Genomic DNA, 68,148 nt, shown 5'->3' with positions numbered 1-68,148 from the left:
TGAAGCTTCAACTGACAGCCAACAAAACTACCATCTGTTCTTCACTGACATCCATGCAGCGCTGAGAGAACTGACCGCCACCGTTACAGAGCAGAAAGTGAACATCAGAGAACTGACCGCCACCGTTACAGAGCAGAAAGGAAACATCAGAGAACTGACCACCACAGTTACAGAGCAGAAAACCATCAACAGAGAACTGACCACCACAGTTACAGAGCAGAAAACCATCAACAGAGAACTGACCAGCACAGTTACAGAGCAGAAAGTGAACATCAGAGAACTGACCGCCACCGTTACAGAGCAGAAAACAAACATCAGAGCTTTAGAGACGCGACTGAGTGAACAAAAGACGTTTATCCTGGAAGAGCTGAACAAGAAAAATGACGGTACCTCACCAAAACAGTCACTCTTTTATCAATGATCCTCAAAGTAAAGCACCAATGCAATACGATGCATGGTGTAAATGTTAGTGTAAAATTGAATGTATACTGTGTAAATTGTGTTATCTATTACAATAAACAGTGTAAATGTCATTTAACAGAATCTTTATTCCTTCACAGAAATGTCAAATCTTACTCTGGGTCAAGTGGAGTTGAGAAAGGAAAATAGAGGTGAAAGTGTGCTTGAATGATGTTAAATTCAGTCTATACAGGTGAAACTCGAAAAATTTGAATATCATGCAAAAGTTCTAATTTTGATGATAATGGCTTACAGCTTATGAAAACCCCAAATTCAAAATCTCAGAAAATTAGAATATTATATGAAAACAATAAAAAAAAGGATTTTAAATACAGAAATGTCAGCCATCTGAAAAGTATAATCATGCATATGTATATAGTTACATATACTAAATGTATTAGTTTCACCTTTTAATTTGAATTACTGAAATACACAAACTTTTGCACGATATTCAAATTTTTCGAGTTTCACCTGTACATTCTCAGTGTAATAGAGTAATATATCACAATATTCCTTATGTTTTTCAATAACAGACAGAGAAATAGCTTTTTCAGCTGCACTGATGCAATCTGGCAGTGGATATATTGGTCCTTTTACCTCTGAATTCACACTGACCTACAGGAACGTCATCACAAACATAGGGAACGCCTACAACCCAGTCACAGGTAATTATCAATGAAATGAGTCATAAAACTCAGTTTATAGTAAAACCCTTCAGCTCCATTCAGACCTCTCTACAGTTGTGTAATGTGTATTAGAGAATTAGGGTCTGTTTACATGACACCGGTTTCAATTAAACACGTAAAGATTTGTATGTGATTCAGGTTTATGCACTTTGGCCGTTCATTCACACGTTCATTCATTGGGGGACTGAAAACGCAAACGTTTGAATTTGGGCTTCAAAGTGCAAGTTTTTGGAAACAAATGATGTTTTATTAACAAGGTTCGGGAGGAGCACGCTCAGATAATTAACACAGGTGGAGAGCACTCAGCAATCAATGGTAAGAGGTGTATATATATACTCAGCAGTCTCACCTCATTCCATTGACAGTTTTTGCAGCATCCCTCCACCACCCCTTCTCCTCACTTCTAGTCCTAAACACTTACATACGGGGGGAGTACTCTGGGTTCGGGCCGAACTCTGAGCTCGGAGCCCTCCCTCCGGACAGCACGCCATATACGCTTAAACGTACCCATTCAAATTATATGTAAGTGTGAACTCGTGAATATCATTATCGTCTCTGTGTAAACAACAAAAACGTGAATTTGTGAAAACTGTGATGTCATGCGTAATACGTGATCAGTCTATAGGTGCGTGGTGTTTCTTTACAAAGTGATGTTGCCACCTACTGGCCAGGCAGCAGAATACAGCGTTTAAAGTAGTTTCCACGAACCCGTGTTAATGGGGATTGTTTTGACAACGTCTGTCCGTGAAAAATGCAAAGAAAAAACTTGTCCATATTTAGTACATTGTTGTCATGTAAACAGCCTGAAATGATCTGCCATCTTTTGAAAATATAACACAGTGTGCTTGATAATTAAACAATCATACAGGAAACATCTGATTCTGTATCTCTTGTTATTTGATTTAGGTGTTTTCACAGCCCCGCTGAAAGGAGCGTACATGTTCAGAATCTCTGTAGTGAGTCATGGACCAACTGTATCAGCTGCATCCATTTTTAAGAATGGAGAGCGTGTGGTTTCGGCATATGGTCATCAGCCTCAGAGTGTGTTAAACTCCTCGAATGGAGTTGTGTTGATCCTGGAGGTTGGAGATGTTGTCTATGTGAGACTTTTGCCTAACACGAGGATATATGATGACCAGTATAACTACAGCACTTTCAGTGGTTTCCTACTGTTTCCTTTAAGATAACAAGAGGTTTGCAGAATGTGATTCCAATAATTCTGAACCTTCAGCGTATGATTTAAGATGGAAATCATGAAGAATCATTAACATATGAACCTGTATTAATGAGGTAAAATGTGTGTGTTTGAAATTTGCAATAGATTATTGTACACTCAAAAAAATGCTGGGTTATATATATATATAAATATCAGTGGGGATTTCTTTAAGACTGTTAGGGAAGCTCGGCTTCCCCTATAATGTACAAAAAATGAATGGTCAAATATGTACTATTGTGTTAACATTTTATTGACTTAAAATGCGTTAGAAAACGTTCATCTCAAAGACGAGTTCGTTCAGAATCAGTTACATATAGCAGGTCGGCTGACTCGATTTCCTTCTCATCCATTCCCGTAGCGCCACAGTGCATTTCCCTGTTGAAGCCCAGCGTCCATTGACTTCAGTGGGGCTGCTTTGAACAGTTTTTTTCAGTGCTTCGAAACTAGACGGTCATTGGATAAATGCTGCGATTATGTCCCGTCCACGGACGCTCAGCGTCTCTGGGGTTAATGAGGAGTGGGCTGGCCTGGACTCTGGGCTTCTGCGTGATGATTGGAGGGTCTGTCGAAAGACTGCATCTCCTCTTGATTGACAGCGATTTCATACAATAAAAAGTCACTGACACTGAAGCTATTTGAGCTCAGTCCCATCACGGATTTTGCAAGTGTAGTCGAAAGACAAACTGCTGCAAACTATTTCTTGGTATTTGCGTGTTGAAATTGCTTGCCAATTTTCATAATACATTTCAAACAATTACACATTTTTACCTTTATTATATTATTACTTATTATATATTTTTATTATTAGTAGCAATAATTAAAAAATCATTATAAAAAAAAATAGTAGTATTATACTATACTATATTATATTATTATTTATACCTTTATTATATTATTACATTTATACAATTATATTTAACTCTGCTGGCCATTGAGAGGACACTGGTCAAGTCACTGGAAAAGACGCCTAGTTGGTACGACAGGGTCACAGAGCATTTTCCTGAAAAGGAACGTAGAATTTACGTTTATATAAATAGACAATTTTTATGATGTAGGCCGAAAATGAGCTTCCCCTCTTTGAAAGACCAGCAGCCGCCACTGATATATATATATATATATATATATATATATATATATATATATATATATATATATATATATATTAGGAGTGTAATGGTTCACAAAATTTACGGTTCGGTTCGATACGATACACTTGTGTCACGGTTCGGTACGTTTTTGATACAGCAAAAAGAAAGAAATGCCAGAGAAATTTCCTTGATTTAATTTTTTTATTCTTTTTTTTTTATTAAAACTAACATAATAAAGTATGATATTTTTTTTACTTTGAGCAATTCTAGAGCTATAATTGACTCTTCTTAGGAGCATATAAAACAAAACAGCTCCTTGGAAAAAATGAAACGTAATATTGTAGTAGTTTTAAACAAAGGTTTATTTTAGTTCAGATTAACATTTGAGGGCAGCAATTTTATTCATAATGTAAAAATAAAACCAACGTAATGTTACTTGAAAGCATTAGCCGACTATTCCTGCCAAACTTCCATGGTTGCAGTTAGTGTTACTACAGTAAATCCATGGTGAATGTTACTGATCTGTGGACACTGGTTAGTTCATTCATGGCACAATGTTTCTTCCTGGCTTCCACGTCAGCGCTGTTTGATCCGTTAATAACGGAGAAATGTGAATATTTCTCACTAGATCTCGTAGCGATGTTATTATTTTTGTGGTGAATTCAAATGCTTTCTTTACTGGATCTCTTATTAGCGCTGTGTAGTAACAGTGTCCCATGATCACGATCGGCTCGCGCTGCACTGGTCCAAACTGATAAACGGTCCTTCAACCACACAATAACAAGCAGTTTCGTTCCGCTTCCATTACGTTTGCCATTTTTATGTTGGGCAATGTTGTGGTCGCACGCGACCTGCCTACATTTGAAATAACGAAATTTTGCTCGCCAGGAAAAATGGTCCAACGAACTGTTCGGTTTGAACTGAACCGAAAGCCTCATACCGAACGGTTCAATACGAATACATGTATCGTTACACCCCTAATATATACACACACACAATAATAATAACAATAATAATAGTACTGTTTATAGATTAAATTAAAGTGTTTAATGCAGGAAAAAATAATCATAAATACATTCATCATGTTTAATCAACAATTAGTCCTCTGGAGGGGGAATCATATATAAAATGTTGGTATGGTATGTTAAAAGATTATAAAATGGCAGGTGTAAACGTGTAAATTGTGTTTCAAGCGTAAATAAAAAGATTTGCAACATTTACTGTTATTTTGTACTGTACTGTAAGTGTAATTCATGTATTGTGAAACTGCAGCTTCATGCTAACGACATTAACATAAATATGAATTTAAATTTAATTTACAATCTTACGTACACTTCCACAAATCTTACCCTGCACATGCAAATCTTTTTGGCATCATCATCAACTTTTACGTCATTATATAGTGGTCTTCTCAGCACAAATTGTTTCAGAGCAGTACTTTCTAATGTTTATTTGACGAAAAAAATATGTATAAATGTGTTTGTGCCCCTATTAGTCAGCTACAATTACAGTAAAATAGTGTAATGCACCTACCGTGGAAAACAACTGCTTTTTAAGTGACTTTCCCAGTGTTTATTTATTACATGTTGTATTTTATAATACGTTTCACAAGATGGATTTTGCTATTAACAATGTTTTCATCCCCCCAAAAATAAAAAAACAGGTACAGTAAACTATACAGTGGTTTCAACATGTGATTGCTAGTGACGTCACTTGCAGAGGAAGAGCAGGTGACTGAGTCTGAGCGCTCAAGTCATATTTTATAAAAATAAATGTAGGCTACTTTATCATAAAATAGTCAGTTGAAGTACGTAATATCTCCAATAACGTCTGGTTGCAGACGTTATTGGAGATATTACGTACTTCAACTGACTATTTTATGATAAAGTAGCCTACATTTATGTTTATAAAATATGACCACTTTGCCCATTTACCCCCCGCACGCAGAAATGTAGGCTATTCAGAGACTGATTTAATAAACATTTTAAAGTAAAAATATATTTGAAAGAGTATTTTTTATTTGGATTTATTATATGAAATAGGCTAAAAATGGCTGGGTCATCTCGGAGAGAAAGGCGGATTCTTCCATGTTTTGACCACAAGATGTCGTTAGTGTCTAATGTGTTGATTACATTAGTAATGATACTTATGATACAGTTGAGGGTAAAGTCATTTCTTCGTAAAGCTTTAATTCACTATCGTAACCACAATGCAATTTTAATTAAAATATGGGTAAAATATTTGTCAAATATAAATACGGAAAATTATTTTAAATTAATATGGTATATTTAAGTATTGTTTTTCTTAAAGTGTGACTGTAGCCCATTGTACATTAAAATAGTGTACGTCTAGAAAAGATGAGTAGTCTATGTGTTAATAAAAGTCAGCACGAGATAAGAGTTGTATAAAGAACAGTTTATTAAAACATAAGTAACAATACAAATAGAGTAACAATAATAATGTAAATATAATGCACAGTAATTACATTGAGACATAAAGAACAAAAACTACTGAGAATTATGCTATTTTAAATACAAGAACAGAACTTGAAGTAGCCTATTTATAGGCAACATAGATATTTTAGTTGTCAACTTTATTTTTAATGTGAACGTTATTTGGGAAAATTTGAAATTGTACATGTTAACATTTGATTACTAGTAGAACATCATTGACATTTGAACATTTATTTTACATTAGTTTTGAACAATTAAACTGTTTAATTAAGGCGAGACACTACAGGTGAAGTTAAAAATTTTAACTTGGAGATATCACCATGAAACTTTACCAGTTGATTACTCACATGAATATGAGAAAAAAAAAATCTATTGCAAGTTCTCTGTAATTTTATGTTTAAACATGCTAATCAGGCTATATCTAAATATGCACTAATTTGCATATATTTTGAAGTGACGAATCTGACCATTGAAAAAAACAATGTTCAAAATTATTGTTGCATTTTGTTGATATATTCAGTGAAAAGACATTACCAGAGGGGATTATGAATTGCTCCTTATGTTGCCCTGTAAATCAGAAAATACTCCCAATAGTCTTCAAAAATTGATTTCCGCCCTATTTTTCATAAAATGTTATTTAAATCAGGCCAAGAATGATATATATCAACAAATCCCTCTGGACAAACCTTCACAATATAGTTAGGAATACAACTAAAGTTTGGTGTATGAAGGTGCTACAGAAGTGGAAAATCGTCACTAGGACTGTGAGAAAAAAAATCATTTTGAGAAAACGGCCTTTAAAGATTTTTATGGCAAAATTCCACTAATTTCTATTGAAATTTGAAAGCCATGAATTACAGACAAAATATGCTTTAAACTACCCTAAAGATAATAAACACTATATCGCTTCATTTTAAATGGTATTAATAAATAAACAATCATTATAAGTTACACAAAACCTAAAATATAAAGAAATTTTGTCAAAAAATAGCCTATATAAAGTAATAAATGAACACTATAAGTCTCATACTTTTAATTTCTTTGGTATCAAATAAACTCTATCATGATCTAGGCCTACATTTCTAACATTTTGTTTTCATACATTTAATGCAATAGCGTACATTATTTTGACATTAAAAGTATTTTAAACACAATATAACAAAAAAAATATATTACAACGTTCAATGTTTCTGTCATGCAACAACTTTAGTTTTTTTACGTAGGCCTAGCTATGTATTTCTCTATGTTAACATGCATATTCATACTTGTTTATAATGAAAAAACAATAACATATATCAATACTACTAATACAAATAAATAATGAACATTAAAATTATAGCTACTGTTTTTCTATACATAAACAAATATCCTATTTATGCTAATATGTTTGACTTTGGCATGACTGCTTGTCCTTTAATTGAACTCTTGTGCACTTGACATCTGTCTGTCATACCTAATTGGTCTTTCTAGCCTTGTCTGGGTTTTGATGGTCGTGGGTTATAAAAGTGTTAAGAATTCACGTTGTATCACATTCGGCTCCTGACAGGTCATCATGGCATCTGACCCTAAGAAAATTAAAGTGGACTACGAGACAAGCGTAACCGGCTACATGCACAATGTCTCAATAATAAAACAATTGACATTAAAAAAGACTAAATATTTTAATGCGGAAATTCGCAACGAATTCCAAAAAGTTGCAGTTTTTAGCGAAGACAAGATAAATGTATTCCTTCGAGCGCAAAACTGCGGGGAAGTTGACCGGGCTCTCCAAAGAACCAAGTAAGTATTTAATCAACTTTCTATGCTTTTGTACATACTTATTTTCCGACAAATTTTATATTTATGTCATATATTGCATTATCTCTTCTTCTTAGGTCGTTCTGGAGAAGGCTTGGGCATTTTATATGGACGAAGGACCGATCTTACTGTGGTCAACGACGTGCAATTTCCCTACAGAGAGCCTCCAATTAAATGCAAATACACTGTGGAGGAGGTGAAAAAAATTTCACAAAGGCAAGATGTAAGTTCTTAATTATTTTAAATCATACTTAAAGGTCCCATGACATGCTACTTTTTGTAGGCTTTAATATAGGCATTAGTGGTCCCTAGTACTGTATCTGAAATCTTTTTCCAAAAATTCAGCCTTGGTGCAGAATTATAGCCACTATAAGCCAGTCCCAGAATGAGCTTCCTTTAGACGGGCCGTTTCGGTGTCTGTAGCTTTAAATGTTAATGAGGAGTAGAAAGGCGGCGCAAGGTGGAGGCTGGGTGTGGCCTTGACCATCTTGCAGGAACATACTATTGAGCAACGGTACCATGCATGTTTACGTTGGATGTATTGCAATGGCACGAAGACACGCAGTCGTTCAAGCATTTCAGTTCGACCCAGAATCGGATCCAGATGGAGAAGCAACGGATGAAGAAGTTGCAACTCAGCGGCACCAGCAGGACGTTTCCGAATGGTTAGTTTAAAATAAAATATTATGTCTGGATACGGTACTTTAGTGAATAACAATAATACTTAAAATTAGATCTATGAAACGACAAAATGATATTACATAATTTATTTGTTTACATAATTTATATTTCATATATATTAAAAGTAATATATATTTCATATATATTAAAAGTAATATATATATATATATATATATCAATCATGGGGGGAAAACTGTTTATTGTGCCTAGATGTTCTAGTACAGAGATCTGTAACGTCTGTAATTTATCTTATTACAATTACATCAAGCTCTGCGATCTTGAAATGCGGATATCGCGCGCACCATATAACCAACAGGAAAACGGTTATCCAAATAACAAAGAAGTGTACAACACTCGCTTTACAGTGTGTGTGTCCACATTCTACGTGTAACAAGCTAGGTAACCATAAACAGTAAACAAGCAACACACTTATATATCATTAGTTGACTTGCTTGTCCGAGGAGTGTAGCTGAGCCAAAGAGAGTTGGTACTGATCCAGACTTTAGTTTCAGACGTTCAGCAAGCCCAGCTCTGTATTGACCCAAGTTGAGGGAACAGTCGTCGACTCGTCGTTGAAATGTTTGCCGCAGACATGCAAAACTTTGGGAAGTTGTGTCGGCGCATTTCCAGAGAAAATGAAATTAATCCACTGGTTCTTCTGGGGCTTGGATGAAGGCTTCGGTGTTCATTTGTACATCCAGTTATTGAGCAATTATTCGCTCGCTCAAAAGCCATGATATCTCTCGTGGACAAACTAAAATTGCGCGCGCGCGTTCCTACTTCCTAGCTCATTTCTCATGGTCGGGAAATATTCTCTGGGCGGGCAAAGCAGAGAAAGGGGAGGTAACATTTCTCCTTATGACGTCATAAGGAGGAGATTCAAGATCAGCCTGATTGAGCCTCCATTTTCTCAAAGGCAGAGAAAGATAGCAAAAGCTCGATTTACACCGATTCAAATTTCTAGAAACTTCTAGAAATTTTTTTTTTTTATATATATTTTGTCAGGTTGGTGTACTCACTGGACGGATAGTGCACCTGACCGTGGGAACAGAGAATGCGTTTCAAGCTGCCTCACTTGAAATGCGACAGAGTGCTCAGGTTGAGGACATCACCGGCAGAATTAGGCTGCAGCTTTGGGAAGGTCAAGGTGGTTTCTTTTGCACGGAAAAACCTACCAATTCACCACGCGCTTAAGCACCAGAGAATTCAACGGAGAACTATTCCTTACAACGACCAAAGAAAGCCAGATTGATGAAGTCAAACCCTTGCCTAGGCTTGGTGAAATATCTGCTTGTAAAGTAAAAGAAGAACCGGTGATATCTCTCTGCGGCGCCATTATCCGGGCCGAGGGCGCTGTGTCTCGCAGCTACGGGAACTGCAAGTTTTGGCAGATGCAGTTTCAGCCTAAGAATATAGCTTTCCTGTAGCTCAAACAGTAGAGCATTGGCGCTTGCAATGCCAAGGTCATGGGTTTGATTCCTAGGGAAAGCAAGAACTCATAAGAATGTAAATGTGTACCGCAAAATGCTAGAGAAAACAGGTATGTACAAGGTGACTGCCACTATATGTCACTGTTTTTGGAGATTTCGGGAGAGTATCTTGAAAAATCAACAATTCTGTCCTGAAAAAATGCGTGGCTAGTCTTGACCCCACTAACCTTTTGGAGGATGGACAGGACATGGAAGAATATTTCCTTAAATGCGGTTAATTGAAACTCGACATTCAAAATGACAATTTGCTCAAAGTCCCAGAGGAAACTGCAACTCTATTGGAATCCTCTCCACAGTCTTACGGGCTCGCAGCTGAAATGCCTGTGACAGAAGGTATACCAAAGTAGTGTAGTATTTATGTTCAAGAACGATTTGTTCATGTTAAGGCGAGACACGGCAGGCAAAAACTTTTTTTTTTCACTGGTCAATTTTGAGATTTTGGGCTATATGACTTGTGCTGAAAAAAACTTTATTTAACTACACTTTGTCTGTTTGCGTCTGTAGATTTCGTCTAAATTGATCCAAAGTTGGCATTCTAAATCTTCACGCTGCTCCGTGATCGCTCTCTGCTCCCTGACATCACACACACCGTTAGAAAGCTCTCTCTTTCCTTTGCAATGCTGTCGGATCCAAATTTGGTAATTTCCTGTTGATCAGCAACCAATCATGAAAGTAAAATGGGTGATTTAACTCGAAATGCACAATCTCATTGGCTAATGCTAATTTCTGACAACGTGAAATCGTTCAGAATCGTCACGTGACACGCTCTGACATTTCTGCGCCGGTAGTTCAAAATGTCGAAAGATATGCGTGTAAAATTCTCTCAGAAAAGCCGAAAACAGTTCGATGTGTTCGAACAGTTCAGCGACGTCAATGCGTAAACTGTCGTTCGGAAAACAGGAGTGTTCAGACAGCGGAGGTAATCAAAGCGCCACACAGCAGTGGCTGATAGTTCATGTAGCACGTTTGAATGAACTGATCGGTGGTTTAATTTGTCCTAATTGCGCAGGGACAGGGCTGAAAGTTAAAATCGATGCAAAGAATCATGGGTTCTGTAGTAGTTTAGTACTAGAGTGCAGTCTCTGCAAAGACGATAGGTACAGGCAATGTGTCTATACATCTACGCGTCATCAAGACGAATCCTCTCTCTCTCTCTCTCTCTCTCTCTCTCTCTCTCAGTGTGTCAGAGCAGTTTACAGAAATTCATAGCCTACATGTCATATATTAAATATATAGGTGTCACATATATACTATACTTTACACACTATATATACAAAACAATTACATTACACAACACATTTCAGTTTTTGTATAATATAATTACTATCTATACAAATATGTAATTGTGGGATCCTAAAGTGGTTGTGAATCCCTCAGGCAGATGCATATTTAGCTCTCAGTGGAGCTGCTGTCCCCTCTCCTAGGAGAACTTCCAGTTAACTTTGGGAAGTTTTATTCTTATGGCTATTTTTCCAAGGTGTAAATCTCTTAGTGAAGATAGTTTTTCCCAGAATGGTAAAACTTATCTTTGCAGTAATGGGAAACGTTTCATCTCTTGTCTTACATCTACTCTCTCTCTCTCTCTCTCTCTCTCTGTAACATTTGTGGCATTATAGATTATGGCCTCAATCTATTTGTGTTTTATAATGAGGATGCCATGACACATATCAGTGTGTCTTTTGATGGCGCCTGGCAGAAGAGAGGCTTCACATCCCACTATGGCATTGGTGTGTGCATCGACATCCTCACTGGGCTGTTAGTGGACTTCGAGGTGCTATCCTCCTACTGCCATGCTTGCACCCTGAGAGAGTGTGCTAGGCGAGGTGGTAAGCTTACGCGGGAGGAATTTGAAAGCTGGAAGGAGAGTCATGTAGACTGTGCAAAAAATTTCTCAGGGTCAAGTAAGGCCATGGAGCAGGAGGCGGCCAAGAGGATGTGGGCCAGGTCTGTGTTTTTTAGCATCAGCTGCGCTACACAGAGATGCTGTCAGATGGGGACAGTGCAGCATTCAAGGAGGTGGTTGCACTCAACCCATACCCTGGACATGAAATTGTTGAGCTTGAGTGCATAAATCACGCTCACAAGCGCATGGGCACAGCACTTAGGAATCTGAGTGCTGAGCGTAAGTTAGGGGGCAAAGGTCAGGGTAAGCTCACTGCCAAGATGTGTAAAGCCTTGCAGAATTATTACAGGGGGTCTATTCTAAATAATCAAGGTTCACTGGATCAAATGAAGGCAGAAATATGGGCAGGTCTCCTCCACTCCATGTCTAGTGATGAAAGTCCTACACATACTAGGTGTGCCGAGGCACAACGCACGTAAAGTTGATAATTCCGCGAATAACTGCAATTGCAGATTTCGAACAGAGATGGCGACAAAGAGGAAAAACTGCGGACTGCAGCTTTAACTAAATACAGAGTTTTAGACTTATCATCTTCAGATTTTAAATATAACATGGTCAGACATGTGTCTTTAGCTGCAGTGTATTTCTAGATTGATACAGTGCCAACTTCAATTTTATTTTCATGAAGATGTTTCATAAAAATACATTTCTAATAACTTTACAAAACTTTGAAGCTATTTATAACTTTTTTTTTTCGTTATGACAATAATTAATTCTACATTTACAATAAACTGCCAAGTGTCAGCTTTCAAATGAGATCATACTTTTGGTTCAAGTTTCAAGTTTAAGTTTTATTGTCATATACATATTAGTACAGAGTAACACAGCAATAAAATACAATGTGCCTTAGCACTCTCTCAGCACCAATCAATAAATAAGTTAAAATAAAATTAAAACATCTGCTCAAACCTCAACCCTCCTTCCTCTTGTACTTATTCCTCTTTGCTTTTAGTACAAAGGGTTCATGAACTGGATCTGTTTCAGTTTAGGTATGCCATTTCTGGGCATTTTTCAAAAGTGGGGTTGCAGCCTAACAGGTTAAGTGTCAAACTGAAAAGTTTTGTGAAAGAGTTTACCTGTTATGGCCTTGTTAATCCGGAATATCGAGCCAAAGTTAGTTGAGTCATCGCTATAGTTCGTGGTGTAATCTGGAGAAAATATTAACAGAACACTGTTAATTCAGAGGAATCGGTGATTTGTGGATTTATTTTTATATATGTGATGAATTACAACGGTGTGTTGTATTCCTATGTGTGTTAAAATTAAGTGATATGTTCATTGTATATGAAGTATAGCCTATGTTGTAAATGAACGTTAAATGTTGGTGTGAAGAGTAAATACTGTTGAAACAGAGTTAAAAATGAGTTTCTAAAAATGTTATCCTTTGCGTACAGGCCAGTTTTTGTTGTTTGTGTAGAAGTTTGGGTTTTCCGCTGTGATTTAAGTGCATGATGAGGATACATCAAGCCGCGCTGAGAGAAAAGAAAGATGGCGAGCCCCCCAGACTGAATTTGGATCTTTTACTTCTTATCTTCTTATCCACTTAGTGGTGTCGTTTTTTCCTGATGGACTCAGGTATATTTTTCTTTCTGAACTGAATTTATCGAATGGACTGAGGTGTGTATAACCTTTATTTTTGCAGTTTTGTGACCTTATTTACAATTTGTTTTGTATATATTGTAACCACCCAAAGTTTGGTTACCACTACTATGCAGTAGGGGGCTCTATGTGTCATGCTCCCTTGTATATAGCCATGTGGGAGAAGAGGTCAGGAGCCTGTACCATGAAGGTAGCTGAACAAACTCGGGGTTACAGGATTAGTTTTGAGTTGACAAAACCACACCGATGCAATCAGGCTTTATTGGTACCATGATGCAGCTCATCAACTTTCTCTGTCAACTCAGGCTTTGATCCTTAAGCTATGATTACTCCACGCGCGCGTGCACATAAAACAATGACGTCGACACTGAACAACCAATCGTGGGTAGAGCGAGAGCGATATATTTTTCCGCGGAAGAGCAAGAGATAATCATTCAGAGTTACGATTAATTTAAATATGTATTTCAAGCTCGAAACAATACGGTCTCTGCTGCCAAAGCAAGAGAAGACTGTTGGAGAAAGATTGCTGATTGTTAATGTGTAAGTTAAACAAATACGTTCTATATTTATGTAAAATTATGTATGTGTAGCCTATATGTGTAATATAGCCTATAGCCTATTTTTATAATATATAAAAAATGTGCATGTATATTCTAAGAAAGATTAATATTCATTGATTTTTAGATGCAACCCCAACTCCAAATGTTCTTGGCAGCAGATAAAGACAAAATATAAAAATATAATTCAAAGTGGTGAGTATTTACCACAACCTTTTATTACTTTTGTGAACATTTGATCACAAACACTTGTTTGCAGCAAACCGAAATAGAGTTAAATTCAGAAAACCAGAATACACTGTGGCAGAGGAGTTGGCTCTGAGTAGGCAATAAGGGACGGACGATTATGGATGGGATTACAGGTGCTGTACAATCTGACCCTGGTGCTGGCTCCTCTAAGCAAGTAACACTGGGTACATGTGCAATACATTACTATTTTTTTTTTACGTTTTAAATATGTCTGACTGTATGTTCTGCAGTAGAGGGAAATACAGTGTCCCTGTTGAAGCCAACACACACACACACAGTCTCCCACACAGAGGTCAGTATGCAGCAGACAGAACACCAAACATAACCTGCTTTACTACAGCTATGCTTTACATTGGCCTATTTTTATTTATTAGGGTGAAGCAAATGATGAAGACACTCTGTCTGTGTGTTCTCAGACAGTTGCTGATGTGAATGCACTGGGCTTTTTACTATGGCAAACATTTGAATGTGTGGCATAAAAAAGGGACTGGCCCTTACACATCTCTTTTATTGTAGGATTTTTCACAACCTGCCCCAGAAACTGAGGCCTCTACCTCAGTGGGCTTCAGAAGAAATGTGTAAGGATTTTAAAACCCTTGACATAAATTACAGTCAGTCCTGTGTTTGTAGGAAGTCAAGGAACTTTTTGTGACTTGAGCCTCCAGAAAACTTGTAATGATCATGTTTGTGGTGGAATTATGTTTCAGGTGGAAACAGACTCAGTCAGGGCCCTGTACAAAAGGAGTCTTGAACTAGACTGCACACTAAAGGAGCTGGACTGTGAGCTGAGGAGGCTCCAAAAAATAAAAAAATTAAATTGGAGATCAAACAGCTGGATAAAACTGATCTCAGTATGTGAACTTATTTAACCAAGTAACACTTTTGTATTAATATTTATTAATGCAACTTTCTCTTGCTCTCTTTCTCCCTCCCATCCCACAAAACCAATAAAACAGTTTGAGACCTATCTGCAGTTTCAATGTGCTTTATTAAGTGTAATATTGTATGGTGATTGCATCTACATCTGCACCAGCTGGGTGGTCAAGTGTGATCAGGTCAGTTTTCATCGGGGAGAAGCTGGTTTTGTGGTGTTTCTCGCTCCTTTCTACTGGCTTCTCTGGTGACTCTTAAGGGCCGAACACAGTTGAAATGTGCCTTTAGGAGGCCAAAGGTCATCTCTATCTTCACTCTGGTTTTACTGAGGGCCACATTGAAGCGGTGCTGTGGCCCTGTCTGAGGTCAGAGGGTTAGTGTGTAGGTTTTTCTATCTCAGTTCAAATTAACAGTGTTTTGTACTGTACCAAATTTAACTTGCTTTCCTCAAAGCGCTGACACAACACAGACTCACGGAAAATTTGTGAGACAAGCACTGGAGCCAGGCCATTTGGCATCCAAACTTGTGATCATACGTTCATGACCACAAGTCGTCTGCAGAAGAAATGTTTAGTAGATCATTGTTATATCTGTTAATATTTAAAGATTCATCTCACAGAAAATAATCATCTCTACCTGAACATTAAAGTCCCACTCCGATCATATTTTGAGCTATTTTTAAACATTCTCAGTGGTCTTTAAATTATGATTATGCCATTTTTAGCCAAAATCACAAAACCTGTGCCGTTTTCTGGGACTTTGCTTCAGCAGAGCGGCAGTAGCTCATTAGCAATTCGCCTCTGCGTTGTGGGCGGAGCCGTTGGCACGGAGACGACCCTCCCCCTCCTCGTTGCTGAGAGCTCTCTCTCCCTCCCGCTAGCACCTAGCTTTTCACCCCCAACCTGTCATTACCGTTGCAACAAAAATGGAGAACAATATTGGAGCTATCCAGCCCTACAGTTTTGAGCCAGATGCCAGCTCGGACGAGGAACAAGATGAACAAGAGGACGTACATAGTTCAAGTCGTCTACAAGTGGATGTATCAGAATGGTATTGTCTTTGTAATCTCTTGAACTGACTATTTTCAGGCCAATATCTCCTAATAACATGTTAGTAAATAAATATGTTTGTGGACATGCTCCAAACATTTAGTCAGATTAGCCTTTTTTAAGTTTTCATAGCTATCACACAAAGAATAAATCATAGTGCTGCAGAATCAAATCTAAATTTAAGTTTACTTATAGAGCACATTGAAAACCTAAGTCTAAAGTTTAAAGTTAAATTGTGCATGTATTTATTATTCCCCCCCTCCCCCATCAGGTGCTCATGTGGTAAATGCATTACAATGCCCATTGCTTCTGAGAATATTTGCTGCTGGGAAATACCCAAGGTATATTATATGATGCTATAAATTACTTATTTACAATTGTATTGATAATTATTTTGTCTCCAATATAGGCCACTGTCCACATAATTGATGCTGTCGGTATTTCTCCCCTTTTAGGTTGTTGTCAAACTAAGGGCTCTACTGCAGCCTCCTACCTGTATGAGTCTTCACCCAGGATTAGAGCCAGTGTGCCTGGATGAATTTGCACTTGAGAACGCCCTAAATATTTTCAGAGCCCTCCACGGCCCTTTGCTAATAAATGTTTATAATGCGTAAGTAAAATACTGTTCCCTATTCAGTAATAAAATATATAATACTAAAATACAGTTCCTGCACATCAAAAGATGCATAGGAGAAATCACAAGATCCCACATCGTGTTGTGTCAAAAATGTCTGCATTTCAGATTTTTGTAGCACAAAATATTGCAACAAATAAAGATTTACTAAAACAGTAATCACATTTTATTATTATTATTATTATCAAAGTATACATTTAAGTATATACAGTAGTTATAATCTTGCATTTTTTCACAGGCAGAGGAGGTATCTGGCCTACCGCCAGTTTGTCAGCTGGGTGTGGGGGTACTTGGGCCATGGCAATAGAATAGTGATCCCATCCTGTGTCGTGGTCAGTATCAGCCAGCAGTATCCAGACCCTGAGGGAAATTATGTTGGCTTCTTACACCACTAGATCTCTCTATATCTATATATATATCTATATCTATATATATATATATATATATAATGTATATCTATCTATCTATCTATCTATCTATCTATATATATATATATATATATATATATATATATATATATATATATATATATATATCCTCTCTATGTTGTCCTGACCCTGACTCCAGGCACTGTCTGTTAATGATTGAAATTAAACATCATATGAATTAAAATAATCAACCAGAAAGAATAGACTGCCATGTCATTTGTGTTTGAGGTCTGCCAAGACGCAAAATAAAGTGCATCAGTGGCTGAAGCAAGATACATAGGCAGCAACAGCCTCTTGCTTGTCTGGTCTGTGGAACTGAGAACACAGGGTGTCTGGGATCTTCAGTTCCTGAAGCTCAACAGTGAATTTTGCTGGTTCATGCAGCACCTCGTCGAAGAAGACGCGCATTAGGTTGTCCACATAGGCTGGGAAGAAAAGATAATCATTAATCTGTATGTACCAAAAAAATAAATAAAAATAAAACAATTATTGATATGTCTTTAATCTACCATATGATGGTTTTTTCTTCAGTGTCTGGATCGTGTGTTTTCCTTTCTTGTGCTTGGGGTATTTGATATTGTATGCTGGTGTTCCGTCTCTAGACGTCAGCTGTTCCCTGTTTCCATTTTCATTAAAATGCAGCGAAGCGAGATACAACCTGAAATCACAAATATATAAAATGGCCATCCGAAAAAACAAATGAATAAATTCCAACCTGGATTCAACTAATGCTGCGTTCACACCAAACGCGAATAGCACGTCAAATTCGCGCCTGCCGCGTCTAGTTATACGCTTGACCACTTTGTGTTAATTCGCGCGTCAAGAGCGAAATTGACGCGCGTAAAATCAAAAGTTTGAAATGAAATTTACGCGCATCACACGCGTCGGAGGCGAAAGTTTCGAAACCTGTTGGCGGCCATCTTTTTTAGATGTTTATCGAGCATTAGCAGTAGCATTAATCGAGAGAGTCACCGCTCGTATATGCTCTGGAGAGCAGAAACAGCTGCGTAGGGGACATCGTCGCTGTACTCGGGTCCACCAGACCCTCCGGAGGGTTTCAGGAGTTTCACAATTTGCTCCAGGAGGTAGGTTTGGTGGACCTAACGGTGAGGACGCTGACGAGGACAGCGTAGGCCGTATAAGCCTCGGCCTCGAGTGGTCGCTGCATGACGAGCCCGCGCTGTACAGCCCGGCGCGAGGTTCACCCTCACCCGCACCAACCTAATCTGTCATTTATTTTTGTTTTGATAATAAATGGAGCCAGCCTCCAAAAGTGAAACCTGTCCTGTGATTTTTTTTAAAAAGTTTTTATACACTAAATTGTGTTTGTTGTCTTTACATTAGATTAATAAAGTTTCATATAATCTAGAATAGATATGGAATAAATAGCATTCAATAAAAAATGAGTATCTCTCATATTGAAATCGAGTTTTTATGTGAAAGATTTGCTTTGTTGTGCATTTTAGTCATATTACAAAATAATTTATTGAGGCCAAACATAAAATAACATTATAAACTGTCAGTTCACCACGTGACAGCAGCAAGCAGGCTCCTGATTGGTTAACGCGGCGCGAATTGACGCAGAAGTTCAGATTTTCCAACTCGGGCGGCAGACGCGAATTCGCGTCAAACGCGTGAATGCACAAAAAGCACTAATAAAATCATTCGCGCGTAACGCGCCAGAAGCTCAATTCGCGCGAACTTGACGCGCGAATGAGGCGAAATCGCGTCTACCGCGCCGCAGGAATTTTTTACGTGCGTAACACGTCTTTGCATTGACTTAACATTGAAATCACTCGCGCCTGACGCACTATTCGCGTCCGGTGTGAACGCACCATAAGAATATAGGTGAGAGACAGGTGTGTGCTTTTCAAAATAACAAATAAATTGACTATTCTGTTTACCTGCATAGCATTCCCCTGTAGGAGAAGACAACATTTTTGGGGGCAAATCGCAGAATGACGCTGTGGAAACCCTCAATGGCCGATGTTTGGTGCTTTGGGCTGAGTTTTGCCACACCTTTTAAGAGGTATTTGTTTGACACAATCCTCTGCAGTTTAAACAAAGCCGTTGATGCTGCAATTAAAATATTGATAGCATTAATATTAGAATATTCTTTTTCCATACACATATCCAATATCACTTTTAGGAAAGTTGTGCAATAGCACAAACAAGTTGGCAAATTAATGTTGATATGTATTATTTATAGAAAACAAAAGCATGGATACCGGTACACTAAATGATCTTGAGATTACATGCCTGATTTCAACCACTTTTTCGGGCGGCTTCCATCCAAGGCAGGGTGCAGACACTCAGGGAAGAGGACGTTCGTTGTCATGGCTGTGGATGTTCTGGACATGATTACTGAATGAGGTCCACTTAGCTACAGCTTCTTCACCCGATGAGGAAGAGATGGCACACCAGTACAGATGGTTTACCAGGCTCTGCTGCCATCTCTTTAACTCATTGCAGTCCTTCATCTTTGCCAGAGCCTCTACTTTCTTCGAAACACCTGAATGGCGAGAATGAGCAAATGGAAGTCTGTTACATGGGACCGTGTATATCAAAGTTCAAGAACCATGTGAATAACAATTTTTTAAATTTACTTCACCTTTGGCAACATGCCAAACATCATAAAAGTGCTCAATATCGTTCCTCTCAATTCTCAAAAACTTCTGGATTTGAGAGTGTCTGTCAGTAACAATTGATGCAACTTTCACAGCAGATTTTTCCAGGAAATCGAGACTCCTAATCAGGCCCTCTTTCTCCATTTTGGCACTGCCGCCACATTCGTTACTCTGTGGGGATAGAGAAAACAATATTGCACAAACACATGATTTTTTTTTTCTATTTCACATCAACATTCTGTCATAGGTGAGATATTAAAATAAATGATTAATGCAGAAGGTCAGACTGTCATATTCACCATGTGACATTTATTTTCATAGATTGATTTTAAACTGTGAATTATTCAGGTTTTGCACATGAGCATAAATGAATAAAATCTAATTCAGAAATAAATTAAATGTTTTTATTGGGCTCCTAGACTTCTGGGGGAAATCAAACTTTACCATTTCTACGTGAGCATGTAGTCCAAAATGCACAAAAGTACAAGACAATATCCTGTACCTTTTGGACTAAGTGGGCATGTGCCATAATCTCACCTGCACCAACTGGACATCAATAATTTTTCCCGTGTTGAGGTCCATCATTGAGGAAGGGTGCTTTCACATCTGTAGTTCGGTACATTTGGTCCGGACCAAGGGAGAAAAATGATACTTTGTAGCATTTTTCAGGCGTTTTGGTTTCTTTTCACACCACACTTATCGCTCTGGTCCGGATCAGTTTATGAAACGAACCAAAATGCAGTCATGTGACAACATCCACATCACTCGTTGGCCAGATGGGTCTTGAACGTATTTTCATAACTGCACTTCGATTGTCAGAATTAACGTGCAGGAAAATTCCAACAGAACTCCCGGAATTAAGCAAAGAGGAGGAACATCCGGCAGACAACACACCACTTTTTACTATGGAGAGACGACTGCGTGGGCTGATTGTATCCCTAGTCATAGTTTATTATATAGTTTGTCCAAAGCGAGGATGCGGCTTAAAAAAAAATTTTATTCAATGCACGCGGCGAGTCACTTCAGGAGGAGGCGACGCGTGCATAACACGCCACCGTTTACTATGGAGAGACGACTGCGTGGGCTGATTGTATCCTTGGTCATAGGTTATTATAGTTTACACCACTTTAGACAAACAATAATATTTGAGAATGAAGCGAGGATGCGGCTGTTAATAATTTCTATCAGGCTCCGCACCTCCTCACAACTCCAAGTTTGTCCGCGAGTGCAAACTGTCAACAAACATTTCTCCTCATCCCATAATCACAGCGCAGTTGACTACGGCAACTGGTTTAGTCCAAAAATGCGCATTTCTTTGGCAGTTGGTTCTGTTCGAGGTCGGATCACGTTCTCACCACAAACGAACCGCTCCAGAGTTCGTTTCAAAGCGTACCGAGACCACCTCTTCGAGCAGGTCTCGGTCCGCTTGTTTGGTCCGCTTTTGGTGCGCACCCGAGTGCGATTGCCGCATTCACACCAGCCCAAACGAACCGCACCAACGGGGAAAACGAACTCTAGTGCGATTCAACCGAACTAAATGAGGCAGGTGTGAAAGCACCCTAAGAGCCATATTTTGCACAGTGTCCCGGGCTGACGGCTCTCATGTCACCCCCAAGCTCGGCTCCCCCAGGCCTACTCTTTGTTTCCTGGATCAGGTCTGCTTGGGTCCGCTTCCACACAGCGAAAACACATGGCTCCATAAATGATGAGGCATGGAGAAAATATGTGCTCTCTACTATGTTGCAGACTTTAAGTGCAGACAGAACCTGTAACACAACCAAATCTTGATGAGTTGATTATGTTTTGAAATTAGACAGAAAGTACACACACATACGTCCATTAATGCTGTATATTTTTTATCCACTTCTTGCTACATTTATTCATATTTATGTACTGTTACTTACTTTGCTGATCTGTCTAAATGACGTGCCAGTAAAGTGTACTGCAGCAGATAACTGCAGGTTGCCTGCTGGGGTGCTGCCGATGATCGGCTGACTTTTCCACTGCCTGGAATAGTCACAGAAAGGACATTTCTGTCTGATTGACAAAAATGTTCCCCTGACATACTTCTCCAGCTCACATGTCCGCTGACAAATTGGACAGTCATGGAACAGAGCAAGGAGGCAATCTTCATATACAAGATATTTTACAATATCTTGTATTGGTGTTGGAGGGCTGTGGGGTGGGTGGAGGATGAAATATATTATATTTCTTCATCTCTCTTTTCATAAAACATAATACAGCAATTCGACTACATAGTAAGTTATCACCTGACAATGGTTGAGTCACTCAAAGAAGACATGCTGGGGTGATATGTTGACTGAGAACTGTCAACTGGTTCTTCCTCAGCATCATCCAGATCCTCTGTGTCATCCAGCAATGTCTCAAGGCGTCTCCTTTTCAAAGGTGGGGGCCTTGTCTTGTCCGGTGTTGAAGTAAATCCTCCAAACTCTGCTTTCACCTCAGTATTGGTTCCAAAGGAACTGGTGGATGGATTGACTTGGATAGCTGTAATATGACAATTTTAAATATGAACAGACATGTATTACTATGACTACATATTACAGTCCAGGGGTCAATACACATCCGGTGTCACTATTTTCATAATAATAAGTGACATTCACATATTCAATTTTAAGAAACGGTGCATACAAAGAATATCTAAAAAATATTAAAAACAATAGAAATCATTAGATCATGTCAATTACACAAAGCAACACTTACCTTTACTTCGAATGGATTTGAGAGTATACTCTGACAGCTGGGTGGCCACAGTTGACCTTCCCCTCTTCTGTGGCTCCCACTGACAGCCTACATCTCTTGTCTGTGTGGCCGCCGCAGAAGTGACGTTACTCTGAAGAAACAGCGAAAACAGAACACAATAAATAACTTTACCATTAATCATACACTTTTCTCAGTAAGGTAGAAGTCATATAGTCAATATAGAAGCATTACAGTATTATATACACGTTAATTATTATTATCCGAAGTTAATCAAAGTTATCACCGATCACCAATCATATTTTCACTCCGAGATGTCACGGTAAAAAACAGCTCGACTTCGCTTCGATATTTCATCCCTCCCACAGTGATCAATCAGGACATATTTAGTATCAGTGGATTGATCGGAATTTCGGAATTATTATGACGCTACTGTCACCGCTCTATCTGAAAAACTGACTGACTCTCTCACGAGTGATGAAACGACTGCGACAGGCTAAACTCGTCGCCACCCTGCGTGTGCTAGTCTAACGTTACTTGAACGAGCGCGGAATTTAGATGACGATTGATAGACAGTGAAAAGTGACTTATTTACATAATGCAGCACTGGCTTTTTTGCCAGGTAGATAACGTTAGCTGATGTAACGAGCAAACAGGCGGGATCGTTGAATTGGCTCCTGACAGAAAAGCGCCACTTTGGCCGCACTGTGCTAGCAAACAGGCGGGATCGTTGAACTAGCTCCCGACAGAAAAAAAAAAATAAACTTACCGGTAAAGACACAGGCTGTCCAGTTGATGGTGTCTTGATGGAAGGCACTGCATCAGGCTTCAAAAATAATTTAGTGACGAAGCCCATTTTTTTCTCCTGCCAGTTGGTGAAACATTCTTCAGTGAAGTGCTGACCGCAAACCGATGTGTGGTTTTTAACATTGCCGTGACCAAGGAACATAATCCATCTATCTCTTACAGCAACATGTTTGGGTAAAGCATGAAAGCTAATACCACTATCTCTCCTCTTAGCATTGCAACCCGCTACCGCACATAGGTGTTGATCCGCCATCGTCTTCTCTACTCCTCAGAACCTGAGCGGGCGGGACTTATGAGCTTGTGGCCCCGCCCAGTGGAGTTACTACGTCACAACTCCAGTCTATTTTAAACGGCATTTTAGCGTCTGCTACTGATTCACAGACATTTGAATGCAGAAATACTCAGAAATACAACTTTGAGCTTATTTTTCTCAAGATATGTCCTCTAACATGAGAAAAATGCTACAAGAACATGTTAACACCTAGAAAAACATGATTTTCATCGGAGTGGGTCTTTAAGGCTGTGATAGGACTTCCTATTAACATAATCTGCCTCATGTTCCCCTAGAGCAGTGGAGATTGGAGCAATAGACCGCATACATGTTGCAATGACTCCTGTCATAAGATTAACAGAATAATAATAAAGATTTAAAATAATTCTTAACATGTATTATATTGTATAGTACATTTGTGAAATTTGCTTTTTGAAAAATAAATAAAAATAAAATGTGTTCATGTGATGTCACCCTATCAATATATCTTACCGGCAATTTTATAAAAGCCCTCTTTTATTGACATGGTCGATAAATGTCCGGGGAACACTATTAATGAAACTATTCATGTACTCCTGCAGAGCAAGGACCACCTTGCGAATGGTTCGACAGACCGTGTTTTCCCCTAGCTTTTGTGCGTCACCCACCGTGCAAGTATATACCACTTGCAAAAAAACGCAACGCAGTTCCATTTGCGGTACAGTAAGTGCATGAATTCGATGTGTTAAATTCTTTATGTGCGGCTCAAGAAGTTTGCAAAGATAAGACATTCCTTCCGTGGAAAATCTGTGTCTTTCATACAAGTAACTATCATGAAAGGCAAGGGGATTTTGTCTGGCTAAAAACTCTCTCTACAAAGTGCTCGTCAAACAATTTGCGCTGAGATGTCCACCGGATTTAGAAGAAAAGGTGAAGTCATTGCAACAGACACTGGGAATAAGTTACGTCACCTATATGTTTCTTTGCTCTCAGCTGATTGGTCAAACTTAGGTCTGAGATCTTGAATCCAGAACATAACCTGCCCCGGAGCAGGTTAGCCGTGCAGCGTAAGATACCATGGCAACGAACACCGATTAAAGCCGAGCTACTTTCATAGTACCTAAAACCCAGGGTTGGCGGAAACTGAAACATAGCTGGCTAGCCACCTAAACCGGCTTCATGGTACAGGCCCCAGGTTATGGTGTGGAAAGGGAAGCATGGTTCTTCTCTCTTAGTTCACCCAATCTGTTTAGAGTCCAGGTTGAGAAACTATTGTTTCAAGCTCAATCAAGTAAGTGTTTTTCTTTGTCTGATTTATGTCAACTGTGGTTATTTCCTGTGTAAACTGTATTTAGTTTGTTGGGTTTTACGGTTGTTGTTTGTTTTGAAACCAGCGTGCTAATGCTAGTATGTATGTTTTGTTTGTAGAAGGACTCTTTGAGTATCATCTATTTTCCTTTTTGTCAATGAGGCTCAAGATTGAAATTCCAACAGGAACATGAATTCCTAATGGACAGGGGCTTCAAAGCCCGACTGCGTTCGTTTGGGATTTGGAGTCATTGTGGATTGTTACTAATTGCTGCTTCACCTCAGTCACGGGACTATTATTCTATTCCTCTCCATCACTGCAAATGGAACAATTGATTCTATGATACAAAACATTGGATGAACTCTATGGATCACAGGACAATGAAAAACTAATGTTATCAGTTCTTATTACTATTGCTACTCATCAATGACAGTATTGCTTTTGTGTGAATCTTTGGGGTTTATATTATTGTATATTGAGTGTTTGCTGGGTGGTGTCTATACTTGTCTGGGTCGTCTGATATAAACTGAAAGCATTTCTATTGGTGTGTTGAGGTTTATCTTTGAACTGTTTACACTCTTTATATTCTTAAAACCAGTTTGGTCTGTGAGTCCCTCCCTCAAAATGATCTTGTAACATGTCTCACTAGGAGTGGATAGGGAGACGGTTACAAATATATATATATATATATATATATATATATATGTATGTATGTATATCTTAAAAGAAGTGTTATCTGGTTATATATACATATTGTACATTTTTGAGGTAAATTCATGTCAATTGTTACTCTAATTGAATCATCTGGGTTAAAATACTGATTTGAGTTTGTATTTGAAGCAACTGGTTTAAACTACAATAAAGACAGGAAAATTAGGACCTTAAATCGAAACTAAACTTATTAATCTACAACAAATAGTCATATTTAAATTAGAGAAACCAAGAAATTCAAACCTAAGCCGAAAAGAAAAGAGGCAATTTATCAACCAAAGAGTCAAGAAAGAAAAAGTTTTGTTGAAGAATTTATTTTACTTGTTTTCTTTTTGGGTTTATCAATTTATTTCAAATAAGAACTTGATTAGGGTTGATCATATTGTATTGTACAATATGTACCCCCCCTCCCCCCTTTTTTTGTTAAAAGTTTGACCTTACATTTGGTTTATCTTTGTCATTTATTATTTACTGTTCATTACATTCATTACATCAACACAAAGAAAAAAAAAATCATAACAGCCAATAGAACAAAAATCTAAAACCTCAAACTTGTGTGTTGTGTGTGCTTTGCCTCCTTCGAGCTTTGTATCTTCTGATTGGCCCATTGATCTGTCTCAGTGTATTGAACCAAATTGTAGTTGCTACCTGTAAGCATTGAGTCAATTTTGTTGTGTATACTTCTGTCGAGTGGGTGTTACATAAAGCCTTGCAGAATTATTACAGGGGGGCTATTCTAAATAATCAAGGGTCACTGGAAATATGGGCAGGTCTCCTCCACTCCATGTCTAGTGATGAAAGTCCTACACACACTAGGTGTAATCCATCCTGGTGTTAGTACAGGAGAGCAGAGGGGAATGGAAAAAAGTCAGAGAGCCATAGTCTTCACACAGGAAACTTTTTATCACGGGAGGTGGGTCAGAAGCTCATCCCTGTCTATCACCGGATGTCCAGTGACAGCCTGCTCAAACGCCAACGAATGCTTTAACTCGGTCATATGGGCCCGATGTCCAAAAACAGTCTTTGTGGGGAAAAGCAGAGTTGAGGCTGCAGCCAGTATGGCTATTTCTATATTTAATGAGGGTGCCTCTGCCATGCTGGCTGTGATGGAGAAACTGTGGCTTCAGAGCACAGTCGTAACTGTCAATGCAATGAAGGATGACGACATGGTTAGGATTTCAAAAGCCAATAGTGTCCATTCCGCTAGTGCAAAACGGAGCCGTAAAAGTGTAAGCACAGCCCAAAAAGTGAAAAGACACCAGCAGGAGATGGAGGAGGGCCCTACATATGGTGCTGGCATGGATATGTAGACTGTAAATTAACTTGGGGGAACTAGGTGTAAAGGTTGTGTTCTGTCAGTTTGAAGTTTGTGATGTAATGGTCTTCAGTTGAAGGCCATGTTGATGTGTTAATCCAAACAAGTTCATTTAGCCAACTATTTGTATTTATAAGTGATTCTTTCTTATACGACAGGCTTAAAGTTTGTTGTCATACCTTGACAGTTTCGACTGCTGACTCTGCAGTCATCTTCAGAAGCGTCACGTGATGTTGCTGTGACGTTCTACTGTGGGTGTGATATATTTCGTTTTTGTCACACCTGTGTGATGGACTGGTGATGTGTTGTTTTGGGTGTTATGATCAGTGATGCATGAAGCAATAATGAGTTTTGGATGTTAAACAGTGTGATACATGGATTTTACTTGGACTTAAAGCATATTTTGTCTGTAATTCATGGCTTTCAAATTTCAATAGAAATTAGTGGAATTTTGCCATAAAAATCTTTAAAAGCCGTTTTCTCAAAATGATTTTTTTCTCACACTCCTAGTGACGATTTTCCACTTATGTAGCACCTACATACACCAAACTTTACAGACATATTCCTAACTATATTGTGAAGGTTTGTCCAGAGGGATTTGTTGATATATATCATTCTTGGCCTGATTTAAATAACATTTTATGAAAAATAGGGCGGAAATCAATTTTTGAAGACTATTGGGAGTATTTTCTGATTTACAGGGTAACATAAGGAGCAATTCATAATCCCCTCTGGTAATGTCTTTTCATTGAATATATCAACAAAATGCAACAATAATTTTGAACATTGTTTTTTTCAATGGTCAGATTCGTCACTTCAAAATATATGCAAATTAGTGCATATTTAGATATAGCCTGATTAGCATGTTTAAACAAAATTACAGAGAACTTGCAATAGATTTTTTTTTTCTCATATTCATGTGAGTAATCAACTGGTAAAGTTTCATGGTGATATGTCCAAGTTAAAATGTTTAACTTCACCTGTAGTGTCTCGCCTTAATTAAACAGTTTAATTGTTCAAAACTAATGTAAAATAAATGTTCAAATGTCAATGATGTTCTACTAGTAATCAAATGTTAACATGTACAATTTCAAATTTTCCCAAATAACGTTCACATTAAAAATAAAGTTGAAAACTAAAATATCTATGTTGCCTATAAATAGGCTACTTCAAGTTCTGTTCTGTTGTTGTATTTTAAATAGCATAGTTCTCTTACGAGAGGTCTCTCGTACTGCGTAAGATATCTTACGCTAGGGGAAAATCCTTTTCCGCGAGATATTGAAGCCAAAAATTATCCTTAATTTTGTAATAATGCAAAACGCGTTGCAGCAGCAATGCAGACATAGGCGAGACAGCTCGCGCGCCTATTGGCTGCTCTGCGGCAACTGCAGCAGCCTATCGAGTGAGGCCTGGCGTGACGTCAGACCCAATCAGGGCACTTCGCGCCCGCTGCGTCACGTCCCGCCGAAATGGGCGTGGTCTAGGCCTATAAATATCGCTCGCAGGCAGCTATTATCTGATTTTTCATCCTTCAAGCGAAGCACACGCATCGCTGGAGCTGGATTAGAAGCCGCGCCGTCGAGAGAGAGCACCTTCAGCGGGACGAGTCACTGAAGTCGCTGGCCGCGCCGCCTTCCTGCCTTCCTGCTGCGCTTTCCGGCGCTTATATCCTTCTCTTTTATTACACTGTATTTCTGTGTGTGTGTGTCGCCACCGCGACACACATTTCTAAAAGAGCTAGCGTCTTTTTAAAGATGCCTTCCTGCGGCTCGTGCAGAGCCACACTCAGCGACGGGGACCGCCACGTGATCTGCGTTTCCTGCCTGGGTGAGGAACATGCAGCTCTCGCGCTCGCTGACGGCGGATGCCCTCACTGCGAGCTGATGGCAATGGCGACTCTGAGGACTCGCCTAGCCGTCTTCACCGAGACTGCTCCCCCGCCCGCCGCGGCGTCGCGCCGTAAAAAGCGCCGTGCCCAGCGGGCCCCGGAACCCTCCCTCAGCCGCCAAAGCTCGCCGGTTCGCCCGCTTGCTTCTTCTGTTTCGCTTCCTGACGGACAGCGGCCGCCGTCTGCCGCCGCTTCCGTTGATATCGTGGATGAGGAAGCCCTGCTGGGAGAGGATGATTCCTGCTCTATCCTGGCGTCAGGCAGTGAGGATTGGGCGGGCTCTGAGGACCCCGCACCCCCTGCCCGCACATCGTCAGGCAAGAGAGCTTCCATTGAGACGGAACTCATGCGAGTACTCGCACAGGCCGCGGCGAGCCTCGGCCTCGAGTGGTCTTCGCCTGAGCAGCCCGCTCACAACCGGCTGGATGGATTTTTCCTGCCTGGGGAGCGCGCTTCGCCTGTGTCCAGACCGGCGCCCTTTCTTCCTGAGTTACACGAAGAAGTCGCCAAGTCCTGGAGCGCCCCCTATTCTGCTAGAGTGCGTCCTGCTGTTTCTTTGGCATTCTCCGCCGTTGACGATGCCAAGAACAAAGGATACCTCTCGCTGCCGCCGGTTGAAGAGGCGATAGCGGCCCACTTATGCCCGCCCTCCGCTGGACGGCGCGCTAAACCGGCCCTACCCTCTAAAGCTTGCCGCACGACGTCAAGCTTGCTCCACCGCGCTTTCTCCGCCGCCGGGCAAGCTGCGTCAGCGTTGCACACCATGGCAACGCTCCAGATCTTCCAGGCCGATCTCCTCCGTAAGCTGGACGAGGAAGGACCTGACGCGATCTGCGTGCCGGACTTAAGGAGTGCCACGGACCTCGCTCTTCGTGCTACTAAGTCCGCAGCACAAGCCATTGGACGGACTATGGCTTCTCTCACCGTGTCTGAGAGACATCTCTGGCTGACGCTCTCGGAGATGGCCGAGTCTGAACGCACCGCGTTCCTCGACGCCCCGCTTTCCGCTACAGGCCTCTTTGGATCCTCCGTCAAGGATTTCGCGGAGAGATTCGCAGAGGTACAGAAAGCGTCTCAGGCTATGAAGCACTTCCTCCCGAAGCGCTCCAGCTCTGCAGCAGGCCGTGCGAAACCGTCTGCTCAGAGCTCACAGCCACCGTCCACTGCCTCCACTTCACAGCGCCGCCAGGCCAGAGGCGCGAGACCGCGCTCCCGCTCATCCGGTCGCCGCCCCGCAGGACGCGGCTCGCGACCTAGGATCACGGTGAAGCCCGAGGCCCCGAAGTCGTCCTAGCACAGCTAGGAAAACGACGGTGTTCCAGTCCCGCTGCGGCCGGACTCACACCAAAGCTATTCGCTCGTCCAGTTCCAGAAAATGTGACTGTTCCAGTGTTTTCTGCAGCCAACAAGTCGGTTCTGTCACCCGCTTGCCTGCACACAAATGCCGTTTTCACGGCTACCCAGATAAATCCCCAAAAGAGTGTATTTTCTGGTGTCCCGGCCACGGCCGATGGTGTTTCGTGTGTAGTAAGAATGCCCACTGCCCAGTGCCCATCCCTACACATAAGCACAGCCTGTCACACAGGGCTCGCGCACATAAAACCGACTCAGATCGGTTGCGCTTCAAACATGGTGAGCGTGCCCACTACCCAGTGCCCACTAACACCACGTTATGCATGTCTCACGGTTTCTGTAAAAACGAAACCAACGTGCACTCGCTTCACGCAAGCGAACGATGCTTTCGGTGTGATAAATGTGCCCGCTGTCCCGCGCCCACATCCACACATAGACATGACAGTTCCCACGGGAACCGCCCAGCCCTCCCCCTCGCGGTTAACCACCGCAGAGGAGTCGAGCGCAGGCAATCTGCCCGCTGTCATCAGCGCGCCCCATGCCTCAAATGTCACGAGCGACACGCTTGTGTTACAGCACACCGAAGCTTCTCCATCGCTGAGCGAGCGGAGCGCGCTTCGTATTCGACCCCTAGCTATCCATGCAGACGCATGGGCAAAGCTACCCGGGGTCTCGAAGTGGGTGCTGAACATTATAGAAAGAGGCTATTCGCTGCAGTTTCGCCGACGCCCTCGCCGCTATGTGGCGCGCGTCGAGACCACGGTAAAAACAGAAGTAGCACATCTACTTCGAGCCGAAGTGACGAAACTATTGAGCAAAGGGGCCATAGAACCTCTCTCTCAAAATCAGAGAGAGGGAGGGCTATACAGCAGATACTTCCTGGTACCGAAAAAAGACGGGGGTCTCAGACCCATACTAGATCTAAGGCAACTGAACAAAGTGCTTGTGAAGCGACAGTTCAGGATGCTCACGACCAGGCAAATCCTTGTGCAGATTCGCCAAGGAGATTGGTTTGTGTCAATAGATCTGAAAGACGCGTATTTTCAAATACAGATAGCGTCACGTCACAGGCGATATTTGAGATTCGCCTTCGAGGGCCAGGCATATCAGTACACAGTCCTGCCGTTCGGTTTGTCCCTGGCACCCCGTACATTTACGAAGTGCATGGATGCGGCGCTCGCACCCCTCAGAATGAGAGGCATGCGAGTGCTGAACTATTTGGACGATAGGCTGATTCTAGCGCAATCTCACGCAGTGCTCATAGAACACACGACCATTTTACTCGATCACCTCGAGGATTTGGGTCTGAGTGTCAATTGGGCAAAGAGCTCCCTGTCACCCAGTCAGAAAATATCTTTCCTGGGCACAGAACTGGACTCACTATCCATGATAGCGCGACTATCACAACAGCGCGCGGTAGACATTCGACGCACAGCGAACTCTTTTCGCTGCGGCGCGTTTGTCCCGCTCAAGAAATTTCAGAAGATGCTAGGTTTCATGGCCTCAGCATCGTCAGTGCTCCAGCTGGGTCTGCTCCGCATGCGCCCGCTGCAGTTTTGGCTGAAAGCGCGAGTCCCACGCGAAGCGTGGGCACCCGGTTTGCTTCGCCTCAGGGTCAATCAGAAATGCGTTACAGCTCTGAAACCCTGGAAAGCGAACGACTGGTACCAATCAGGTGTAAGCCTGGGGACTTCCTCGAGGGTGAAAGTGGTGTCCACGGACGCGTCCACCTCGGGATGGGGAGCGCTGCTCGAGGGCAGACCGTTCTTCGGCCAGTGGTCAGAACGGGAGAAGCTCCTGCACATAAACTGCCTCGAAATGCTGGCAGTAGACAACGCGCTGACGCGTTTTTGTCCCCAAATAAAAGGTCACCACGTCTTGGTCCGTTCGGACAACATGTCTGTGGTGTCCTACATAAATCGCCAGGGCGGCATCAGATCCGAGAAACTGTACAGGCTGGCAGAACGCCTCCTGGTATGGGCTCAGTGCAACCTGCGCTCGCTCAGAGCAGCGCACGTGCCAGGGATCTTGAATTTAGGACCGGACAGACTGTCCAGGAACAATGTTCCGGCAGGCGAATGGTCTCTACACCCACAGACAGTCCAACTGCTGTGGAAGAAATTCGGCAGAGCGGAAGTGGACCTGTTTGCGTCTCAAGAAAACGCTCACTGTCAAGAATTTTTCTCCAAGAGCAGGAGCGCGCTGGCCCATGTGTGGCCCCGCCGCCCGCTCTATGCTTTTCCTCCCGTCTCTCTCCTGCCTCAGGTGATAGAACGGATCAGGGAAGAAGGATGCTCAGTACTGCTGGTAGCACCGTTCTGGAAAAACCAACCTTGGTTTCCAGCCGTGATGCAGTTAGCAAGTACTGCCCCGTGGCCAGTACCAGTGAGGAGAGATCTCCTCTCACAGGCCCGCGGCTCGATCTGGCATCCTCACCCGGAACTATGGTCCCTTCATGTCTGGGCCATCAACGGGTACATGTTGGACTCCCTAAAGGAGTATTAAACACGATCACGCAGGCTAGAGCTCCGTCTACAAGACGACTCTATTCTTCGGAATGGTCAGTGTTCTCGGGCTGGTGCACAGCCCGTGGTGTGTCACCCACAAACTGTGATGTGACGGAGGTGCTTTCCTTCCTACAAGAGCTGTTGGATGGGGGCAGGGCCCCCTCCACGCTCAAAGTTTATGTGGCGGCTATAGCAGCGTTCTCAGAAACAACGCTTGGTCAGTCAATAGGAAGGAACGATTTAGTCATCCGCTTCCTTAGAGGAGCTAAGAGACTGAATCCTCCCAGACCTCCCTCAGTCCCCGTATGGGACCTTTCTACGGTTCTGGAAGCCATGAAAGGTGCGCCATTTGAGCCTTTACAGTCAATCGATTTGAAACACCTGTCTTTCAAAACGGTGTTTTTGCTGGCTCTCGCTTCAGTGAAGCACATAGGGGATCTGCACGCGCTCTCTGTGAGCGCGGCGTGCATGGAGTTTGGGCCCAATGACTCAAAAGTTATACTCAAACCTAAGCACGGTTATGTTCCAAAATCCCTCAACACACCGTTTAGGGCGCAGATTATCTCTCTGTCAGCCCTGCCGGTCCCTGATGAGGAAAGAGACGCGAGCCTCCTTTGCCCAGTCAGGGCATTACGAGCTTATGTGTCTCGCTCGTCTGTTTTCAGACAGACGGAACAGCTCTTTGTTTCGTTTAGCGGACGTTCTAAGGGACTAGCCGCGTCGAAACAGAGCCTATCCAGATGGATAGTTGATGCTATAGCACTGTCATACGCCTCCAAGGGCATGCAGTGCCCTTTGGGTGTCAGAGCGCACTCCACGAGAGGCATGGCCTCTTCGTGGGCCTGGTCAAGTGGGATTGCCTTGCAAGATATTTGTATGGCGGCAGGCTGGGCCTCCCCGTCTACATTTATAAGGTTTTATAACCTAGAGGTTCCCGCCCTGCAGGCCAGGCTGCTGTCGGTCTAAACTACCAGTATTATCTGACCTGATGCGTTCAGCTCAGAATGCTGCGTTTGCTGAGCACAGCTCAGCGTTCGACAGTATAAAGCTGGGCAAACTGTGTAAGACCCACATTTTTCCCCATCAGTTCAGGCCGTACCCCGCCCTGACTGTATGATGAAATTCGCGTCCCATCGACGCTACTTTATGTGGAAAAGTGAGGCTGCACCCCTCCTTCTTCCCGGACTCCCTGTGAGTTCACTGAGTGATTGTGCACTATATGTACCCCGGGCTTTCGCCCTTGGGTCTTTGGTGTCAGATCTCAGCATGCACGGCGTTTTACATTGGGTCCCCTAGCGTAAGATATCTTACGCAGTACGAGAGACCTCTCGTAAGAGAACGTACTCGGTTACTAACGTAACCTCGGTTCTCTCTAGAAGAGGGAACGAGTACTGCGTATCTTGCCGTGCATGCACACGCTCTGGTTGCTTCGATGATGAAAAACCAGATAATAGCTGCCTGCGAGCGATATTTATAGGCCTAGACCACGCCCATTTCGGCGGGACGTGACGCAGCGGGCGCGAAGTGCCCTGATTGGGTCTGACGTCACGCCAGGCCTCGCTCGATAGGCTGCTGCAGTTGCCGCAGAGCAGCCAATAGGCGCGCGAGCTGTCTCGCCTATGTCTGCATTGCTGCTGCAACGCGTTTTGCATTATTACAAAATTAAGGATAATTTTTGGCTTCAATATCTCGCGGAAAAGGATTTTCCCCTAGCGTAAGATATCTTACGCAGTACTCGTTCCCTCTTCTAGAGAGAACCGAGGTTACGTTAGTAACCGAGTACGTTTTTGTTCTTTATGTCTCAATGTAATTACTGTGCATTATATTTACATTATTATTGTTACTCTATTTGTATTGTTACTTATGTTTTAATAAACTGTTCTTTATACAACTCTTATCTCGTGCTGACTTTTATTAACACATAGACTACTCATCTTTTCTAGACGTACACTATTTTAATGTACAATGGGCTACAGTCACACTTTAAGAAAAACAATACTTAAATATACCATATTAATTTAAAATAATTTTCCGTATTTATATTTGACAAATATTTTACCCATATTTTAATTAAAATTGCATTGTGGTTACGATAGTGAATTAAAGCTTTAAGAAGAAATGACTTTCCCCTCAACTGTATCATAAGCATCATTACTAATGTAATCAACACATTAGACACTAACGACATCTTGTGGTCAAAACATGGAAGAATCCGCCTTTCTCTCCGAGACGACCCAGCCATTTTTAGCCTATTTCATATAATAAATCCAAATAAAAAATACTCTTTCAAATATATTTTTACTTTAAAATGTTTATTAAATCAGTCTCTGAATAGCCTACATTTCTGCGGGGGGTAAATGGGCAAAGTGGTCATATTTTATAAAAATAAATGTTGGCGTTATTGGAGATATTACGTACTTCAACTGACTATTTTATGATAAAGTAGCCTACATTTATTTTTATAAAATATGACTTGAGCGCTCAGACTCAGTCACCTGCTCTTCCTCTGCAAGTGACGTCACTAGCAATCACATGTTGAAACCACTGTATAGTTTACTGTACCTGTTTTTTTATTTTTGGGGGGATGAAAACATTGTTAATAGCAAAATCCATCTTGTGAAATATATTGTAAAATACAACATGTAATAAATAAACACTGGGAAAGTTACTTAAAAAGCAGTTGTTTTCCACGGTAGGTGCATTACACTATTTTACTGTAATTGTAGTTGACTAATAGGGGCACAAACACATTTATACATATTTCTTTCATCAAATAAACATTAGAAAATACTGCTCTGAAACAATTTGTGTTCAGAAGACCACTATATAATGACGTAAAAGTTGATGATGATGCCAAAAAGATTTGCATGTGCAGGGTAAGATTTGTGGAAGTGTACGTAAGATTGTAAATTAAATTTAAATTCATATTTATGTTTATGTCGTTAGCATGAAGCTGCAGTTTCACAATACATGAATTACACTTATAGTACAGAACAAAACAACAGTAAATGTTGCAAATCTTTTTATTTACGCTTGAAACACAATTTACACGTTTACACCTGCCATTTTATAATCTTTTAACGTACCATACCAACATTTTACATATGATTCCCCCTCCATAAGACTAATTGTTGATTAAACATGATGAATGTATTTATGATTATTTTTTCCTGCATTAAACACTTTAATTTAATCTATAAACAGTACTATTATTATTGTTATTATTATTGTGTGTGTGTATATATATATATTAGGGGTGTAACGATACATGTATTCGTATTGAACCGTTCGGTATGAGGCTTTCGGTTCGGTTTTCGGTACGCATTTTCAAACCGAACGGTTCATTGGACCATTTTTCCTGGCGAGCAAAATTTCGTTATTTCAAATGTAGGCAGGTCGCGTGCGACCACAACATTGCCCAACATCAAATGGCAAACGTAATGGAAGCGGAACGAAACTGCTTGTTATTGTGTGGTTGAAGGACCGTTTATCAGTTTGGACCAGTGCAGCGCGAGCCGATCGTGATCATGGGACACTGTTACTACACAGCGCTAATAAGAGATCCAGTAAAGAAAGCATTTGAATTCGCCACAGAAGTAATAACATCGCTATGAGATCTAGTGAGAAATATTCACATTTCTCCGTTATTAACGGATCAAACAGCGCTGACGTGGAAGCCAGGAAGAAACATTGTGCCATGAATGAACTAACCAGTGTCCACAGATCAGTAACATTCACCATGGATTTACTGTAGTAACACTAACTGCAACCATGGAAGTTTGGCAGGAATAGTCGGCTAATGCTTTCAAGTAACATTACGTTGGTTTTATTTTTACATTATGAATACAATTGCTGCCCTCAAATGTTAATCTGAACTAAAATAAACCTTTGTTTAAAACTACTACAATATTACGTTTCATTTTTTCCAAGGAGCTGTTTTGTTTTATATGCTCCTAAGAAGAGTCAATTATAGTTCCAGAATTGCTCAAAGTAAAAAAATATCATACTTTATGATGTTAGTTTTAATAAAAAAAAAGAATAAAAAAAATTAAATCAAGGAAATTTCTCTGGCATTTCTTTCTTTTTGCTGTATCGAAAACGTACCGAACCGAACCGTGACACAAGTGTATTGTATCGAACCGAACCGTAAATTTTGTGAACCATTACACTCCTAATATATATACCAGCAGTGGCGGCTGCTGGTCTTTCAAAGAGGGGAAGCTCATTTTTGGCCTACATCATAAAAATTGTCTATTTATTTAAACGTAAATTCAACGTTCCTTTTCAGGAAAATGCTCTGTGACCCTGTCGTACCAACTAGGCGTCTTTTCCAGTGACTTGACCAGTGTCCTCTCAATGGCCAGCAGAGTTAAATATAATTGTATAAATGTAATAATATAATAAAGGTATAAATAATAATATAATATAGTATAGTATAATACTACTATATATTTTTTTTTAATAATGATTTTTTAATTATTGCTACTAATAATAAAAATATATAATAAGTAATAATATAATAAAGGTAAAAATGTGTAATTTTTTGAAATGTATTATGAAAATTGGCTAGCAATTTCAACACGCAAATACCAAGAAATAGTTTGCAGTAGTTTGTCTTTCGACTACACTTGAAAAATCCGCGATGGGACTGAGCTCGAATAGCTTCAGCATCAGCGACTTTTTATTGTATGAAATCGCTGTCAATCAAGAGGAGATGCAGTCTTTCGACAGACCCTCCAATCATCACGCAGAAGCCCAGAGTCCAGCCCAGCCCACTCCTCATTAACCCCAGAGACGCTGAGCGTCCGTGGACGGGACATAATCGCAGCATTTATCCAATGACCATCTAGTTTCGAAGCACTGAAAAAAACTGTTCAAAGCAGCCCCACTGAAGTCAATGGACACTGGGCTTCAACAGGGAAATGCACTGTGGCGCTACGGGAATGTATGAGAAGGAAATCGAGTCAGCCGACCTGCTATATGTAGCTGATTCTGAACGAACTCGTCTTTGAGATGAACGTTTTCTAACGCATTTTAAGTCAATAAAATGTTAACACAATAGTACATATTTGACCATTCATTTTTTGTACATTATAGGGGAGGCCGAGCTTCCCTAACAGTCTTAAAGAAATCCCCACTGATATATATATATATATAACCCAGCATTTTTTTTGAGTGTACAGTAATCTATTGCAAATTTCAAACACACACATTTTACCTCATTAATACAGGTTCATATGTTAATGATTCTTCATGATTTCCATCTTAAATCATACACTGAAGGTTCAGAATTATTGGAATCACATTCTGCAAAGCTCCTGTTCTCTTAAGGGAAACAGTAGGAAACCACTGAAAGTGTTGTGGTTATCCTGGTCATCATATATCCTCCTGCCAGACCAAAGTCTCACATAGACAACATCTCCAACCTCCAGGATCAACACAACTCCATTCGAGGAGTTTAACACATACTGAGGCTGATGACCATATGCCGAAACCACACGCTCTCCATTCTTATAAATGGATGCAGCTGCTACAGTTGGTCCATGACCCAATACAGAGATTCTGAACATGTACGCTCCTTTCAGCGGGGCTATGAAAACACCTAAATCAAATAACAAGAGATACAGAATCAGCTGTTTCCTGTATTATTGTTTAATTATCAAGCACACTGTGTTATATTTTCAAAAGATGGCAGATCATTTCAGGCTGTTTACATTACAACAATGTACTAAATATGGACAAGTTTTTTCTTTGCATTTTTCACAGACAGTCAAAACAATCCCCATTAACACGGGTTCGTGGAAACTACTTTAAACGCTGTATTCTGCTGCCTGGCCAGTAGGTGGCAACATCACTTTGTAAAGAAACACCACACACCTATAGACTGATCACGTATTACGCATGACATCACAGTTTTCACAAATTCACGTTTTTGTTGTTTACACGGAGACGATAATGATATTGTTTCCAAAAACTTGCACTTTGAAGCCCAAATTCAAACGTTTGCGTTTTCAGTCCCCCAATGAATGAACGTGTGAATGAACGGCCAAAGCGCATAAACCTGAATCACATACAAATCTTTACGTGTTTAATTGAAAACGGTGTCGTGTAAACAGCCCCTAATTCTCTTATACACATTACACAACTGCAGAGAGGTCTGAATGGAGCAGAAGGGTTTTCATTATTATAAACTGAGTTTTATGACTCATTTCATTGATCATTACCTGTAATTGGGTTGTAGGCGTTCCCTATGTTTGTGAAGACGTCCCTGTAGGTTAGTGTGATTTCAGTGGTAAAAGGACCAATATATCCACTGCCAGATTTCATCAGTCCAGCAGAAAAAGCTATTTCTCTGTCTGTTATTGAAAAACATAAGCAATATTGTGATATATTACTCTATTACACTGAGAATGTACAGGTGAAACTCGAAAAATTAGAATATCGTGCAAAAGTTTGTGTATTTCAGTAATTCAAATTAAAAGGTGAAACTAATACATTTAGTATATGTAACTATATACATATGCATGATTATACTTTTCAGATGGCTGACATTTCTGTATTTAAAATCCTTTTTTTTATTGTTTTCATATAATATTCTAATTTTCTGAGATTTTGAATTTGGGGTTTTCATAAGCTGTAAGCCATTATCATCAGAATTATAACTTTTGCATGATATTCAAATTTTTCGAGTTTCACCTGTATAGACTGAATTTAACATCATTCAAGCACACTTTCACCTCTATTTTCCTTTCTCAACTCCACTTGACCCAGAGTAAGATTTGACATTTCTGTGAAGGAATAAAGATTCTGTTAAATGACATTTACACTGTTTATTGTAATAGATAACACAATTTACACAGTATACACTCAATTTTATACTAACATTTACACTATGCAATGTATTGCATTGGTGTTTTACTTTGAGGATCATTGATAAAAGAGTGAATGTTTTGGTGAGGTACCATCATTTTTCTTGTTCAGCTCTTCCAGGATAAAGGTCTGTTGTTCACTCAGTTGCGTCTCTAAAGCTCTGATGTTCACTTTCTGCTCTGTAACTGTGGCGGTCAGTTCTCTGATGTTCACTTTCTGCTCTGTAACGGTGGCGGTCAGTTCTCTGATGTTCACTTTCTGCTCTGTAACGGTGGCGGTCAGTTCTCTCAGCGCTGCATGGATGTCAGTGAAGCACAGATGGCAGTTTTGTTGGCTGTCAGTTGAAGCTTCATCTCTCAAAGTGTCTGTTTGAGGTGGATTCTGTCTTCCGTCCTCAGATCTGAGCTGTTGACTGATCTCATTCTCATTGAGTCCTCCATCTACCTGATGCTGTACGACACACACAAAGGTTTCCAACAGCAGCAGTAAACATACTAAACCCTTCATTCTTCACTGATGTTTGTTTCCAGCTCTTGCTCTGTCATCCTCACAGTCTCTCATGTTCCTTTTATAGTGTCCTGATTTACTGTCTTTTGTAAATGATTTACATTGCTTCAAATAAACAAGTAGTTCAAGTTAATTGTTAATCATAATCAAAGGGATGTTCCAGTTTCAGTGGATGTTTATCTCTATTCACAACATTTGTGGCACTATGTTGATCCCAACAGAAAATAACTTTGACTCATATATATATATATATATATATATATATATATATTTTATTATAATTATTATTTTATTTTTGTTATAAGATCAGCGGAGGGATAATCACAGAAGCACACACCTCCGGTCGTTGAATGGTTAAAATCTCACACTTTAATAATATTTATCAGCACCTAACAAAATAAAAAAGGCTGTGACTGTGAGGGATGATTACCTCAAAAATGTACATCGATATGCAAGTTTGAGTGACAGTGATTATCCTGACCTCTGGTATATTTCTGACCTCTGATATAGATGGTCACATGACAGGTTTATCAGATTTATGTTGACAAAATGTTGCTGATGGAGTTTAATTCACAAAATTCCTTTAAAATGTTTTCCCCCCACATGCAACAACATCCTGTATTAACAGAAGTAGAACTGAATAAATGCAAGGATTAATAAATACAAAAAGGTAGTTTGAGGAAAAAATCAATGTCATTATTTCCTTGCTGCTACTATATAACATATACATATAATTTGAATGACATGTATTACATGTATAAAACATTAAATGTAATTATTAACCTGATTTACAGCTTTTCATGTACAAGAATGGCCTAGATTTTGGGTTTCCCAGTAACTGGTTCACAATAACTTGTTTTATGGTACAATAACGTGAGCTGTTGTTTTGTGGTGTGAACTTTGATCTTAACACCTTTAACCTTATTATTTATTATTACATGGCTCTGTGGAATACTTGATTCTGATTGGTCAATCGCACCATCCAGCGGTAAGTTATTCCCAGATAACAATCGCTGAAAACAGAAACACAGGCATTCACCACAGCATTTACCTATATGTGACACCCTCACACCAAACCACTGCATTCACTACAAGTAAACACCACACGTGCGCCCACTGCCCCTTGAGTGCCACCCCCTGGGAAAACCTAAAAAGAACAAACACATTTAAACAAACAGCTCAGCAATCCTTCATTCTCATGAACACCATGCTATGTCATTACTTCCCAACAAAATGTCTAGTCAAAAAGAGGGACTCACTCAACATATGCTGAGGACACTTAAAACAATTTCCAGTGAGTTCAAAGACTCATTAAAACACCATATTAGATAAAAAAAAAACAGTAGAAAACAAAATTCTAAATTAGACAGATAACAGTCTACAATAAAATAGAAGTCCAGAGTCCTACAATAAAAATGCACAAGTTAGTACATTTCTAAAACAAAACAATGAAATACCAACTATCGATACGGCTAATACCTGGTTTTAGTAGCTCATGCTATCCACTGATATATTAGTCATCAGCCCCGTTCCTGAAGCATCAAAATGCTGCAACAAACAAGGAACATAACATTACGCTTAGAAAACAATAAACAAAACCACAATAGCAGTTTCTACCTTGCCTTAGCAGCTTGCGTTATGCACTGCAATAATCATCAGCTCGCTCCTGAACGATCTAAGAGCTCAGCTTCCCATTCACCTTCTACTCTTCTGATCGTTAACTGTCTCCCTTTAAATGAGTTCTTTCACTTGGTCTAATTTGTGTGACAATTATTAATCCTAGCACCCTTACTGGTCATGCCTCACACAATTCTTCCCCAGGTCTCAGTGTCCCCCTACCTACCACATAGACTAAAAACACATCTCTTTGACCCAGCATACACATAACACATTATCAACTTCTATAATTCAATGTTAGGCTGCATAGATTAGGTCAGCCGGAACCGGGAACACTTCCCATAAATCCTGATGTACTCGTTACATCATAAGAAGAATGGCGTTTATGCTAATATTAGTCTCTCTGTTTATCCTGAGGTTTACCGCAGTCCGCCGGATCCAGTCCGTATCCAGATCTGATGAAGGACCTGCGCCTGGACACGATGATAACACAGTCCTGAAGTGTCAACTAGTCTCTCCCCTGTGAAGGGCTCCTTCCGTTCCCTTTACCTCTGTTCAAATAAAACTTTGTCAAAATTATTCCAGTTCACATGGATACGCGGAAGCGAAAAAAAAATGTGTATTAATGTATTGTATTAATTTTTAAGGCCAGACAAGTAATTTGGTGAGGTCAATTTGTAAAGAAAGACTACACGCCTGCGCACATATACATTCGAACACATATACCTATAGACTAAACACGCAATACACGTGTGTTCTCTGTTACTTAAATTTCCTATTATCACTGTAGCTACTTTGAAACAATCTATATTGTTAAAAGTGCTGTATAAATGAACTTGACATGACTTGACTTAATGATCTGAAAGTGTTTCTCCCGAACTTTGTTTAAAAGACATAATTTTACGAGTTCACGCTTGTATATAATTAAATAGAGTAAAGTTTATGCGTATTGGCCGTGCTGTCCGGGGGGGGAGGCTCCGAGCTTGGAATTTGGCCCCAACCCATAGTACTCCGCTAAAAAGCAAATGAGCTTGTTAATGAAAATCTGCTTGTGTATTACAGGTGCTGTGAGAGAGTCATGCCTCCCGTGCCGCCACTGATGACGACATTGTAAAGCATGCAATACGGTGGTTCAGCCTGGCATCTCCTGTAATATTCTGAAATTATTTCATACTGTTTATATGAATATGTTCTGGATAGAGGAGGGACTGGTTGGTTGATTGTGTCGAAGAGCTTTATGTGTGAGTATGTAATTGTGTGTAATTGTTTGATGTTATTTTGAGGACCCCCTCGAAACTCAAGGAGCCGTCCCACTGGCAGCATCCTGACCCAACAGAAGCCTGTTTTGAAATGTGTTCGTTTTAATTTAGTAAAATGTTTTTCATTAAATAAAACAATGTTCTTGGTACAATTTATGATTGTATTTCATTTTTCACTGAGCTGTTTTTATAGTTTTATTTTTACTGGTTAAAAAAGATGAATTTAGATTTTCATGTTTTTATTGATTTCATATTTTACTAATATTAATAGAGCAATCTAATGTTGGTTGGTTACATTTTAAATATTTCTGTAGCTAGTTTGGACAGATTACTAGTTTTGAATGAGGGACCTGGAAGGTAACCAGACTGAATGACCCAATAAATTAAAGAGATAGATAGATAGATAGATAGATAGATAGATAGATAGATAGATAGATAGATAGATAGAATGATAAAGTACAACAGAACTCTAGATAGATAAGAAATATATAGATGGATAGAGAGATGGATATAGGACAACAGAACGATACAGACAGACAGATAGATAGCTAGAACAACAGATAAATAAGAAATATTAGATATAGAACACCATAACAATAGGTAAATAAATGCAGAATGATAGAGATAGAACATCAGAACAATAGATAGATATGCAGTATATATAGATTAGAAATAGAGAGATAGAACAACAGAACAATAGATAGATATACAGTTTAAATAGATTAGATATATATATAAACACAAACAAACAAACAAAAAAAATCTACATTTTATTTGGTCCGGACCTAAGTAAGTGAACTAGCGGACTTTCTTGGTGTGAATACACCCTTAAAATCTGTTTTCAAACGCAACACTTATTCCTTCACTATCCAACTTGTTACCATACTACACTTTATTTTACTTATTTTTAAGCAGATGAAAAATGTACAGATAACTACAAATGTCTTTAATATTATTATTATTATAGTTTATTTAGAAAGGGTCAGATACAAAAAACAGAGAGAAACTTAAACAGTCATCTGATGTATGTATCATAGAGTTTTGTCCCTAGTAGGGCTTTTAGTTAAACATAAAAATGCAGACTAACATTATTATAAATGAGATAGAGATCAAATTAAATGAAATACAATGAAAAGAGCAAAAAAAAAAAAAAAAGAAAAAAAAAGAGAGAGAGCACAATTCAAAAACTAAATATGAGAGCAATATTGTTCCTGAATTAGCCACAATTATTTATTATTATTTTTTTTTTTTTTGAAGGTGGGTATTTTAATGTAGTGCTGATGTCATAAATATTAGGTTTGGAATAGGGCTGTTGGAACGAATTCCGAAATTCGAATATAATTCGAATATTAAAAAAATCAATACTATTCGAATGCTTAAGTTCCTATTCGAATATTGCTTTTTTAATGTATATTTTAATTTTTTTTGCAATCTTGCCTTTCTCGCTGCCTTGGCTTACACGCATGTGAAAATTAAATGCTTTTGTTTCTTGTGATGAATAAAGTTTTTGAATCGTAACACAATTGTGCACGTTATCCACGCTGTATCATCATAACATTACTGTAAAAAATCGCGGAGAGCAATGTCTCCACGGAAACGGAGATCATCACTCCTGACAATTTGATTCACAGTCCACACTACAACGTGAAAACGGCGTTTTCAAATGTATCCACTTTGGAGTGCGTTTTCATTAATTAAAACGCCGTCTCAGTGTGGACGGAAGGCCAAAACGGAGAGAAAAATATACGTTATTTTTTATGACAACGCTACACCCTGACTGACAAGCTAGATGATCTGTCCGAGGAACCGCCGCTAAAACAGGCAAGAATTACTTATTTTCTGCCTCTCTCCTCGTCACGGGGCTTACCAGCTGTCCGCCAAAAGGCAATAACAGACAAACTGACACGGTTTATCTGTGAAGATATGAGACCGATCAACATCACGCATTGGCATTGGCGATCAATAAGACTGTGTAATGTCGTAAATATTAATAAGGATGAATTTGAGCATTTAATATTCGAATATTATTCGAATATTAAATAAAATAAGGAATGGAATTCGAATAGTATTATAGAGGAAGATTGACAGCCCTAGTTTGGAACAATAAATGAATGGCATAAAGTTGGATATTGCATTCAGTGCAGCTACGCGGAAGATCATTGATAAATATCGAAAAAAGTAAAGGCCCGAGAGAGGAACCTTGAGGAATTCCTCTGTCAATGTCAGTGAAATTAGAGATGCTGCCCCCAAAGGACACACACTGGTGACGATTATGTAAATAAGAGTTGAACCAACGCAAAGAAAAAGTAGACAGACCAACAGAATACAATTTGTCTAAAAGTAAATAATGATCAACTAAGTCAAAAGCTTTAGTAAGATCTAAAAATAATGCACCTGTACACATACGGTTATCAAAACTCGAAAACACATCATTGGTAAATTTAAGAAGTGCTGTAGTAGTAGAAATATGTTTTCTGAATCCAGATTGGCATGGAGATAATAAGTTATTGTCGGCTAAATAATTCGATAATTGGAACACTATATAATTGGAAAACACTTTTACAACACTATTAATGATTGAAATGGGTCTGTAATTATTAATATTTTCAGAATCGCCACATTTGTGAAGTGGGATAACTTTGGCACATTTCCAGGCTAAAGGAAATTTACAAGAAGAAAACGACAAGTTGAAAAGTGAGGCCAATGGCACTGCTAGTACATGCGAACCAATTTTAATAAACTTATTCTCGATGCCATCTGGACCAGCACCACCAATAGAGGACAGTTCACTTATGGCCCTTTGCACATCAGCTGGGCTGATCTCTGTAAATGGAAAAAAAACTGCCTGGCTGGGAACAAGGAGTCAGATCAGGTTGAAAAGTAGAAGTCTGTACTTGTGATACTAGGGAAAAGTGCAAACTAAAGGCATTAGCAATGGTAGCTGGATCATCTATACTTTCATTATTCAGGTTCAGATTAGTTGTAGCCCGCCCTGATTTCCCAAGTACATTATTAACCTGTTTCCAAAATCGTCGTGGGTTTTTAAAATCATTCGTTAGACAATTTCTGAAATAATTTGATTTGGAGTTTCTCGTTTGCATAGTGCAAATGTTCCTTAATCGTTTGTATTCTTCCCAGTCAGCAGTGTATTTTGTACTTCGAAATCTGTACCAAGCCCTATCCCTCTGTTTAAAAAGACTAATAAGGTCTCCATTTACCCACGGTAAATGACTACCTTTAACTTTAACGGTGATCCAAGGAGCATGCTTGTTTATAACATTCAGAAGCTCAGTATATAGAAAATGCCATGCATCATCAATAAACGGAATTAGATTGAGCCTGTACCAGTTAATTTGTTGCAAATCATTAATAAATTGGTCATTATTGAAGGATTTGGTTTGTCTTATCTTAATAAATTTAGGAGGGAGACGTGGCTTCAGAATTTTCCAAATACAATAAATCATGTGGTGATCACTAAAGCAGTCTGGTAGAACCCCAGATTTAATTATTCGTTCAGGGTGAGAAACTAAGGCCCAATCCAAAAGAGATTTAGAGGTAAGAGTAAGGCCTCATTCACACCGGACGCCGAAGCGACGCGGAAGCGGCGCGGAACGGAGGCCGCTTCCTTTCGGCGCCCATGTTAACCTATGGTGTCGTTCACACCAGACGCGGAGCGTGCCGTGAAGCGCCAGTTTCGGCGTCTGGTCTATTTTTTGCGCGAGCCGAGAGTGATCCCCGTCCATTCCGGCAGGAAGTCACACCAATAAACACCAGACATCCGGTCAATTGTCAAAATATAAGCAATTTTCAAATTAAAATACCGCGAGTATTAACTAAACACGTGTGTGTCTCAACAACGGATTAATAAAAGAAGTGTACAAACTTCTTGGTTACAGAAACATGGTGTATTCATTTTATGAGGTTATTTACTTACCCATGAAGTAAAAAATAGCTCTGAATAAACAACAACTGAGCAGAAGCGCTTGTCGACCGCCGCGGAGAATACGCGTCTGGTGTGAACAGGCAGGCGCCGGACCGCGCGTGATTTTCCGTTCCGCGTCGCTTCGGCGTCTGGTGTGAACCAGGCGTAAGTCTTGTGGGCTCAGTTATAAGTTGAGTCAAGTTTAAGCTATTAATCATATTTCTTTCAGTAAATGTTGATGAATGAAGCCAATTAATGTTAAAGTCACCCATAAGTATCATTTCCTTATTAGAAACCAGGAAAGATACAGTAGAAATAATATTTTTAATTGATTCCAATTTGGGAGAGTTAGGCGGTCTATAAATATTTCCTATAATTAGCTGCTTGTTTTCATGAAGAATGATTTTAATGAACAGTCCTTCAAAATGTACAGGAATCTCATTAGGAACCATAAGTTGAGAATTTAAATTTGATAATACATAAGTGGCTACTCCGCCTCCCCTTGTGCCTCTGTCCGATCTAAACAGTTTATAGTTGTCTATACTAATATCGGTGTCAGAGATGTTGCTGGTAAGCCAAGTTTCGGATAATGTAATAATACTTGGATTATTATAGGCCAACCACGCTTGTAGTTGGTCGATTTTGGGGAGTAGACTTCTAATATTCAGGTGCATAATGTAAAGACCTTTACCCATATTTATCAGAGAAAAAATAAGTTAAAATACAGTGACTAGTGAAGAGATCTATGTAAGTACATATTGCAGAATAAAAAAGATGGTGTAAGAAAGAGCAACTTGATAGGAGGCTTTCAATGCAAGCTCTCCAACTTTCGCTGAATTCCTCATCATTGTCTGTTGGCCTTAGAGAGACTGCAGACAAGCCTGAAAGTATTCCAGCGGTTTATCTTTCAGGTGGCCATGATTAGTCTCCAAGTGTCGTTGCAGCTTTGATGGCTTCATTTGAGAGTGTTGCTGCACAAATAACACACATTGGCAATTCAATTCCTTTGCTTTCCTTGAAGGTAAATCCAAACTTTAGGTAGGTTTCTGAATATTTTCGGGACGTCTCTCTCTTACATTTACCCTCTCCCACTGGGGCGGGTGTCTCTGGAGCAGGTGGAGCCGTGACATTCCCATCACCTGTAACATTAGCGTTCGGGTTCAGTGCTCAAGGCCTTTTTGTTACAAAGCGATCCATTATTATAACAACCTAACTTAGTAGTCGAGAATATTATTTGCTTTCCAGCTTTTTGTTTATTGGCGGCTAATATTAGTGTCTTCTTCTTGTTTTTTAATGGCGGTATCCTAATCGTCCATGGTATGATGTGAATAATTTTTTATATATATATATATATATATATATATTTTCTTTTTAAGTAGGTTAGCTTATTACTGCCTAATGCATTACAGTTTTTCTCAGTCGCTTTGGTGCATTTCTCACATCACTATTTACATTTGCACAACAGTAGTTCAACCTCCACAACATTTAGTCATTTGTGCACATCATAGTAGCAGTTTCTCATTACTTCCAACAAATTGCAAATGCTTTTGGACATGCATCAATTGCTTTCATACAACTCTCTGCTGTTTTATATCATTATCATTTGCTTATGTCATGTCAGTCAAAATTAACTATGCTTGTGAATGCTGAACAGTCATTCCATATAAAACTAATAGTCCTCATTTCATTGCTTGAGTCATTACATACAAAAATGTTGAACGAGTTGTCAAAATCTGTCAAGCAAATTTTACACATTTAGCAAGAAATGATATTCGCTGTGATGTAGATGAAATTACAGTTTTTCTCAATCGATTTGGTACATTTCTCCAAACTCAGGTAACTGCTCTCAAAACAGTTAACACAGTGATCTGTACACTTTGTAATTGTCCTAAACAGATAGTAAATGCTCCTTCATTTCATACAAATTACAAATCAAAAGCATAATTTTATCAAAACACTGTGCACAAAATTCCCTAATGTTATCACAGCAGTTCATACAGCCAACCAAATCTTTAATATATCAGGAAAAACATTTGCAACTTTTTCATTGGTCTTCACAAAGATCACAAGCATTTTTGTACCATTTTCAAAACACAACAAACAAAACTCTGTGAATTGTAAAATAGTCAGTTGCACACCTTATGTCCTCAATTAACCCAAAATTGATATCTGATGAGTTAGTAATCCACTTAACACAGAAAAAGCCAATTTCCTAATTGTTCACACAGCTGTCTTAATTACAACAACTACAAAAGGGGAAGAGAAAAACAACAAAGAAGATGAATGTGGAGAAAAGAATAAAAAAGAAGAAAAATGAGCAGTGGAAATGGAAGAGGTGTAAGAGTGAGAGGTGGTGGACAGGGTAGAGGGAGAAGAAGAGGAAGAGGAGATGGAGAAAGAGCAAGAAGAGCTGAAGATGTAGGAGAACGAGAAAGAAGAGCTGAAGATGTAGGAGAACGAGAAAGAAGAGCTGAAGATGTAGGAGAACGAGAAAGAAGAGCTGAAGATGTAGGAGAAAGAAGAGCTGAGGATGTAGGAGAAAGAGAAGGAAGAGCTGAGGGTGTAGGAAGAGGAGAAGATAGAGGAGTAGAGGGAGAAGAGATGGATAGATTGGAGGGCAATGGTATAGTGGAAAGAGAAAGAGTAGAAAATATAAGAAGAGATGGACCGAGAGGAAGAGGAGGGCAAGGTGTTAGAGGAGGGCAAGGTGTTAGAGGTGGGAGAAGAGGTAGAAGGATAGGGTACACACGTGTTTCAAATGAAATCAGAGCCACACTTATTGACCATGTCATAAATCATGGTCTCTCACTGAGAGAAGCTGGGCAGAGAGTTCAGCCCAATATAAACAGATCCACAGTGGCTTCAATTATCCGCACATTTCAGAGGGAAAACCGGTAAGTAACTATATCATTCAACTTCTACAATGAGAGTCCATGTAGTCTTGTTTGACACAGGTTTAGATTTCTACAGTAAATGTTCCTGCTTGTCCAAACATTTTTCAGAATTGAAGTTAGAGAACATTCAGGTGGACGAACAAGACTTTTTTCAATTGAACAAGAGCATGCCATTGTTGACATGGTGGTCCAGAACAACACCCTTCGCCTCAGAGAAATTCAGCAAAGAATAACAGAGGACAATCAACTGTTCCACAATATCCACCAATGCAGTCTCTCCACAATTGATCGTGTTCTAAGGAGAAATGCAATCCGAATGAAGCAAGTATACAAAGTGCCCTTTGAGAGGAACTCTGTTAGAGTGAAGGAGTTGCGATTCCAGTTTGTTCAAGTATGTGCAACCCAATTACTGCACTTTTACTGTCAACACAAAGATATATTTTTCCTGAATTTTAAGTGTCCATAAACTATTCCATGCTACTGTAAGTGAAAAGATTTGATTGCACATTGAAAAGAACATTGATTGCAGTCAATACTACTGTGAAACTGTTGCTGAAGTTTGAGTTCACACTTTGAAGCAGCAGTATACATAGATATGCCTCCATTACTGTAAAACACTAACTTACTGTATTGTACCTTGTGTTCTTTTTACTCTAGAGAATCTTGGAGTTGGATAGCAGTGCAACTCATTATGAGTACCTGTATATTGATGAAGCAGGCTTCAATCTTCACAAAAAAAGGAGAAGAGGGAGAAATGTGATTGGCCATCGTGCTACAGTCAATGTCCCTGGACAACGAGGAGGCAACATCACTCTCTGTGCCGCGATTTCTACAACTGGTGTTGTGGCACACAATGCTGTCTTGGGACCATACAACACAGCAAGGCTCCTACATTTTTTAAACCTCCTCAATGAAATCCTCTTTCCGCAGGGTGATCAGGAGCAAATGGTGCGGAATTTTGTAGTTGTTTGGGACAATGTCCAATTCCACCATTCAGCACTGGTGCGAGAGTGGTTTAAGAAGCACCCACATTTCAGGATGGTGTTCCTTCCACCATATTCTCCTTTCCTGAATCCAATTGAGGAATTCTTCTCCTCTTGGAGATGGAAAGTACATGGTCGCAACCCTTACAACCAAGTAAGTCTTCTTCAAGCGATGGAAGAGGCCTGTGGAGATATTGGGGCACAAGCATGTCAAGGATGGATACAGCATTCAAGGCGTTTTTTCCCACGATGCATGACTCGTGAAAATATTTTTTGTGATGTTGATGAAATTCTCTGGCCAGATGTAATTGAGAGGCATGATCAATAAATTAATTGATTCAATTAATGCAGGTTTTTTTTTTTTTTTTTTTACCTATGTACTTATTTGCATTAAAAAAGAAATTGTGCGGTGACAACTCATTGTTATACACCTGAACTCCTCATTAAATAACTTAATGAAAAACATGTATTTTCAATAATTTCTTTGTGTATCTTTTGCTGTTTGTTATCAAATCAACAGAGAACACACTTTTAGTTTTGAAGTTAATATTGAATTTGAATAAATGTATTACTAGAATAAAATGCTGTGTTTCATTGTGCAGTGAATACTTAACTGTTTCGTCAACATAAGAGTGCATTTAGTTTGCTGTGTTAACTGTTTTGAGAGCTGTTACCTGAGTTTGGAGAAATGTACCAAATCGATTGAGAAAAACTGTAAATACAGTAATGTGTAACGTTACTGTATTTTTCAAATGGCTGTGCAAATAGTATATAGTGCTGTCTTGAGCATTTTCAGGTAGTGTCACCAAGACCTGACTTTTTTGCATTGGAAAACATTTACAGAGTAGACTGTCATAATGAAAACATGACAAAGCCATTTGACTATCTTGTTCATGAACAATGGTGTCAGGACTTTTCATCTTGATGACACTGACACTTTCATTGACAGGAATACTTGCTTTTGAGGAATGAGCTATCCATTTTGAGCAAATGACACGCTTTTTGCAGGTTATCAACTAGGTTTTGCAGTTTGTACTAATTGTTTTGAGAACTGCATTAACTGTTGTGCAAATGTAAATAGTGATGTGAGAAATGCACCAAAGCGACTGAGAAAAACTGTAAGTATTGTCAATATTTTTTCCCCCACCAAAAAAAAAAAAAAAACCATCAAAATTATTTTGATGACAATTTTAAAGCAATTAATAATTTTGGGGGACCCCTGCAGTAACACCGCGGACCCCCGGTTGAAGATCACTGCACTAAATGAACGGGATAGATAGATAGATAGATAGATAGATAGGAAATATTAGATATAGAACAACATAACAATAGATAAATAGATACAGAATGATAGAGATAGAACATCAGAACAATAGATAGATATGCAGTATATATAGATTAGAAATAGATAGATAGATAGATAGATAGATAGATAGAACAACATAACAATAGGTAGACAGATTAGATAGAGATAGAACAACAGAACGATAGATAGATAGATAGATAGATAGATAGATAGATAGATAGATAGATAGATAGATAGAACAACATAACAATAGGTAGACAGATTAGATAGACAGATAGAGAAATAGAACAACAGAACAATAGATAGATATAGAGTTTATATAGATTAGAAATTTATATTGCTATATCCATGCTATGTCATTACTTCATTACTTTTAAATTCTGATTAGAAATATATATATAAACATACAAAAATTGGTCCGGACCTAAGTAAGTGAACTAGCGGACTTTCCTGGTGTGAATACACCCTTAAAATCTGTTTTCAAACACAACACTTATTCCTTCACTATCCAACTTGTTACCATACTACACTTTCATTTTACTTATTTTTAAGCAGATGACAAATTTACAGATAACAAATGTCTTTAATATTATTATTATTATAGTTTATTTAGATAGGGACAGATAGAAACTTAAACAGCATCTGATGTATGTATCATAGAGTTTTTAGCTAAAGCTAATTCACAACACTTGTCCCTAGTAGGGCTTTTAGTTAAAGGGATAGTTCACCCCAAAATGAAAATTCTGTCATCATTTACTCACCCTCAAGTTGTTCCAAACCTGTATGAGTTTCTTTGTTCTGCTGAACACAAAGGAAGATATTTGGAAGAATGTTTGTAATCAACAGATCTCGGTCCCCATTGACTTCCATAGTAGGAAAAATATATACTATGGTAGTCAATGGGGACTGAGATCTGTTTGGTTACAAACATTCTTCCAAATATCTTCCTTTGTGTTCAGCAGAACAAAGAAACTCTTACAGGTTTGGAACAACTTGAGGGTGAGTAAACGATGATAGAATTTTCATTTTTGGGTGAACTATCCCTTTAAACATAAAAATGCAGACTAACATTATTATAAATGAGATAGAGATCAAATTAAATGAAATGCAATGAGAAGAGCAAAAAAAAAAAAAAAAGAGAGAGAGACCACAATACAAAAACTAAATATGAAAGCAATATTGTTCCTGAATTAGCCACAATTTGTTTTTGGTTTTTGAAGGTGGAAAATGTTGGAATACATTTCAAGTGGTCTGGTAGAGAATTCCATAATTTTGCCCCTTTTACTGAAAAGGCAGTTTGGGCAAATGATGTTCTACGCAAAGGGAAACTACAATTGCCTTTTAATGCTGCTCGGGTGGTGGGTCTGGTAACACTTTGCTATTGTTTTGCAAAGGGGTGGGGGAGCAGCGTTATTTAGGCATTTGAAGACCAATTTAACAAAGTGCAGGGAGATAAAATTAGCAAAACTTAAAATCTTTTGGCAAAAATTTGGCAATGATGGTACCTTATTCTCTTCTTGTCCAGGATATTCAAGGCTCAGTTTGTCTTTAATATTGTCAGTGGTTTACAAGTGTAACTTAACCAACTTGACATTCAACAGTTTAAGCAATCTACTGGAATTTTTTTAATATGTGAACATATCAACAATATGCTAGGAGTTCCAAATACCATAGATAAACAGGTATAAAAAGGTATAAAATATAAAAATCATATATATGGCTCTACAACCCTACAACTATAAGCTGTAATGTTTCATATTTCACCTGTTCTCCCATCTTGATTCTAATACTTTCTTTGTTACAGATTTCAAATGTATCTGCAGCAGTCCACAGATTAGACGCCGCCAGCAAACCAGTCACTGCTTTTGGAGCTGAATGTGAATTAAAGACATGCAGCATAGCAGACAGCACAGGCACAATCGAAATTTCATTGTGGAAGAAACACATTCACCTTATTGAAGTCAACTGTTCATACAATTTCACCAACCTTACAACCCGAATCTACAACAGTACCCTACATTTGACAACAACTCCACAAACCAAAATAACTCTGTTGCAAACCTCCATTGCTTTCACTCCTCCACACACCAGTCAGAAACAACAACCTTTACTAGAACAGATCACAGGAGAGGTTTACGGTGCTGTGATAAACCTATCCAAGAGGTGCCCTAAATGCAATACTGCACAACAAGTAATTTTGAAACAAACTTTTCACCGCTGTCAAGTCTGCAAAATAAACAGAAAAGCAACTAGCTATGTCAGCACATGCAGAGGACTGCTGACTTTCAAAACACCCGTCGAAACAGTTGAGCTTACTATAACCAACTCTGTGCTGAAACAATTCTTCAAAAGTTTAAAAGACATAAATGCTACGAATGGAGTGGACATCGAAAAATACTTACTGAATGCCGGGCCTCTGAAAGTGACATACACGGCTGAACGACACATTACAGAAGACAACTTAGACCTCTCCTCCAGATCAACCCCTACTATACCACACAGCCAACCTTAAACCAGTCCACTACATCCTCAAATGACCAACCTACAACCAGTGACCAACCTGACTTAAACCAGTCCACTACATCCTCAAATGACCAACCTACAACCAGTGACCAACCTGACTTAAACCAGTCCACTACATCTCCAAATGACCAACCTACAACCAGTGACCAACCTGACTTAAACCAGTCCACTACATCCTCAAACTACCAACCTACAACCAGTGACCAACCTGACCTAAACCAGTCCACTACATCTCCAAATGACCAACCTACAACCAGTGACCAACCTGACCTAAACCAGTCCACTACATCTCCAAATGACCAACCTACAACCAGTGACCAACCTGACTTAAACCAGTCCACTACATCTCCAAATGACCAACCTACAACCAGTGACCAACCTGACTTAAACCAGTCCACTACATCCTCAAACTACCAACCTACAACCAGTGACCAACCTGACTTAAACCAGTCCACTACATCCTCAAACTACCAACCTACAACCAGTGACCAACCTGACCTAAACCAGTCCACTACATCTCCAAATGACCAACCTACAACCAGTGACCAACCTGACTTAAACCAGTCCACTACATCTCCAAATGACCAACCTACAACCAGTGACCAACCTGACTTAAACCAGTCCACTACATCCTCAAACTACCAACCTACAACCAGTGACCAACCTGACTTAAACCAGTCCACTACATCCTCAAATGACCAACCTACAACCAGTGACCAACCTGACCTAAACCAGTCCACTACATCTCCATATGACCAACCTACAACCAGTGACCAACCTGACTTAAACCAGTCGTCTACATCTCCAAATGACCAACCTACAACCAGTGACCAACCTGACCTAAACCAGTCGTCTACATCTCCAAATGACCAACCTACAACCTCTGACCCAACTGCATTTGCTCCTGACATAAAAAAAAACTACTGAAATCCAAAGAGTTCTTACCATGAGCGATGACGATGATCTCTCTCTAAAAGACATGGCACAGATGTCTCTGGAAAATTAAAACACTCCACCACCATATACATCACAATTATAGACACATAAATGTTTAAAGTAATGCGTTATAAATATGTTATTTTTTTCCACTGTTAAAGTTTAATAAAATGCTTTATTCTTCTTGTCCACTATTAGTCTTTAAACTATATTTCCTTCCTGTTCACATTTTGTTATATTATACTCTACAATGTAAAATGTTACATTATTTGCATTGATTATGTTACATAAATAAAAGTTCAACTAAATACATAGCACTGCTTCTTTATCATGTTCTTTTCTGTGCTTCATTGTTTCTCAACCCTGTCCTGGGGACCCCTCACCACTGCACATTTGTGCATGTCTCCTTCACTTAACACACCCGATTCAACTTACCAGCTCGTTATATATATATATATAAATTTGAAAAGGCTGCAAATACAAAAAATGACTTAAATAAAAATTGTGCAGGTATTCATAAACCTGTCCTGGGGGGGTCTCCCACATCTACGTCTTTCTCATGATACACACCCAATTCAAGTCTACTATATTTTGCTATCCTCCCTGTTCTGCACCCAGTAGTAAAAAGAAATCAAAAATTATATCTGGTGTTTGAATAATTTTTGGTAAAAAAAAAAAAATCAAATATATGTGATGCGATCTGGGAAAACCCACCACATGGTGAAATTTTACCTATTAGGCCTACAGGTTTTGATGGATGCTGGTGTCAAGCCCTTTCCAAATCTGTTTTTATTTTTATCATAGCTTGTTGGTAGCAGAAGTTATGTTTATCTGAAGTCGGCCGATCTCTATGATTTTCTGGAACGGAATTTTGAGAAAAACAGGTTTAAATAACTGTCACCGTTGAGACGCGTCCATCTCGCGATTGTTATGAAACTGCGTGACATAAACAGGATTGGCGTGAAATGCGCACTATACACATTCACTGTACATGTATGTGGTTTATTTTAAAGGTAAACTATCTTTGTAGTGTTACGAGACGGACAGGTGTATGGGATATACGGCGATTGTTTTGTTTTTTTCACCTCTGCCGGGCGTTAATGGTCGCATAGAATGCATTAGAGAAAGAGAGTATTTTCAGCTTGACACTATAAATCGCTGTTTTTCTGCACTAAACAAGGGAATTTTGCCAAGATATTTTCAGAGATAAGAGAAAAGATGTTATAGAATAATAATTTAATGGAAAAAAAAATTTGACAAAAAAACTGACATTCAAACTATTTTGGAATTTACTGAAAACGGCCCAGCGCGACATCCGACGGGTTTTCCCAGATCGCATCACATATATATATTTTTTACCAAAAATTATTCAAACACCAGATATAATTTTGGATTTTTTTTTTTACTACTGGGTGCAGAACAGGGAGGATAGCAAAATATAGTAAACTATGACATATTATACCCAACAATTCTTCATACAGTAGACTAACATTAAAAGTGATAACTTCCCAGCTAACAATGACCTGGCGCTCCACCAGCATTTTTGGGGCGGCACAAAGTCAGTGGCTTGACACGGTCGGACCTCCGGCTGCACACCATCGGCAAGCCGACCAATCTGAAAATGCCGTCGGTCTGCCAAAGTTTTTTTGGGTGGCATGCCACCGGCGGTTCCTTTTCAGTCGAGAACGTCAGACGTATTTTTTTTTTTTTTTTTTTTTTTTACCTTTATATCCCTTTCAAGTGGGCTGGCATGAAGTTGGTTTGACGTTGGACGTTCGATATTTGCATATTTAGGGACCGTCTCAAAATTACATGCGACATCGGTATAAACGTTTCTAACTTCAATAGCTTTTGAAGACAATGACTTACAGTCATAAAACCAACTGTACACTGTTCACCCAGGTCTCATGTATGATGCACACCTTTTAAATAAACACAATAAACGGCTAAATCATATGCAAATATTGTTATGTATTTCACTACTGTATGGGATCATGTACAAAATATGACAATATTTAAAGCTCAATAGCTTTTGAAGACAATGACTTACAGTCATAAAACACACTGTACACTGTTCACCCAGGTCTCATGTATGATGCACACCTTTTAGATTTTTGATATTTATGACAATAAACGGCTAAATCATATGCAAATATCACTATGTATTTCACTACTGTATGGGATCATGTACAAAATATGACAATATTTAAAGCTCAATAGCTTTTGAAGATAATGACTTACAGTCATAAAACACACTGTACACTGTTCACCCAGGTCTCATGTATGATGCACACCTTTTAGATTTTTGATATTTATGACAATAAACGGCTAAATCATATGCAAATATCACTATGTATTTCACTACTGTATGGGATCATGTACAAAATATGACAATATTTAAAGCTCAATAGCTTTTGAAGATAATGACTTACAGTCATAAAACACACTGTACACTGTTCACCCAGGTCTCATGTATGATGCACACCTTTTAGATTTTTGATATTTATGACAATAAACGGCTAAATCATATGCAAATATTGTTATGTATTTCACTACTGTATGGGATCATGTACAAAATATGACAATATTTAAAGCTCAATAGCTTTTGAAGACAATGACTTACAGTCATAAAACCAACTGTACACTGTTCACCCAGGTCTCATGTATGATGCACACCTTTTAGATTTTTGATATTTATGACAATAAACGGCTAAATCATATGCAAATATTGTTATGTATTTCACTACTGTATGGGGTCATATACAAAATATGACAATATTTAAAGTGCAATAGTATTTGAAGATAATTACTTACAGTCATAAAACCAACTGTACATTGTTCATCTAGGTGTCAGGTGGCACAACAAATGGCATATGACCTGAGGGACTTCTAAGTTCTAGGAACTGTCTTGATTGACTCTGAGCCCCTCCTCTAATGGGGGAGGGGCTCCTCTCCATTGTATACCAACGGGGGAAGGGCTCAAGAGTCAATTAAGATTTTCATGCTGTTAGCATACTGCAGTCACAGTTATCATGGCCAGATATAAAAAAGGGAAACACAAAAAAGAAAATGATCTTTGGGCAAAGGCTGGTGGCAGAAAAAAAATTATTCAGACATTTTTCAGACATGGCGTGGGAAAAGGACAGGTAAAGTGGTCCACCCTTGCTGTAGCCGTTTTCGACTCCCACTCACCGGACAGAAAACTGGCTAAATGGCTGCAAACTGTTTGGACCGAGGACAGGAAAGGTGTTCGAGAACAGGTGCTTCAAACAGGCAGTTCTGGTAAATATCATATTTATTTGAGTATGTAGTGTTTCTCAGTTTTATTGGGTAGCTAAATACAAATATATTGCTAAGTAGTTAGCTTAACTATTTTTTTTCCAAGTAGCCTGGCAGTATCTGCCATAATAGCATATTACCATCATAGTTATTACCCTCGTTATTACATTTTAATTAATGTCTTATTACACAAACACTTACTGCCACTACCAAATGACAAGCATCAATCCTGTGTAAATGCTATATATATTATATTATATTATATTGATTTTGATGGTGTGTTTAATAAGTATATATTAATAAGTACATGTATATATTTATATATTATATATATATATAGTGGAAGTAAGTGTGTGTAAGTGCAGTATTTGTGTGTTTAGTAAGACATTAATATGCTATATTAATATGTAATATGCTATAAAAGTCTGCTATAATAAGCTATGTAATATGGTACAAAAGATTTCAGATGCAAAAGTGTCTAAGTGCCATCTGAAATTTTCTTCTAAAATTAGCATTTTTTATCAAACTTTTATATTTATGTTCAGTAATTCCACTTAAATGGCAATTAACTACGACTACGACTTTTGACCCGATAAACTACTAGTCAGGTTGTTGGTACATTTGATGTTAGGGTTAGAATATGGTCATGCAGAATAAGGCAAGTAATAATAAAAAGACAACATTCTAAATATGCATGCTAATAAGCAACTAGTTAATAAACTACTTTATAGCATATTGCCATCTTATTCATTAGCTTGTAACTAATGTCTTATTACACAAGCATTGAATGCTTATTAATAGTAAGGTAGTTGTTAAGTTTAGGATTAAGGGAGGTTAGGGTTAGGGTTAGAATATGGTCATGCAGAATAAGGTATCAATATGTGATTTATAATAGTAATATTGATATGCAAGCTATTAAGCAATTCGAGAAAATGCAGTTAGGGATTGACCCAAATATTTGTATTTATTTTTTATTTAAAGATAGGGAAAATGTTGAGAAAAATTATGAAGTTGATGAGGCAAGTGAAGGGACAAAGGAAAGAAGGGATGAGGATTATACTTGTGACAGGAAAGATGAGGCTGGAGACAGGAATATAACTGCAGATGATGAAGATGAGGATGATGATGAGACAAGTCCAGGGAACAGTCAGATGATCGGTACAGAGAAAAGAAGGGATGAGGATTATACATGTGACAGGAAAGATGAGGCTGGAGACAGAAACATAACTGCAGATGATGAAGATGAGGATGAGGATGAGGATGATGATGAGACAAGTCCAGGGAACAGTCAGATGATCGGTACAGAGACAAGAAAGGATGAGGATTATACATGTGACAGGAAAGATGAGGCTGGAGACAGAAACATAACTGCAGATGATGAAGATGAGGATGAGGATGATGATGAGACAAGTCCAGGGAACAGTCAGATGATCGGTACAGAGACAAGAAAGGATGAGGATTATACATGTGACAGGAAAGATGAGGCTGGGGACAGGAACAAAACTGCAGATGATGAAGATGAGGATGATGATGAGACAAGTCCAGGGAACAGTCAGATGATCAGTACAGAGAAAAGAAGGGATGAGGATTATACATGTGACAGGAAAGATGAGGCTGGAGACAGGAACAAAACTGCAGATGATGAAGATGAGGATGATGATGAGACAGACATGGGAAAATGGAGGAAAACAAGACCAGGTCCAAAGAGTTTTGTAGTGGCCATAAAAACAAAAACCTGGAAAAAAATAAAGCCACATGCAGGCCTAACTCAGTTACAACAGCCCTGGACAGATGTCTTGTATGAAGCATTCACAAAAGTAAATCCCTGCTGTGTACTGGCATTTAAGTATCAGCATGTAAAATGCAGGAAGAGTCGTAAAAAAAGAGCACCTTATTTCAAGGCACTTGCCATCTGTATTTTTGAAGATTGTTCAGCAAAATACAAATTTACCATTCAAACAAAGCCCAAACCATGCCAGAAGCATATTGATATCCATGTTTTACGAATTGGCGAAGTGACCCACAAAGAAAAAGATTTAAAATTCAGAAATGCCAAATTCACCAAAAGAGGAAAAATTGCTGCAGAATTAGAAAAAGGAGTAAGCCAGCACTACTATAAATCACTGAGAAACACCCCACCAGACGAGCTCTTGGCTGGCAACATCTCCAGATGCCTTTCTATGGACGTCTTAAGGGTAATCTCTAGCGAAGTCAGGAAAAGCACCAGACTCCACGATGATGTCATCATGGAGATGATGCTCTGTCAGAAGATAATGAAGGAGTGCAGTGGTACAGCCTCTCAAGTAGCAGGCTATATCCAACACTTACAAGTGGACCCATTTGGTGTCCACTTGTACACAGATTGTGGTCTACGAATACTGGCAGATCATTTAAAAAACTCACCCCCAGTCACATTGCATCTAGATGCTACAGGCAGTGTCATGTCACGCATCCCCAACCATACCAAAAGGATTCTCTATTATGCTCTTGTTCTCCCTGGAAAGGGCAAAGATAAGCCACCCCTTCCTGTGTCTGAGTTCATATCAAATGAGCACTCCATACCAACTCTCACGTTTTGGCAGATGGAAACACTGAGACAACTGGGCCAGATAACGGCACGGAAGGTCCACCAGGTTGAGACCGATTTTAGCTGGGCACTCATTGGTAGTGTCCTCCTGGCCTTCAACAAAGAAAGTGTCTCATCCTACTTAAACAGAGCACATTTAATTGTCAGCCAAAAAGTGAAAAGTGCAGATGCTTTCAATTTCACAGTGCTCCATCTTTGTTCTTCTCATAATAAAGGCTGTAACTCAAGGATTTTCTAAGAAAACTGGCGAGTATGCTGTAAAGGAATATGCCACCTATTGTTTTGGCCTTCTTCTTAACAGCACCACCCTACAAGAAGCACTTAACCACTTTCAGGATATGGCTATGTTGTTCATGTCAGCAAACAAGTCCAATGCAGTTATGGCAGCAAAGAACACACTGGACCAAAAAATCCTGAAGTCCAAACCTACTACTATGGATGAAACACTTCCACCATACGTAGAAGGCATGGAGAGGAGCAGCAACATCAAGACAATATGTGGCAAATCTCCCTTCACACATTTATTCAATGGTATTCTAGAGAAGACCAGGTGCACACAGACAGAGAGTGGCACAAATAATGAATTCTACTGCCCAGGGATAATCAATTTCCTCATGAGCAACTACATGGGCATTTTCCCCCTTTGGAGTGGCATGTTGCTTGGGGACCTGAGCAGATTCTCCAAAGAGAGTAGTAAAGAAATAAAAACAAGGGAGACAAATTGCCATGTGGAGCAGTGGTTCTCAATTGTGAAGAATCACATATTACACCGAAAGAGGTTCCTGCGTCCAGCTGATTTCATTACAAAGATGTTTAACTCTCTGCAAGGAAGGTATACACAACATCAGATGATGCATAATCTTGGTAGTCTGTCCCAAGTTGCATCTCCAAAGCATCAGACCATTGACCAACAAGAGGAGCAATGGGCCAAAAGATCCCTATCTGAAAGATCAGCAAAACATCATTCAAAGTATTTTGATCCACCAGAAGTAGTGCCACAACTAAAAAGAAGAAAAACTAAGCAAACTTCTGAGGGTCAGTCAGAGGTCACATCAGCCCAGGTATTATGAAATTCTCAATCATACCATAAAGCTTTTGTTCATATTAACTCAAAACACATTTAATACTATCTATCTATCTATCTATCTATCTATCTATCTATCTATCTATCTATCTATCTATCTATCTATCTATCTATCAGATTGTGCATAATCTTGCATCTCAGGAGCAACAGACCATTGACAAACTAAAGGAGAAATTGGCTAAGAGGCCCCTATCTGAAAAATCTGATTTTGATCCACCAGACATAGTGCCAAAATCAAAAAGAAGCAAACTAAGCAAACTTCTGAGGGTCAGTCAGAGGTCACATCAGCCCAGGTATTATGAAATTCTCAATCATACCATAAAGCTTTTGTTCATATTACAGTTTTTCTCAGTCGCTTTGGTGCATTTCTCACATCATTATTTACATTTGCAAAACAGTTAATGCAGTTCTCAAAACAATTATTACAAACTGCAAAACCTAGTCACTTGCTCAAAATGGATAGCTCATTCCTCAAAAGGAAGTATTCATGTCAATGAAAGTGTCAGTGTCATCAAGATGAAAAGTCCTGACACCATTGTTTATGAACAAGATAGTCAAATGGCTTTGTCATGTTTCATTATGACAGTTTACTTTGTAAATGTTTTCCAATGCAAAAAAGTCAGGTCTTGGTGACACTACCTGAAAATGCTCAAGACAGCACTATATACTATTTGCACAGCCATTTGAAAAATACAGTAAAGTTACACATTACTGTATTTAGTGAAGTAACTGAGTACAAGACACTGAATATGTATGTTTCACATTTTTTACTGCATATGCTCTTTGCAATTCTAATTTGTTCACAGCATTGTACAAAAGAAAAAATACACCCTTATTTACAACAAACATAAACTCCCTTTGGGTAGAGCTGTGCACAACTGTACACAATACTGCAGTACATACTGGAACTGAACATACAGCATACATAGTACTGTAATCATTCATGCACATCCAGATGTTCCTCATCAGTGAAAGCTGAGATTCACCTGAGAGAAACTGTTCAATTTAGGAGACATTTTCAAAAAAAAAAAAAAAAGATTTAAAAAATGTGTAAAATTTGCTTGACAGATTTTGACAACTAGTTCAACATTTTTGTATGTAATGACTCAAGCAATGGAATGAGGACTATTAGTTTTATATGGAATGACTTCAGCATTCATAAGTATAGTTAATTTTGACTGACATGGCATAAGCAAATGATAATGATATAAAACAGCAGAGAGTTGTATGAAAGCAATTGATGCATGTCCAAAAGCATTTGCAATTTGTTGGAAGGAATGAGAAACTGCTACTATGATGTGCACACATGACTAAATGTTGTGGAGGTTGAACTAACTGTTGTGCAAATGTAAATAGGGATGTGAGAAATGCACCAAAGCGACTAAGAAAAACTGTAAATGGACTGCATTTATATAGCGCTTTCACAGACCTATGGCCACCAAAGCGCTGTACATATAGCCTCACATTCAATGGAGAATTGACAGAACAATTTAGGGTAGAAGAGTGGGGATTTGATCAGGAAAATACTCTATGATCCAGGACAAATCCCCTCACTGTAGAACAACAGAAACTGATTTGTCACTGATTTGGCACCTTTCTCTACATTTAGACGAGGGGTGTCAAACTCAGTACCTGGAGGGGCACATCCCTGAAGAGTTTAGCTTCAACCCTAATTAAACACACCTGATCAGCTAATCAAGTCCTTCAGGCTTATTTGAAAACTGTGTGTGGGTGTGCGTGTTCTGTGTGTGTGTGTGTGTGTGTGTGTGTGTGTGTGTGTGTGTGTGTGTGTGTGTGTGTGTGTGTGTGTGTGTGTGTGTGTGTGTGTGTGTGTGTGTGTGTGTGTGTGTGTGTGTGTGTGTGTGTGTGTGTGTGTGTGTGTGTGTGTGTGTTGAAGCAGGGTTGGAACTAAAATCTGTAGGGCTGTGGCCCTCCAGGAACTGAGTTTGACTCCTGTGGTTTAGACTAGACAAAGTAGTAACAAACACAAAGATTGTTTACATTTAATGTGTATGTTAATGATTGTCTTTATTTACATTAGAGAGTTCTTCAAGATGAGACGCATCTGTCTCAATAAAAATGACTGGGTGGACATAAAATGGAATGAAGGACTAATTAGCCATTCCAAACAACGAGACGGGTACAGCTGTGGAGTGTTTGTAATGCAGGTTGGTTTTCCTCAATAAACTGTGAAAACAAATTCTTCTAATAAACTCTAACAGTTTTGTATAAATTTGTGGTGCAAAATGTTGATTTTTACATTTAGTAAATTAGTCACTGTATGAAGACATGAAGATGATCCAAATAGTCAACTGAATATGATTTATGGACTTGTATGTATTTTTTGGTATGTGTTGCTGATGTGGTGAAACAATCTCCCCTGGAAAATAATAAAAACCTTAACTTATCTTGAATTATATAGATGGCAAAAGAAGTTGTTGGTGCTTTTCCAAGTATCCCTTGCCATTTTGCAATACAAACATATGAAACATATGCGACTGACGATGGCAGAGGAACTTCTGAAAGGCTCAGGTTTTTTATTTCTTGTACAAAAACGCCTAGCTGTCATAAAGTGTAGATTTGTTTTATCACATTAAACCACACACTTTGTAACACCATACTATTCTTTTTTTACATGAGGAATACAAGATCTGTAAAAATTAAGTAGTAAACATATGGGAATGTATGTTATGCTATTTACAGTATGCACCATTTGTCAACACAGCTAACATATAACTCTTTGTTTTCAGTATTCAAGAGGGGACATTGTTGCTCATTATGTGCTGCCTCAAAACCCCCCAGTGGTGGTGCTGAAACATTTTGGATGGGTAATGTAGCACTGATTATACAATTTGGTAAAACTTCAAAATAATTATTCTCATTTTAGATTAGGTCACAGAACATTAGAAAACTGAATTGGAATTGAGTGATAAAGTAATTGATTACTGAGCATTATTATAAGGTTATTATTATCTTTTAACAGATTGAATGTCACCGCTGCAAGAGGTGGTTCCATGGGGCATGCCTTTCTATGTCACCAAAGGAGCTCAAGAGAGTTCAGAAGGTTGAGTGGAAGTGCTGCCTATGCAAATAGTTGTGGATTGGTCACTGGTATTTGTACAGTTCCCTACAAGTACAAAAAAAAGAGTCAAAGGCCAAAAAAGAGTCTTATTGGCAGCCGACGGAAATAAAATGAATACAAATAAACATGTTTGATATATTAAGATATTTTGTATCATCATTTTTTATTGGACTTTAAATATTGTCATATTTTGTGTATGACCCCATACAGTAGTGAAATACATAGCAATATTTGCATATGATTTAGCCGTTTATTGTCATGAATATCAAAAAACTAAAAGGTGTGCATCATACATGAGACCTGGGTGAACAGTATACAGTTGGTTTTATGACTGTAAGTCATTATCTTCAAAAGCTATTGAGCTTTAAATATTGTCATATTTTGTACATGATCCCATACAGTAGTAAAATACATAGTGATATTTGCATATGATTTAGAAGTTTATTGTCATAAATATCAAAAATCTAAAAGGTGTGCATCATACATGAGACCTGGGTGAACAGTGTACAGTGTGTTTTATGACTGTAAGTCATTATCTTCAAAAGCTATTGAGCTTTAAATATTGTCATATTTTGTACATGATCCCATACAGTAGTGAAATAACAATATTTGCATGATTTAGCCGTTTATTGTCATAAATATAAAAAATCTAAAAGGTGTGCATCATACATGAGACCTGGGTGAACAGTATACAGTTGGTTTTATGACTAAGTCATTATCTTCAAAAGCTATTGAAGTTAGAAACGTTTATACCGATGTCGCATGTAATTTTGAGACGGTCCCTAAATATGCGAATATCGAACGTCCAACGTCAAACCAACTTCATGCCAGTTTCAAGTGGACGGGTGAAAGTGCCGTGAGACGAATGCATTGAAAAGCCCTCGCGCTACTGATATGCTGAGATAGATAAGACAATAGCTGCACGATTCATCTTTAAAAGACTGTGATCTCGATTCAAACAACCACATCGCATCATTCAAATCTGTGTCGACACCGATTTGAGGTCATGAAGTGGAACGCACTTCAAAATGGTGACGGGGATTCCCTCGAGGGGAAGTGCTTAGGGAAGTTTGCAAGTGCATGTCAGTTGTAATTCAGGTGTAAAAAAAAAAAACTTGCATCACAATAGGTGTAATTGTGATTGTCAAAACATTTTGTAACTTAACATTTTATTAAGTTTAGTGACAACATGTTAGGCTACAATGTTTACATAGTACAATGACTGGTAGACTACATTATTGTTTAACACAATTTTCACGATTTCAATTTAATTCTTGGGATTTGATTTCAATCTTGATTCAATATTGACTCTTTGGATAAATATTAGCTAGGCTACAGTAGATAGCCTACATGTTAATTTTTCTCAAGAAAAAATATCTGTCACATAATGCTGTAAACATACAGAGAGCTCTATCTGTATAGATCTGTACATCTGCCCTATCTGTACTCTGTAACGGTATTTATTGTCTGAATTTCATAATAAAATGGACAGAACCTGAGAGCTGATCATTTTTTTCTGCGTGAGAAAATGGATGTGTGGCGTGAAAAGACATGCTTCTTCTCCATGTGAGGATTATTTACATTAGAGTAGAGTGCACACTGTGCCACATGCACACATAGCTTATACATGTGGGGATTGTGTCAGGGAGAACAGAGGACCCAAGAGCGAATGCAGGTACAAACAATGTCTTTAATGTAAAGAGAACAAAGGCAGTCAGCCGCCAGGCGGGCACAGAACTGGTAAACAGAAATATTCTTGACTTGGCTTAATGAAACGGAAACAGCAGGGACCCCTGGGCTGGATAGCAGCGGTCAGTGAGGGAACACAGTTCTAGACCAGTAGTTACCGGACGGCAGGTTGAAGAGTAGTCGATGGCCACGAGCAGCAGTATCACTGGGCAGAACACAATGTCAGCAGACACGTAGATGAGACAGGACAAGACAAGGCAGGTATCCAGTAGAGCAGTGTTTCTCAACCTTTTTGGAGTATTGGACCCCCATAATATCTGAAACCAGCCTCATGGACCCCCTACCCCAGTTCTCATCTGCCATCCACTGTTTTCTTTCCAACCACAATGATTTTCACAGTTAAACGCTATGAATGCAATATCAGTGAATGCAAGTTAAGTAATTACATTTTTTTTAATGACTGGCAACTAGAATTGCATCTGGCCATTTAATTTGATTGCATTGAAATGGCACAACACATTACACAACAACATTGTCAATTTCAGAACAATATTCTACTGCATTCTGTAAAACATTACATGTCCATTAATGTCCAATTTGAGATTAATATTTTAACAACGTCCATTTGAATGTTACTTTCTTTTGTAAAATTTACACTTTTTAATACTAAAATTTCATTTTACTGCATTAAAATTACACAACACATGCTTCATCTACAACCAATTCTTTGGAACAACATTCTCTTTCAACACATGGAACAGTTTCAACACTGCCATCTATCTAATTTGGCTTTAACTTTTTAACACATCCATCTGAATGTTATTTTGCTTGAATCTTTTGTTTAATGTGAAATTTGCACCTGTTTATCACAAATAAGCTTTTGCATCCTGGGGTGAAGTGTAGCAACAGCAGCAATAAGGTTCCTCTCCAAGCTGAGTCTGTTTCTCTGTTTTGTTTTTA

The 68,148-nt window shown here is 39.1% G+C and overlaps 4 protein-coding genes and 1 long non-coding RNA gene across 5 annotated transcripts; 2 read left to right on the top strand and 3 right to left on the bottom strand.

The window, feature by feature from the left end:
- Window positions 1–15,987: 15,987 nt before the first annotated feature.
- Window positions 15,988–17,112, top strand: LOC309496963. The gene is made up of 3 exons (XR_014205299.1): window positions 15,988–16,441; window positions 16,556–16,710; window positions 16,973–17,112. It is a non-coding gene; the product is annotated as an uncharacterized lncRNA (long non-coding RNA).
- Window positions 17,113–17,739: 627 nt separating this feature from the next.
- On the bottom strand, window positions 17,740–21,355 carry LOC309496135 (uncharacterized protein). Its single transcript, XM_082166154.1, has 4 exons — window positions 20,327–21,355; window positions 19,774–19,960; window positions 19,067–19,674; window positions 17,740–17,820 (listed from the first exon to the last, which is right to left on the bottom strand). The coding sequence occupies exons 1-3, from the start codon at window positions 20,372–20,374 to the stop codon at window positions 19,475–19,477; spliced, it is 435 nt and encodes a 144-aa protein (XP_082022280.1). The 5' UTR covers window positions 20,375–21,355; the 3' UTR covers window positions 17,740–17,820; window positions 19,067–19,474.
- LOC309496413 (uncharacterized protein) lies at window positions 21,349–23,829 on the bottom strand (the record flags this gene model as incomplete). The annotated part of the gene is made up of 5 exons (XM_082166406.1): window positions 23,280–23,829; window positions 22,514–22,643; window positions 22,060–22,297; window positions 21,694–21,964; window positions 21,349–21,555 (listed from the first exon to the last, which is right to left on the bottom strand). The coding sequence occupies exons 1-5, from the start codon at window positions 23,568–23,570 to the stop codon at window positions 21,349–21,351; spliced, it is 1,137 nt and encodes a 378-aa protein (XP_082022532.1). The 5' UTR covers window positions 23,571–23,829.
- A 13,369-nt stretch (window positions 23,830–37,198) lies between these two features.
- On the bottom strand, window positions 37,199–40,082 carry LOC309496101 (uncharacterized protein). Its single transcript, XM_082166087.1, has 4 exons — window positions 39,613–40,082; window positions 39,388–39,438; window positions 38,875–39,006; window positions 37,199–38,252 (listed from the first exon to the last, which is right to left on the bottom strand). The coding sequence occupies exons 1-4, from the start codon at window positions 40,025–40,027 to the stop codon at window positions 37,951–37,953; spliced, it is 900 nt and encodes a 299-aa protein (XP_082022213.1). The 5' UTR covers window positions 40,028–40,082; the 3' UTR covers window positions 37,199–37,950.
- An 8,541-nt stretch (window positions 40,083–48,623) lies between these two features.
- Window positions 48,624–51,071, top strand: LOC309497795 (uncharacterized protein). The gene is made up of 3 exons (XM_082168094.1): window positions 48,624–49,719; window positions 49,828–50,110; window positions 50,377–51,071. The coding sequence occupies exons 1-3, from the start codon at window positions 49,139–49,141 to the stop codon at window positions 51,028–51,030; spliced, it is 1,518 nt and encodes a 505-aa protein (XP_082024220.1). The 5' UTR covers window positions 48,624–49,138; the 3' UTR covers window positions 51,031–51,071.
- Window positions 51,072–68,148: the final 17,077 nt, after the last annotated feature.

The sequence above is a fragment of the Leuciscus leuciscus genome (assembly GCF_965113295.1).
Source record: "Leuciscus leuciscus genome assembly, chromosome: 4".
In the NCBI taxonomy this organism is placed as follows: Eukaryota; Metazoa; Chordata; class Actinopteri; order Cypriniformes; family Leuciscidae; genus Leuciscus; species Leuciscus leuciscus.
This window is presented reverse-complemented; position numbering and strand designations above follow the sequence as displayed.

Bases quoted from the DNA above. Each gene is read 5' to 3' on its own strand.
- LOC309496135 (XM_082166154.1), bottom strand. From the start codon at position 20,374: ATGATGGACCTCAACACGGGAAAAATTATTGATGTCCAGTTGGTGCAG. The intron at 19,961-20,326 runs GTGAGATTATGG...CTATCCCCACAG, and splicing joins TTGATGTCCAGTTGGTGCAG to AGTAACGAATGTGGCGGCAG. The intron at 19,675-19,773 runs GTGAAGTAAATT...CTCGCCATTCAG, and splicing joins TGTTTGGCATGTTGCCAAAG to GTGTTTCGAAGAAAGTAGAG.
- LOC309496101 (XM_082166087.1), bottom strand. From the start codon at position 40,027: ATGAAGGGTTTAGTATGTTTACTGCTGCTGTTGGAAACCTTTGTGTGT. The intron at 39,439-39,612 runs GTACCTCACCAA...ATTCCTTCACAG, and splicing joins GCTGAACAAGAAAAATGATG to AAATGTCAAATCTTACTCTG. The intron at 38,253-38,874 runs GTAATGATCAAT...TATTTGATTTAG, and splicing joins CGCCTACAACCCAATTACAG to GTGTTTTCATAGCCCCGCTG.
- LOC309497795 (XM_082168094.1), top strand. From the start codon at position 49,139: ATGAGCAGTGGAAATGGAAGAGGTGTAAGAGTGAGAGGTGGTGGACAG. The intron at 49,720-49,827 runs GTAAGTAACTAT...AACATTTTTCAG, and splicing joins ACATTTCAGAGGGAAAACCG to AATTGAAGTTAGAGAACATT. The intron at 50,111-50,376 runs GTATGTGCAACC...TTTTTACTCTAG, and splicing joins TGCGATTCCAGTTTGTTCAA to AGAATCTTGGAGTTGGATAG.